Source organism: Lathyrus oleraceus, chromosome 3 (genome assembly GCF_024323335.1).
Source record: "Lathyrus oleraceus cultivar Zhongwan6 chromosome 3, CAAS_Psat_ZW6_1.0, whole genome shotgun sequence".
Classification (NCBI taxonomy): domain Eukaryota; kingdom Viridiplantae; phylum Streptophyta; class Magnoliopsida; order Fabales; family Fabaceae; genus Lathyrus; species Lathyrus oleraceus.
Window position 1 is genome coordinate 34,170,458 of NC_066581.1, and position 72,089 is coordinate 34,242,546.

A 72,089-nucleotide genomic window follows, 5' to 3' on the forward strand; every position below is an offset into this window, starting at 1 on the left:
AAGTGGGTGAGGATGAGACGTGAGGAATGACGTTGGTACAATAGTACAACCCTTTTTCCTAATCTTCAGGGTAATGTAAAGGATATTTGATTTTTGTACTGATTATAGTTGCCACATGTTCTTCTTTTAGTCGTTGACTTTTAGTCATTAACTTTTAGTCAGATGCTTCATATTTAAGTTGATAAAGCTTGAGTAAAGTTTAGAGTTTGTCTTTAGAATCTGGTGAAAATGAGACTTAAGAGTCTATAGATTTCAGAGTCCTAAGACTTTAAAGACTTGAAATATCATATTTATTATCATAGTCATTATAGATATATCCTTTCAGAAGCATTAATTTGGTAATCCATATGCTTGACTTTCATTTAAGAATTATTTATACTATATTATTCCTTTGGTTCAAAGTGAATCTATTATTCAGAGTCTGGTCATCCAGAGTTGACTTCTTTAGAGTCATAACTTGTTTTCTATGATCTGTGTACTTAAAACAAATTAGAGTACACAATTATTCTCTATACATATTAAGCTTTGTTATCATCAAAACTCAAGGATAGTTGCAAAATTGTCTGTGTATTTTGATGAATAGTTCTTACTTAATTAATCAAATTTATAAAAGATCAGAGTTAGGTCTGTAAGCTCCCCCTAAGTTTTATACTTATCAAAATTATTCGTAACTTCTTCAAAGTGAGGTTTGTAAGCCCCCCTCTTGAGATTGAGACTAGAAAATGTCAGCATGATAAAAAACTTTCACCTGATTAACATAAGAGTTTTAGAGCTATGTTTTTATCAATGAGAAGTATGTTTTCCTGGTTAATAAACTTGATAACAAAAATTTGATTTCCTAGTTAATAAATCTCCAATAATTCAAAGCATACAAATATAGCATGACATTAGCATGTTTGGGATTTATTACAGGATAAAGATATATCAAAATCATATTATTTTTCTCCCCCTTTGTCATCAAGAAAAAAGAGTAAGATGAAACTAAAAAATTTATAAATTGAAAAACAAATTAACAAGATATACAAAGTCACAAAAAAACTTAAACACGATTTATGGTGGGGGTGGGAATCTAGAAAGGATGGTAGTTAATATGTTCTGAATCTGATAGTTGGTCTCATCCTAACAATCCAGTATGGTTCTTACTTCTTTATCTTCCTTCTTCGGCTCTTCCAAGGTCTTCAGAGTCATGGAAATAACTGCCTTAAAAGCAGGGGGTTCAGAAGATGCAATCCCAGAAGTTGCTTCAACTTCATGCTAAGGATCAAAGTTCTGTGCAATTCCAAAAGTTGCTCCAACTTCAAGAGGAAAAACTAAGTTTTGTTCAAAAAGAAGTATCATATAAGTTGCTCTAACTACTTGCTGATTAGCTAAGATCTGAGCAGAAGAAGTTCCAGATTTAGTTTGATATAGAACTTGTTCTGGTGCTGGGAACGCCAAAATCTCAGACCTAGCTAAGGACACATCAACATACTTTTTCATCTCTAGAATTTGATTCATTACTTCAGAGAATTCGGGTGGGAAATTTTCCAATAAAACCTCATAAGAAAGATCCTTGAGGAATATGAAGTAGTAACTTGTCCAGCCCATGTACCGATCCTATAATGCATTACTTTTAGCAGGGTTGACACAGTTTATGACAGCCTGCCTCATCAAGTTTAGACTTTCAACAATTTTTTATACTATATTAGTTAATGCTTCATCAAATGAGGGTGTTTGAGGGTTATTTTAAGAAATATTTATACGTGTTCTCACCTCTTTATTGGTTTCAGAGTCAGACTCAAAATTAAAGATGGATGAAGAAAGTTGAATCACAGATGGATACTTATTAGAGAAAAACTATCTATCAAAAGAGGAATCATTTGAAGAAAGTATGTCATCAAATAGTGAGTCAAAGACGGGTGAATCCATATGATCATAGGGAGGAGGTGAAATGTTTCATGGGTGAGGCTTGAGGAGACTTTGGATGATCATATAAAGTGTGTTTAGGTGAAGGTGGAGGTGGAGGTGGAGGTTATTGCTTGATTGGTTCATTTGTGGTTGTAGGTTCTTTAGTGGTTTCAGGTTCATTTGTGGTTTCTGGTTCATTTGTTATTGCATGTGTATTTGTTGGCTTGGTGATGGTACCAAAAGGTTGGTTTTGAATAGGTGTGTTGGGGAAAATAATTGATGAAGAGTTAACATTTATAGAACCAGGAATAGTAGAAGTCTCAATATTAGAGGACTTACTTGGATTCTGGATAGTAGGAACTTCAACAAATTCTTTCTCAGCTTCCTTATTCATCAATTTTTACCCTTCTGGTAGAAATAGATTCCTTGTCTAACACTACAGGACCCACAAATTCTAAAATCATGAGCATGTTTTTCAGATTCCTCAGTTGAAAGGCTTGCCCACATCCGTGTAGAGATCTTCATGATAATTCATTTCCTCCAGCTTTTCCACAAGCTCCCTCTCAACTAAAATGTCAGAAATCAACCTACCCAAGAGAATCCACTTCCTGGGTTTTTGACCTAAGTCTCTTATTTTCTTGACCATCTCCCTCATATATTTGAATAATATAAAAGGAAGATTCATCTTAACTCCTTTGGCAAGATAATACGACATGTATTTCTGGTCAGAGTTGATGTAGTCAGCAGAATTTCCAACAGGACGATGGTGAATACACCCCAACCCAAATCCTCGGTCTTGGTTGGAGATTCTTGGCGCCTGAACTCGTTCCTTCTTGGAAGATGCTAGCAACCACTTCATCCATTTTTACCCATTTGGAGACCATTTGGAAAACTCTCTTTCCAGATCTATCATGGTTCAACAACTTGGCAATGGATTTTCAGAGATTTGAAATTTCGGACCTAGAACACAAGAGAAGATCTCAACATATGTAGCCTTTACATGTATCCAAAAATATTTTACAAGTGAAGGATACACCAGACCTTTAAACCCGTTGAAGTAAACTTCTCACCCCTGGGCAGTGACATTGTCGGTTAGGTCAAACCCATTTTGCTTCAAATTTTCAAAATCCACAATGGATTCACAGAGAACTTCCAACTGAATCACCAGAGTAGATAGAAAGATCTCATGAATTCCTTCAACCAAAGTAGCATTCTATGGAGGTTGTTTTTGAATTTGATCTTGTTATTGTTGTTATTGTTGATCATCAATGGTTAGGGTTTTAGATTGCAAAGACAATTTTGAAGATGAAAATTTTCAAGTGTGAGGTATGAAACTAGTAGCGTTATGTGTGAGAAGGGAGTACATCGTGAGTTTAAATAGAGAACGTAATAAATAATAAATTTTTAAAACACACACAAACTGACAAGGGAGGCGAATGAAATGATTTTCTCTTTACCCAAGAAATAGAGTATCCCAATGGGTCATTTCAGATGGATAAATGTAGGACATTTGTCTTACTTTAAATCCACACAAAACAACGCTTGATTTCCATCATTAATTTCAAAAACTCAGAGTTCAGAAGACAGATAATCCCAAATGGCTTAAGACTTTGGACTTTCTAACGTAGACGACCTTCCCACTTCATAGGGCTAACTGGTTCAGAGTCAAGTTATCTCAGAGTCTTATCTAACTCTCCAAAGTCTACACATATTTGTTTTATTCTGGAAAAATTTCCATTTTCAAAATTTTCAGAATAAAAACAAATATATCTTCAGCAAGGGGTTTTGTGAAGATATCAGCCCATTGGTGGTCTGTATCTATAAATTTTAAATTGATAACACCTTTCTGAACATAATACCTTATAAAATGGTGGTTAATTTAAATGTGTTTCACTCTGGAGTGCAAAATAGGATTCTTAGATAAACAAATTGTAGAAGTATTATCACAGATAATGGGAATGTTACTCTGATAAAGTTGATAGTCTTCTAGCTGACTTTTTATCCAGAGTATCTGAGTGCTGCATCCAGATGCTTCAATATATTGAGCTTTTGTTGTTGACAATGCTATAGTTGATTGTCTCTTGTTGGACCATGAAATAAGATTATCACCTAGAAACTGACAACTTCCACTTGTGCTCTTTCTTTCTAGTTAGTCTCCAGCATAATTAGCATCGCAATAAGCTACTAAGTTGTACTCTTTGTATTTTCTATAAAACAATCCAAGGTTAGTAGTTCATTTTGGATATCTAAAGATCCTCTTAACAACTATTAAGTGGGATTCTCTAGGATATGATTAGAATCTAACACATAAGCATAGACTGAATAAAATATCAGGCCTAAAAGCGATCAAGTATAAAAGAGAGCCAATCATACCTCTATATACCTTTTGCTCTAGCTGTTTGCTTTCATCTTTCTCCAAAATGCATGTTGGATGCATTGGAGTCTTTGCTGGTTAACACTCTAACAAGTCAAACTTCTTCATAAGTTCCCTTGTGTACTTGCTCTGATGGATATATGTTCCTTTTGAACTTTGGTCGATTTGAATCCCCATAAACAACTTTAATTTCCCTTAGACTCATCTCAAATTCGGCCTGCATAGACTTAGAAAATTGCTTGCAAAGAGTAGCATTAGCAGAACCAAAAATAATATCATCAACATAAATTTGCACAATTAAAATATCATTTTTGAATGATTTACAAAACAAAGTTTTATCAACCTTCTCTCTTGTAAAATCATTTTTCAAGAGAAAGTTGCTTAGTCTTTCATACCATGCTCTGGGAGCTTGTTTCAAACCATACAAAAATTGTTTGAGTTTGTAAACAAAATCAGGGTGTTTATAATTTTCAATTGTGCAGACTCTATCTCTTCCTCCACATCAACTTTCCATCACCCTGCTCACCTTGTTTCCAACCGCCTCATTCTGCCACAAATCCTCCATCCCTTAACTCCACTCACAACCTCACTTAAACAAACTTTCATCATTCTTCTTCAAACACTCCATCACCAACAACAACTCCACTTCCTCTGCCTTCTTTCTTCGGCTCCATCCAATCATCTTCAACCTTCCAAAACCTCACACAAAAACCGTTCATCAATATCCACCCTTTCACACCATGTAATCTCCATTACCCCTGCCACTGTTACAAACATATCCAACCTTCAACCACCAAAGTTGTCGCCGATGAACCACCTTATTTCCTTCAACTGCGTCGGAATCCACACTTCTGTTTTCTCCCACTCTTCAACCACACGGCCTTAACCTCCACATGAACCACCTTGATATCTCCTCTGATACCTCCTAACCAAAAATCCTCTACTATTATTACCATCATTTTCAACTTATTTCCTCACCCTCTGAACACTTCAAATCTCACTACAACAGTCATCAAACAGTTACAACTTCTTTTTCTTTCTTTTCTTATTTCATTTTTTTTTGTTTATCTATATCTTTCTTTTGGTTTTGTGAAGTAAAGTTAATGTTTTTTTTTTAAAAAGATATATTGATGTAAAGTCTTATTTTAGTTTTATTTAATTTGCTAAATTCTATTTTTATATATTTTGTTTATATTTTAAATAGTTAGTTTTAGGGTGTTGATTAAGCAAATGTGTATTCTGTTTTGGACTATTGAGTTTTGGACCACACGACATTATGTGATATTGTAATTAGTTTAATTATTGTAAATAGTCCACAAACACTATAAATAATATTGGATTGTTGTTGTCTTTGTTTGCATTGCGAATTCGTAGCATAAATTTAAATTTTTTGCTTCCGAACATGTTTGGATGCATAGATTCGGTTGCCCAACTTCTTATAGAGTTATTCCTACATGAATTAATTTTAAGTTAGTTTAACATAGAGAGAGATTCATTACTCTTGATTTCGGTTTTCGATCCCGTGGCTTTATCTTGAGTCTTCTTACAATGATCCCCTTTTTTTACTTGTTTAATGGGTTTGAGTTTTAATCGCTTTATTATATCTCCATTCGATAAAATGCACCCTCATTCCTATGGCGTGTAATAATTTACCACTTTCCATTATTTTTCTTCTTCTCGCGTTTGTTAATTCAAGATTAGTGTAAAATCGACCACTTTAAAAAAGAACAAAAATAAAGCACTTGATCCAACGTCGAATAATTTTCCTAAATCAAAACCATTTCCACAATCCCAATTTCAGAATCATTTTGAATAAAACAAAACCCTTGGTCCAACGCCAAGCGGGTCTTTTCTCAAATTCATTTCATCTTGTTTCGATTCCACGCAAATAAAAACCTCTATCAACATCGAGTGAACTTTCTCCAATTAAAAAAAACTAATCATACATAAACACCATTTCTAAGAGTGAAAAGGGAGATGGTATGAATCTTTTGATTACTTTCCTCAATTACTTGGATACAAGTTGCCTTACTCGACCATTCGAGTAATCGTCATCCATTAAAAAAACTTCTAATTCAATTCACCTCAAAACACTTTTATAATCAATACTTGATCAAACTCATTGTTGTAATAACTTGCACGAAAAAGGATGTGGTCTAGAGCCTTCTATTCTGTTCCCCGAGTATTGGATACGAGTTTCCTTACTCGGCCATTCGATTATTCATCGTCCATCCAAAATACGTTAACAATATACAAACCCTTTTGCAATTAAAGGTGAAAAGGGAGATGGTCTAGAGCCTTCGATTCCTCTCCTTAGTTTTTTGGATACGAGTTGCCTTACTTGACCATTCGAGCCATCGTCATCCAATAAAACACTCCAACACATCAAACCTATCTTTTTCTCGCCCTCGTGCGATCAAAGCCTTTTCAAAAGAACATTGTTAAGCTTGTTCTAATGTGAATACAAACTAGGGCTTAAGTCTCCCCCCGCGAGTAAACAAATCAACGTTTAACCGTTAGAATGCGATCTAAACACTTGTTTATTAAAATCAATCAACCAACACTCATTTACTACCAAGAACTACATAGCTTGGAGTTCTCCATCGCACTTGGAGATACGTAGAAGCGAGATTCACGTCTCGTCAAGCACTATAACAAAAAACACTAAAAATATCTTTTCTCTTGCCCAAAACTACGTCGCTTTAAATTCCTCATTGTACTTGAGGATACGTAGGAGCAAGACTCACAATCTTGTCAAGAACCCTAATAAAAATAATTTGCAACCCCTTTTATTTTCCCTTGCACTTTTTATCATTCGAAGAAAAACAATTAATATTATCTAACATTCAATCACAAGTTTAACTAAAAGATTCCCGTTGAGTACAACGAACGTGAGGGGTGCTAATACCTTCCTCTTGCGTAATCGACTTCTGAATTCGAATTTGGTTGCGACGACCATCTTCATTTTCTTTTAAGGGTTTTTTGTTGATATTTTCCCTTTCCTCTTTTGGGAATCAATAAAGTTCGATGGTGACTCTGCTCGAACTAACTTTTTCGCGACTTCGTGAATGATCGTATTGTTCGAGATGTGACAGAGGTGTGTCGGGCAATGTTGAAGCACCAAGAAGAGAGTGTGTATGACAGAGTGTGTCATCTTATAGCAAGTGCGTATGATAGAGTGTGTATTGATCTTACAAGATACAGTTTTTCGAAAACTTTTTTCATAATGCACATTGTCCCACCTCAAAATCCAAATGATCGTATTATGTGTATTGGGTGGCTTTCAAAATCACGGCAATTTGTTCAAATTTATTTGAAACCAGGATGCCTTATACCACTTACATAAATGGAGTGGACGGATAATTCAACAACAGAAGTCGAGACTTAGCCGAACCGATTTGTGGAAAGGATGCAAGAGTTCACCAAATTGAGCAACAATGATAGAGATTCAAATGTCGAAAGTCAAAGGGGTGGCCACCCATACTTAAATATTTAGCCGACCATAAATCTTTCGATTCGTTTTTGTTTTTCGTCTTCAATTAATTGTATATAATTGTGTATTAATATTAATAAAGCGTAATATATAATTTCAAATATTTTAATATATTTTGATGTTTGCCAAAAAAAATTGTCCATTTGCCAAACAAAACACACATATTCTGTTTTCTGTCTGGATCAGGAAAGCTAGAGATGCATCTCCGAAATAAGAGAATAGGGTGGTATCGGAGATACGTCTTGAAACCTCCACTGATACAAGATACAATTTTTTAGGTCCATATTTTTCTGCAACTATTATAAATATAAGCTCTTGTATCTTGTCTCTTACAAACATAAAATGTCGCAAATGTCGTAAATGAACACCATTTGGTATGTCACAAATGTCTTCTTTTCCAGCACAACACTTAGGCAAAAATTTAAGATCAATGAGTACATCTCTTTTGCAGATCTGCAATACGAAGTGCAAAATTTCCTATCTTACGGAGATAATCGAAAAATTGTGAAGCTCGAGTACCGTTCACCATCAATTAACAACGAAGGCAAGATTGAGTTCAAAAACGATGAGCTCAAGAAGGATGCAGATGTAAAGGCTATGTGGAATGCATTTTTTGTTTCAAAACAAAGTTTTCTATCGAGGTAGAAGCAACGATTTCAAGATCGGTCAAAGATATTGTGAAGATGTTGAAACATACACCTGGGTATTGAAATGTAATGTGATTTTATGTTAATATCACCTATGTTATTCTTATTTTATGTTATGAATGATAATTTTATTTTTTTAAAATACAACTTTATGGTTTTCTACTTTTGTTTCTGTTTGAGTATGCTACGGAGATGCATCTACGAACAAGTTACGAAGATGCATCTACGAACAAGTTATGGAGATTTATCTCCGGATCAAAAAAAGTTACGCTCCTAGGGCGTGACTCAAAATTGGTCTAGGGTGTGTGTGTGTTTGGGGTGCGCCGAAGATGCATCTCCGAAATCTGGGAGGATTTTTATATTTTTACATGATGCTCTAGTAATATATAGATACTGGGCTAAGGCCCAATAAGATTTTATTTACAAATTAATAATGTTTTTTTGGTATTTTTATTTAAAAATCATAAAATATAGGAAAAATTACACCAGAGGTCCTTTAAGCTATTTTTGTTGGTGCAAAGGTAGAATATATGATGAATGGAAATATTCTTATTCAGAGAATGATGGCTACAAAAAGGATTAAAAGTTACAATGATTGACACCCTATTTATAAGCCTCTAACAAACTTAAATATGAATCAAATCTAATATTTAAATCTAATATCTAACAAACTTAAATATGAATCAAATCTAATATTTAAATCTAATATCTAACAAACTTAAATATGAATTAAATCTAATAAAATCTAATACCATCCCTTAATTCATATTCCATCAAAACTTGTAACACCAATTCCATCCCTTAATATGAGAAATTGGTCAGTCTTGATAGCTTTCGTCAGAACATCTGCCAACTGCTTCTGAGTGCTGCAGTGTACAACTTCTAACACTCCCCTCTGAACTTGATGTCTCAGAAAATGATACTTGGTCTCAATGTGCTTGCTTCTCCCATGCAACACTGGGTTTCTGGCAAGATTGATTGCAGACTTGTTGTCAATCATCAGCTTCAGAGGTTTGTTTACTTTAATCTTCAGATCCTGCAATAGATTCAGAATCCACACAGCTTGGCATGCAGTAACAGCACCTGCAATATATTCAGCTTCACAAGTTGACAACGCCACAACAGGTTGCTTCTTGGAACACCAAGAAATGGGACCTCCCAGAAATTTGAATAAGTACCCAGACGTACTTCTTCTGTCAACTCTGTCTCCACACCAATCAGAATCTGAATAACTCAGAAGTTCTGACTCATCCTTTCTTCCAGAAGGAAATAATACTCCATACTTCAGAGTTCCCTTGATATACCTCAGAATCCTGACTGCAGCTTGGTAATGGGACCACTTAGGTTTACTCATGAACCTACTAACCATCCCAACTGAATAGCAAATATCAGGTCTGGTATTGCACAAATACCTCAGAGAACCAACCAACTGTTTGAAGGTTGTAGCGTCCACATCCTTTCCATCAGAGTCAGAATCCAGTTTCTGATTTGTATCAGAAGGTGTGACAGCAATCTTACAATTCTCCAGTTCAAATCTCTTCAGAAGTTCTAATTCATACTTGAGCTGATGCAAAATAATACCTTTCTCAGAGTATCTGAATTCCATCCCTAGAAAGTATGTCATTTTGCCTAGATCAGTCATTTCGAATTCATTCATCAGAACTTTCTTGAACTTGACTATCTCCTGTTCAGAACTTCCAGTCAGCAGTATATCATCAACATATAAGCATACCAGAGTCATATTTCCTTCAGAAGTATGCTGAACATAGACACCGTACTCCATCTCACATTTCTGAAAGCCTTGCTTCTTGAAAAAAGAATCAATCTTCTTATTCCAAGCTCTGGGCGCTTGTTTCAATCCATATAGAGCTTTGTATAATCTGTACACCATCCCTTCCTGATTCTTTTTCACAAATCCAGGAGGTTGTGACACGTAAACTTCTTCTTCTAATGGACCGTTCAGAAATGCAGATTTTACATCTAAATGCATCAGAGGCCAATTCCTGTTAGCAGCTATTGCAATCACCATTCTGATTGTTTCATGTCTTGCTACAGGTGCAAACACTTCAGAGTAATCCAGCCCAGGTTTCTGTAGAAATCCTCTGGCTACCAACCTTGCTTTATGTTTGCCAATTGAACCATCTGGCTTTAACTTCTGCTTGAAAACCCATCTGACGCTGATGGCTTTCTTGTCTTTTGGAAGTTCAGTCAGCTTCCAAGTCTTGTTCCTCTCTATAGCATCAAGTTCTTCTTTCATGGCCTTCAGCCAGAGCTTCTGCTTAAGAGCCTCTTCTGTACTTATGAGTTTAGAGTCTACTAACATGGCACACTGAATAACTTCTCCTTCAGAGTCTACTTCAGTGTCTTGCAGCATGTCAAATTCTGCATATCTTCTGGGGATGTTTCTGACTCTTTGTGGTCTCTGAACTTGTTCAGAGTCTTCAACTTCAGAGTTTCTACCTTCAGATGGTTGACTTCCTCCAGAGCTTTGACCATCTTCAGGGTCTGGCATATTTCCAAAGTCTGAATTGCCACCAGAATCTGGATTACCATCAGAGTCAGGATCATCAGAGTCTGAAACATCAGAGTCTGCAACATCAGAGTCTGGAACATCAGAGTCTGGAACATCAGATTCTGGATCACTATCAGAGTCAGAATCAACGTCAGAATTTACTCCAACCTCAGAAATTCTGAACTCTGACCTTTCTTCAGAAGTTCTAACATCAGAATCAGATTGAGACTTATCCCAATTCCAAACTTCTGATTCCTTCACAATCACATCTCTGCTGAATTCAATTTTATTGGTTTCTGGACAATAGAGCTTGTATGCACCTGTACTGTGGTACCCTATCAGAATCATCACTTTGCTTCTATCATCCAGCTTCTGTCTTCTGGCTTCTGGAACATGTTTATAGCAAACAGAACCAAACACCTTCAGATGACTAACACTTTGCTTATCTCCAGTCCACTTCTGTATTGGAACTATTTCCTTCAACTTCTTCGTAGGACATCGGTTGAGTACATACGTTGCAGTGGCAACAGCTTCTCCCCAGAGCTTCTGAGGAAGTTTCTTCTCCTTTAGCATGCTTCTCACCATATCAAGCAAAGTGCGGTTTCTTCTTTCAGCAAGACCATTGTGTTGAGGGGTATAAGGAGCAGTAACCTCATGCTCAATTCCATTCTCCTCACAGAATTTCTGGAATTCTTTGGAGTTATACTCACCTCCACCGTCAGTTCTAAGAATCTTCAACTTCTGACCACTCTGATTCTCAGCCTTCATTCTGAACTTCTTGAATTCATCAAACACCTCGTGTTTAAACTTAATAAGGGATACCCATGTCATTCTTGTGAATTCATCAACAAATAACACGAAGTATTTATTCCCTCCAATCGATGCTACTGGAAATGGACCACACACATCAGAATGTACAACTCCCAAGGCATGTTTTGCTCTTGGAGCAGTTTCTGACGCAAATGGCAATCGTGGTTGTTTTCCTTCCATGCAAACTTTGCATGACTTTTCAGGCTTCTTAATTGCAGGAATTCCATGTACCAACTTCTTTGAATTCAGATGTTTTAAGCTTCTGAAATTCAAATGACCAAATCTTCTGTGCCACAGCTCACTCTCCTTCTCAGCACTTGTTGCACTAAGACATTCTGAGTCTGCAGTTCTGACATTCACCTTGAATGTTCTATTCCTTCCCTGTTCTGACTCCATAATCAACTTCTGATTGCAGTCATACAACTTCAGAAGATTGTCTTTCATGGTAACTGAAAAACCTTTCTCAATTAATTGTCCCACACTCATCAGATTGCTTCTGATGCCAGGTACATACCACACGTTCTGAATCAATGCTGTTTTCCCATTGTTCAGAGTCACTCTGACATTTCCCATACCTTCTGCATTAAGATATTTGTCATCAGCACATCTGATCTTTGTCCTCTTTTCAGAGTCAAAGTCAACCAGCCATTTCTTGTTTCCAGTAAGATGATTTGAACAACCAGTGTCCATATACCACCAGTCTATCAGATCCATATCATCAGATTCAGAGGCCATCAATAGCACAGATTCGTCATCAGAACTTCTGGCTATATTTGCTTCTTCTGATTTTCTCTCCTTGTTTGACCAACAGTCTCTAGCAAAGTGACCAAACTTCTTACAACAGTAACATTGGATCTTCTTCTTGTCATACTTCTCTTTTCCCTTCTGAGCATTCTTTTGTCTATCAGAGGTTGAGCTTTCTGACTTCTGACCACCATCAGATCTTCTCCTGGCTTCTGACTGCTTCTGATACCTCCTATCAGAAGTTGCTTTCAGAGCCTGCTGCTCTACTTCCCTTTCAGAAGTTCTCTCAGTCAAACGCAACTCTTGCGCTTCTAGACTGCTCTGCAGCTCTTCAATTCTCATGGTGCTCAGATCTTTGGAATGTTCTATTGCTACCACAATGTAATCAAATTGACAGGTAAGGGATCTCAATACCTTCTCCATGATTGTTTCTTCAGAAAGAGTTTCTCCACACGCTTTCATCTCATTAGTGATCAGAATCACTCTGGAGATGTATTCAGAAACTTTCTCATTATTCTTCATGTTGAGATTCTCATATTGCTTTCTCAAGGACTGAAGCTTCACCTTCTTCACTGATGCGTCACCACCATAACATCTAACCAGTGTGTCCCACGCAGCCTTTGCTGTCGTTGAATCTGCAATCTTCTCAAACACATTTACATCAACACATTGATGAATGAAGAACAATGCTTTCTGATCCTTCTTCCTTACTTCCTTCTGCGCGTTTTTCTGTTCATCCGTCGCATCTGCTGCTACCGGAACATAACCATCAGTGACAAGATCTAGAACATCTTGAGCACCGAACAGTACACGCATTTGGATCATCCAACGATTCCAGTTTTTACCGTCAAATACTGGAAGTTTGGTGTTCATGTTGCCGTTTCCGTTCATCTTTCTACCTTGCACAGTACACTCAGATTTCTCACACAGTGTTTCCCAACCCACAGAATTAAAATTCTGATCAGATTTTGTTCAAGATTCAACACGAATCTAAGAATCAAAACCAAACACACAAGACCTCACGTTCACTCGTGTTTCCCGTGTTTCCCAATGAATCCGAACCGGAGCTCTAGATACCAATTGTTGGTGCAAAGGTAGAATATATGATGAATGGAAATATTCTTATTCAGAGAATGATGGCTACAAAAAGGATTAAAAGTTACAATGATTGACACCCTATTTATAAGCCTCTAACAAACTTAAATATGAATCAAATCTAATATTTAAATCTAATATCTAACAAACTTAAATATGAATCAAATCTAATATTTAAATCTAATATCTAACAAACTTAAATATGAATTAAATCTAATAAAATCTAATAATTTTTATGTAACGAATTGGTCTTTAAGTTTTTTTTAACAACTTGGTTCTTTAAGTTACCAAACGTGTGTATCATTATCCTTTTCTAACCGAGTGAATGTGCTAATTGTGGATGCAATTAAATTGAGTGGTATGAAAATGATGAAGTGCAATCATAAATACAACAGTCACACATTTCTAAATGTTCAAAATGTGGAAAAAAAGAATGTAGAAATCACCCTAAATGACCAAATTATTAAAAAAAAAAAATTATAGAACCAACTTGTTAAAAAAATAACTTAAAAGATCTATGGTATAAGTTTGCATAAAATATATTTAATGATATCGGTGGTTTAAAAAATATCATAAAATTTTGTATTTTTATTAAAAAAAATCATAATTTTTTTTGTTTTTATTTTATTTTTTATAAAATGATACTGGTGCTTGGATCATAAATTGTGTTTTCATTCAAAATATCATAAGATATATTTGTTGGATTCAAATTTTTTATAAAATAGAGATCCAAAAAATGCTTGACACTCTATAATTGGACTTGTGGTTAAAACAATATATTTATCATAATTTTTAAATTTTTGTGTAAGTTTTAATTTTTTTACTATTAATTTAATTAAAAATAATATTTATTTTTATTTTTATGTATCTTCTTGAAACCACATATCCGAACCACGCAAGTCTATTTTCCACCATCTTGTCTAATGTAGGTTCTACCCCAACATCCTCTCTAATATTTTCATTTATAATTCTATCATATCTAGTCTTATCACACATCCAACACAATATCATCATATCTATTATACTAACTTTATTCTCGTGTTGAGTCTTAATCTCCTAATATTGTGTCACGTACAACATCGTTGGTCTTACCGTATTCCAATGAAAAAATTTCCTTCAGCTTGAGTGGTACCTTTACGTCACATAAAATCCCTGAAACTCTCGTCCATTTCAACCATCCAACTTGAATTTGGTGGTTTACATCCCTTTCTATTTCTCAATCATTTTGTATTATAGGCCCAATATTTTCAAACAGTGTGACTTGAGGGATGATATGGGTCTCCAACTTTCATCTCTAGGTAAAATGCTAATTCTTTTGTTGAACTTACATTTCATATACTTTGTCTTACTTCTGTTTAGGCGAAAACCATGTGTTTTTAAATCTCGTCTCCAAGTCACAAACTTCTCATTTAAATCCTTATTCGACTTTCCAAGTAAGACTATATCATCTATAAAAAACATGTATCTCAATCCTAGCTCTTAAATGTATTCCGCAAATACAAGCAAAATTGAGGTAAAAAATGTATGAGCTTAGAGTTAAACCTTGATGCAAAACTCTCAAAGATAGAAGCCAAAAATATATTTAATACTAAAAAAAGTTATGCAGCTAATTTTTTAAAAAAAATTGTCTAAATTGGTTACCACTAATTTTCTAACCATATACAACTAATTTTCAAAAAAAAAATTGTGCAAAATTAAACAAATTAAAATCATTTCTTTAAAAATTTATTTAAATACATTTGTTTTGTACTGGAACTAGAAATAGTTGAAGTAGGTGGTGCGGAATCCTGAGCTGGTGGTGTTGATCTCTGATACAACGATGCGGGGTGGACCTGCATAGTTAGTACTCCAACATCCAAGTCAGTTCAAGATATGGTTGTAGCAAAAAATGGAGATCAAAAAGTGTACCTTGCTTTCAGTGTAACATGACTTTTATACCTTGGGTCAAGTGGAATGGATTTGAATTGATTTAGACCTTAATCATTTGGGCCTTTGGCCAACCCAGAACATTTGCATTGGGTTGATGATGCCAATGTTGATGATATGCAAGTTGAGTACCACCGTCAGTGTGCATTGAGGTGTTACCTCTTACTCTTGGTTGACACGTCTATTTTTGTGGATAAAAATGCAACCTATGTCGATGTGGTCTACCTGAAAAGCTTCATTGACTAGATGACGATTCATGAGTACAATTAAGGGCCCTCCTGTTTGGTCTACATGTACTCAACGTTGGGCGAGTGTTGTCTTTCGAAGATAAATCAGATGACAGAAAGCTGCACATTGCTTACAACAATTTACCGTTACTAATATTTTCATAATTATTTTGATACATTTGTTATTAATATTTTATTTGAACCATTTTCATGGATCATCTCCCAATTACCTCTCATTATCGGGTGGGAACCTGTGCCTACCTACACTGAGGATTGACCACGTGCTGCCGCTTTTGTGCATACAGAGGGAATAATGCGATCAAGCTATTCAGGGTGTATCTTGACCATAATGTAGTTGATGACATTTCCTTTTTCCCTTTCGGTGGTCACCGCCAGATGCGTCCTCTTGAACTCATTTCGTTATACTTCAGATGGCTGGAATATGGGGCAGGTATGTTGTATCAGTATCTTCCAGAGAAAGTGATGTGTCAGTTTGGGTATCTACATATTAGTCTGAGACTCCCCTCAGAGGCTCTTTCACCGTCTATAAGGTATCACACCCTATCATGACACCAGACGCTCCCTAAAAGACCAATTTGGCCTTCTAGTTGGGAGGTACTTGAGGCTAGGAATGACCACATCCAAGACGTGAGCAGCGATGTGCCGTCTCTAAGAGGGGGTGAATTAGATTTATTGTACTTTTCTTGATTTAAAGCGTTAGCATTGATTTTTTTATTTTTCAGAGTTGATATGAAAATAAATATGCTGAAAAATAATTGCAAAAAGTAAAAGAGACAACCATATATCCTGGTTCCCCTCAAAATCCGAGAGTACATTCAGTCAGTCCCCTTACGGAATAAGAAATTTTCCGCTATGTCAGATTTTTGTATGAGTCTTCCACCAAGATCTATCCTACAATCTTCTAACATAAGCAAGACAAGAGAAAAAGAAAACAATCATTTCTTTTTCACTCTCTTATTTCCAAAAATCCTGGACAACAAGATATACACAAATATAAGTTTGTAACATAAGTTATATTTTTTGAATAAATTATGTATTAATTGATCTTCTCTTTGTATTGATCACAGTCTAAACATATACACCTAAATGCTTAGAATAATATAAATGAAACTTTAATGAATATGTATGAAAGTTCATGCAAAAAGTTTCATATTTAAAAGTTTAGAAACTTGTTTGGATTATGAGATGTGAAAGTTGTATATCAAAGAATCTCTTTTGAAATATCAAAGTTTTATGTCTAAGAGTTTCTATTTCAAAACTGAAATCAAAGGTGTATATACATGCAATATATCCTTTTGAAAAAGTGTATATTCATGAAACACTTCCATGTTTGATGTATGAAAGTTACAAAATGTTGGAATCAGATTTTTCATGAAAAAGTGTCACTGCTTCAGTGGTAACCGGTTAACATAATAAGCGTAACCGATTACAGTTGAAGCGATATGTAAAATTTGAAATTCTTGAACGTGTAAATGGTTACCATAAATGGTGTAACGGTTACACCTGATACTTTTTTAAAAACTAATGTATTTTTACGTTAATGTAACATGTGGAAGCTGTGACCGTTTTAAAGTGTTGTTATGGCGGGTTCAAATGCCACAATTTACCAAAAACAGAATGTTTGAAGTAATCTTCTAAAAGATAAGTTCCACATAATGTTAAAATGAATGCATGCACAAGATTAAATGATCATGATAATTTGGAGCAATTAAGATATATATACTTGATTTGTAAAGAATACTCAATCATCTTGATTCTTTCATTGACTTTCCAAAACTTATGATCATTTGAACTTGATTGCTCTACTCTTCAAGCTTTGACTTCTTTTTTTGATACGTTTGTCTTCGTCAAAACTATAATCAAGGACAAGAAGAACTCTTCTTCACACGTTTTTCGCTGTATTGTGAATATGGCAAGATCGGACATGGATACATTACTTTTCAAGGAAGATAATCCTCAGTTCGCCCTCGTAGAAGGCGTTATTGTAGAGGTTCGGAATGCGTGGAACTACAGGCGAATAAGCTAGGGGGTTAGACATACGCAGTCGTTTATGTTTGGTTGTATTTTATTTTTTTGCATTTTCGGACAAATGTTATGTATGGTCTTGACTTTTAAATTTACTTTAATTAATGTATGAATTTTTAATTTTATTTTACTTTAATATAAATTAGGCTAAAAAAATACAATGTTAAGATAATGTCGCTGCCTTGAAATCAATAGGGGGATTTTCGGAGAGGTATATTTGAAATATCCATTATGTGTAATTAACACACTTCTAATACCTTTTAAATGACTTCAGGTGATATTTTGAATATGCACCTCCAAAAACATCCTGGAAAATTTATAAAGATGCATCTCCGGACCCGATTTTGACAAAAAATGGGTGTCTGACTGAATTACGAAGGTTGTTGTGAATTAAAGTGTTTTCAGAGATGCATCTCCGAACATAAAGGATATTTTTGAATTTCCAAAAGTATGTGGCGCACATCTAAGAGTGGAAAAAGTATTCCCCTAATAGAATGATATATTATATGGCACACAAAAAATTGATGACAAAAATATGAGGGAAGTTTTAATATTCTACGAATATGTATCTACGGACAAATTACAGAGATATATCTTCGAATAAAAAAATTACACTTCTAGAGCGTGACTCAGAATTGGCACAGGATGTGTGTGTTTGGGTGCATCCAAATAAAAAAAAACTACAATAATTTTTAATTTTTGTGATTAGTTTTTAAATTTTTTATTATTAATTTAATTAAAAATAATATTTATTTTTATTTGTATGTATCTTCTTGAAATCATAGAATTGTATAAACAAAGATGGAGGAAAAAATCTTCTATAACAAAAATCCGAGACGCAGAAGAAAAATCTCTCTGTAATGAAAATTGGAGACGGATATAGAGAATAGATAAATCTCTCTGTAATGAAAATTTGAGACGGATATAGAGAATAGATTTGAGGGCAAAACAATAAGAAAAATTGATTGTTAGTTTGTTTAATAGTGAATGACGTTAGACTTAATATGGATGATCGGAGTTCGATTCTATACAATTGCGATCAAAAAGAGATTGACATAGTTGATAGGATGACTCGGTCCAATTGATCAAATACTGAGTTTAAAAAACAAAAGAAAAATGAGGATGAAGAATTATTTCCTCCCCATCCTGCCTAATTACAATAAATAGTGTGCCGAATATATGTTAGTAAGGTATTGAGAAACCCACGTTGGTTATTGGTTAGCCATGCTTAATTCATTTTCTTCTCATGTCAACTCGTCAATAAATCATACTAGTACTATTTTTTGGATCTCTATTGTAGTTTATTTATTAAATTATAAATTTTTTTCTTTTACCTTTATAAATCTGTCTTTCAATTTTTAAAATTTAAAAATAATGAAATTTCTTTAGTAATTTAGTTTTACAAAATTATGTTCTATTTATAAATGTTAAAAACAAAAAATTAAAATAAATTTTAAAGATTTTAATTTTTGTTATTTTTAAAAAATATTAATTTATAATTATAACCAATTTTTATTTATATTAACAAATAAATATTATTCTGAATAATCTAATTTTAAATTAGCATCTTTCAATCATTTAATTCAACTAGCTTGAGCTACTTCACCTACCACTAATTTTGGTATTAACTTTTTTTTAGCCGTTAATCATGTGACATGCCCATATATCAGTTTAGAACAATATAATTGTTTTAAAATGAATCTCGTTTTAACAAAAAAAAAATATTTTAAAATAATTCTCATTCTCATTTTATATACAAATGATTGTTATGTTTTTTTAAGTTTTAAAATATAATTGGAAAAGCATGGTGATCCAAGAGCTATAATAATAGGTATAAATGTAAGAGGCTTTCACTTTCTATTTCGTTCGTGATTCCCGCGTTACACGCTTCTTTACTTTTCAACCATTTTTCTCCGATTTTTCTTCTCTTCCTCTTCCTCTTCTCTCTTTTAACAAAAATCTCAAAACTCCATTAACGTTCCACTCACAATTTTATTCACGTCCATTCACCTTCCGTTACGTTATTTTTGTTTTTGTATGTTGGTATGAAAATGTGTTGTTGTTGCTATTGAATGGTACCTCAAGAGAAGATACATGGAATTGGCTTTGTAAAGTGTGCATTTGATTGCACAGATTAATTATACTGGTTTTTGTCATTCAAGGTTCAGAAAATGTCTTCTGAATTTCTTCGAATGTTAAACACTTCGGATTATTCATCCGTAATATCTATGAACATATTTGTCGCATTGCTATGCGGTTGTATAGTACTTGGTCATCTTCTCGAGGATAATCGCTGGGTTAACGAATCTATCACAGCTCTTCTGATAGTAAGTCTATCGCTTCACGGTTCAACCGATTGAAAATATTCGATTTGGTTCGTAAAGTGGTGACTGAATTTGATTTTGATTTGTTTTGATCAGGGTCTTTGCACTGGCGAGGTTATTTTGTTGATAAGTCGCGGAAAAAGCTCGCATCTTCTTGTTTTCAGCGAAGATCTTTTTTTCATATACCTTCTACCTCCCATCATATTCAATGCCGGGTAAATTTTGTTTTGCAACATGTTTTTATCTGTGTTTGTTTCATTGTTTGATTAAGAGTAGATTGAAAGAACTCATATTCTGTTAATTAGAGTTTATGATTTGGACTATTTCAGGTTTCAGGTGAAAAAGAAACGGTTTTTTGTTAATTTCATGACAATTATGATGTTTGGTGCTGTTGGTACATTGATAAGTTGTAGCATCATAAGTTTTGGTATGTTTTTTCTCTTTAAATTGATCCTAACCTTTATCAATTTATCGAGAAAACTCGGGTAGTTACTTTAAGAAAACTATCCTTATCCTTGTTGAGAAGAGTCTAATTCTGATCTGAGTTAATTTTTTGAAGCATTGTTTCAGGTGTATTACAAATTTTTAAGAGATTGGGTTTCCGCGAACTCGATCTAGGAGATGCTATAGGTAATTGGGGCAATATTTAGCAATTTATCTATACATTTAGCAACTTGTGTCAACTGTCTAATTCGGTTTGTGACTCACTTTTGAAATGAAATTTCAGCAATTGGAGCGATATTTGCCGCGACAGATTCAGTGTGCACATTGCAGGTTTGTAACAATAATTTGTGTCTCTTTGTCTTCCAAAGCAAGTATAAGGTGTCAATGCTAAGTACTGAAATTTGAAATGATGGTGATGATGATGATGCAGGTGTTAAACCAGGATGAGACACCTTTACTATACAGCCTTGTATTTGGCGAGGGCGTTGTGAATGATGCTACTTCGGTGGTGCTTTTCAACGCAATCAAAAGTTTTGATCTTGAACGATTCGACCATGGACTTGTCTTGCAATTTTTCGGCAACTTCTTGTATTTGTTTATAGCAAGCACCATGCTTGGAGTTTTGGTAACTAACTATCTTGCTCTCTATCTGATTCTCATGTACACATCACAATCTATCTTTTTTATATAGATAAACGTTAGTAAGTTAGTGAGTTACGTTTAAGTCTCAGAGACTCTTAAATAGTACTTGTTCGATGTCCCTCAGTTCACCAAACGGGCTAATGGCTTGGGACATAAACACGAGCTATATATATCAATACGAGCATCGATATGTGCGTGTGACTCGGGTGTAATGTGTTTTCGTGCTTTGCAGGGTGGTCTACTTAGTGCTTACATTATCAAAAAGCTCTATTTTGGAAGGTATGTATTCTATTGGTTTATGACCGAGTTGGTAATTTTATTAAGAATTTAGTACAATTTTTTTCGGAAGTTGAACGAGTTTGTCACTCGTTGTAGGCACTCAACTGATCGCGAGGTTGCTCTCATGATGTTAATGGCATACCTTACCTATATACTAGCTGAAGTAAGCTCTAAAGAACTTAAGAAATATTTTCGAACTTTACATATTTCGTCTAATTTAGTTTCTTACATAAATCTACATGTTCTGCAGTTATGGTATCTGAGTGGCATTCTCACTGTATTCTTCTGTGGAATTGTAATGTCTCATTATACATGGCATAATGTGACTGAGAGCTCAAGAATCACTACCAAGTATACATCTTCTAAACTCTTGAAGTTATATTTGGATCTATTCGGAGTAGCAAAGTAACCCTATTTGTCTTTACTTTTACAGACATTCATTTGCAACCTTGTCATTTGTTGCCGAGACGTTTCTCTTCCTTTACGTTGGTATGGATGCCTTGGACATGGAAAAATGGAGATTTGTTAGTGATAGGTATGTCACATGTTCTCTTTTAAAACTTGTTAATATTAACGAAATACCGTTGAAACCCCAAAGGTTGATCTGTTGGTGAAGGCTTGAGTCCTGAGAGTGTGTTCCTCTCAAGATCTCAGGTTTGAATCCTGCTAGGTGCTAACAATCTCTGTGTTGGGTCAGTACATACAGAGTTTTGCTCCCAAAACCGAATACCAAGCTTTCTAAAATAAAAACGAAAGACTGTTGAATATTCTTATGTCATTGCAGACCTGGAACATCTGTTGTTGTGAGTTCAGTATTATTAGCCCTAGTCCTCATTGGAAGAGCAGCATTTGTTTTTCCCTTATCATTCTTATCCAACTTGACAAAAAAATCAGCAAATGAGAAAATAAGCTTTAGGCAACAGGTATGGCTATATTTCTCTCAGCAAGTACTCTTTTTTTTAGATTTCTTGAGCTACAAGTTATCATCACAAGCTCTCCGTTTTTATTGTTTTAGGTGATTATTTGGTGGGCTGGTCTTATGAGAGGCGCCGTTTCAATGGCACTTGCCTATAATCAGGTAGAAGCTTAACTGAATGATTATAATTTATAATTTATAACATTAGCGTTTATCATATAAGTACTTATGTATAATCTATGAAATGCAGTTTACTATGTCGGGGCATACTCAACTTCGATTCAACGCCATCATGATCACAAGTACCATCACTGTCGTGCTTGTCAGTACAATGGTAAGTCAGTGTTCATTTTTCTGTCATATTGAGGTTGTCTTGTTATTACTTGTAACACAATTTAATAAAAAAAATTCAGGTGTTTGGCATGATGACCAAGCCACTGATAAGGTTTTTGCTTCCACTCGGTCCCGTTCCAAAACGGAAAAGCAGCAGGGTGAATCTCGAAGGCACTTCACCGAAATCAGTCACAGTGCCATTCCTTGGAGATAATCAAGGTTCTGAAGTTGAGATTGATAGCAATGATTTTCACCGTCCAAGCAGCATTCGTGATTTACTCACCACTCCAACATACACTGTTCATCGGTTATGGCGTAAGTTTGATGATACAATAATGCGCCCGGTTTTTGGTGGTAGGGGTTTTGTTCCTGTTCGTCCTACTACGCAGAATGAAAATGATCAACCGCAGTGACAATGAGAAGAAATTAGGCTAAGAAACATGTAATTTGTAATGTAGAATGAGGGGAAAATCATGAGATCAAGCAGAATGTATTTATGTAAGAACCACAGTTAGTTAGTTAGTTAGGTATAGTTCTATGGGTAGTGACAAGTTGTTTGCCATAGGTTTATGTATTTAACCGCAGGTTGTATTTTATTTTGGCATTGATAAAAAGTTGATTCACTAAGTTAATCCCCATAATATGTAACATAACATTTCATTTATAAAATAAAAAACTGTTCTTGTATAATTTTGTTATAACCTAAAAGAGCCACCTACTGGGAGTTAAGCCGTCCGAACCAACACTCATGGTCCACTCATTCTTTGGACGTGGACCATGAGCCGTCCGAACCAACACTCATTGTTTGAATAGATCAATCCCCTGAAATTTGTTTTATGTATGGAGACTTACATTTGGAGTTCTTGGACATGGAAATTGTCGTGTCAGGTCTGTTGCTTGTGGAACATGGCATACAACTGCAATCATTGCCGAATGTTTTAAGTACAATACTTCTTTTACTAGTAAGCTGTTTACATGGGGTGATGGAGATGAAGGGAGACTAGAACATTCCGATAATGGAAACAAGCTGGTACCGACATGTGTTTTGCAGCTTGTCGACTACGACTTCGTTCAAGTATCTTGTGGAAAGTTTTTACAATGGGAAGTTCAAAATTTGGACAATTGGGAAATCCACATGTTAAGGATAGAGCAGTTATGGTTGTAGGAATGCTTAAACAAGAGTATGTTCAAAAGAGATATCGTGTGGTTCATATCATGTTGCTGTTTTGACATCTTCAGGGAGTGTCTACACATGGGGCAAAGGTGAAAATGGACAACTCGGGCTAGGCGATACCCAAAACCGATACATGCCTTCTTTTGTTGAGGCATTAGACAGGCAGGTAGATACAATAAATTGTGGTCCAAGTTTCACAGTTGCAATATGTTTACATAAAGCTATTTCAATTAGTGACCAATCAAGTTGTAGTGGATGTAGGTTACCATTTGGATTCACAAGGAAGAAACACAACTCTTATAACCACTCAATGTAGAATCGACAGATACAACAAAGTCTGATAAGTTACTCAGAAGAAGTTCATTTGTGTTATATTCCGTATCCTTTACTAACTGAAATTTCATTTGTGTTATATTCTGAATGTGTTTGCTTATTAAGTGCTATATCATTTCATTAATTCAGATAGCTTTGGAGACTTGAAAAGCAACGTGAACTCCAAAACCATGAAATACAAAAATGTCAACATAAAATTGACAAGAGTTGGTCTGTAGAAAAAAAAAGGCCGCTGCTAAATGCAAAGCAGCAAAAGAGTTCATAAAAGCTTTGGCATTAAGGATAAGTTCTTTATTGTTGTTATTTTTGTTTTTGTATAAGCCTCTATTTGGATAAACAACTTAATAAAATTCTTATAGCATAAATTGAGGCTGAATTGGTAGAACAGTACGAGAATGGTGTTTTCATAATGTTGACAACCTTGCCGAGTGGAGAAAAAGTACTTAAGTGCGTGAGATTTAGGTAACAATTTTCCAAAGTGCGCAAGAAAAGTTATTTGTGTTGAGCAAAGTGCAAAATATTGATATGGGAATAAGTAAGCAAATGACAGTATTCGCTAAATCATGTGCAGAACAGTCAATTAAGCTATGACTTTGATGCAACTCAAGTACTTTGAACTACAACTAAGCATTCATTGGAGGAAAAACTTTGAACTAGGACAAGTGAAAATTTTTGAAGACACACATACTTTGATTTTGACCAAATTGCTCAAACTAAAAAACATTGCAATGGATTCAACCTAACTAAGTGTAAGGGATAGCTCAAGATACAATACTACAATTAAAGATCAAAATCAATTTACAAACAAATCGATAAAATCAAATTACAAATAAATGATAATTCTGAAATATCTCAAATACGAATCATCAAAATACAAAGAAATACTTCACTGCAATCAACAAAGCAATTTCAACATGTAGCAAAGAAAACTACATGAGTGAATTTAAGAAGGACGCGATAAGGGAGTTTAAGATGATCATCTCTTTTTTTTTTGGCATTGAGTTTCAAAGAACTGGTAAAGGCATGCAAATGCACCAGATGAGATATGCTAGTTAAATTCTCAAGATTTGAGATGGAGCATTGCAATCCTACACTGATACTTGTTGAACAAAGACTTCAATTGTCAAAGAATGCAGAAGAAGAATGTGAAGTTGACTCCACTCAAATATAAGGTCGGACCTTACATATATGGTTACAATGACTCAAACTGGTCAGTGACATAGATGGCATGAAATCCTTAGCAAATTATATATTTTCATCAAGTGTCTAGAGTGTAGAGTGTAAATGACATGTATAAGAGGAAATCCATTGCAAATTACATTCATTTTTAATTAGAGAAGTAATAATCTCTTGGTGTTTAAGAAAAGAAAAAGTAGTAAAACCATTTTAAAAGTAGATTCAATAGCAGCAGCACTTAGTGTGTGATATTAACTAAGATGCATTAGATTATTCAGAGGCTTTATTATTGCGTTGGAATTCTATTACAAACTTGATCTTCCACGCCACTTGTTTAGAAGTTCCATTGAAAGCCAAATAAAAATTACAGAGAACAACGATCGAAAGAAATATGCATTCCCATTTTCATTAAGAATACAATAAACATTGCTAATAAGTTAATTAATCAGGATACATTTCATCAGAAGCATAGTCTGAAATTTGAACTTGTATTGGGTGGGGGCCGCGCGAACGCAGGCCCCCTCAGCAACAAATTATGATGTAGGCTCCACCACTTGGGTAGACCTTAGGAAAGCACCCCTCCTAAGTGCAATGGAGGTCACAATCCTAGGCCATGGGCCTTCAGGATCACCCATCGACCCCATCCAGGTAAGTATGTTGCAACGTTGCATATCACTTCTTATTTATAACCTTCTATCACATTTCATTCCTCCAATACAGCCGATGTGGGACTAAATTGCTGCTTACAATATTTTAACAATGCACTAGTCACTATCCCTTGAACCTTTTATTCAGAGCTGCAGGAGTCTAGCCCAGCTTTTTCTTCTTAAAGCACATGTTTTATTATGATAGATTAATCAATCATCTGTAGTTGGAATCCATTGTTATAGGCACTACCTTTCAACAGATAAAATACTTGATCATCCATATCAATAAATCTTGCCATACAAGATGTTCCAATTTCAAAGACAACAAACAGGTCATACTATGTTTTCTTCTCTTACACATTCTCAACACTTTCTTTACACTTTCCATCAAATAATTACTATGCAAATAAACTGAATTACCATTAATTAGTAGTTTACAGATTCAACAGCTTATCTTTTCTCACTTGGTGAGATCCAAAGAATATATATAAATGCTAGTATTTGATATCTACAAGCTGATGCCATTTCCTAGCTTACTATCTGCTTATCTTTGATGTTAATTAATATGCTTCAACTATTTCATCATCTTTTTTTCCAATTTATTTACTACAACTGTGACTCATTGCTTGTGGATATGATGCTGTGTGTTAGCTCTTATTTAACTTCAAACTTCCATTATGATTATTAATGCAGGAAATCCAACTATATAAATGCAGACACATTCCTCATAAATTGATTAAACACATTTCTTGTAGTTAGTTCTACACCACTTCATCCTTCTCTTCAATTTATGCCCAAATTTACTTCTTAACCAAGTAACTTCCTTCTTAACCATGTAATCTTGCTAGCTAAGTAACAAAACTTGGTGACCAAGTTATCTTGGTGGCCAAGTAAACTAACTTAGTGGCTAATTTTAATCTTACTTCTTGATTAAGATTGCTTCACGATAGGTGGTTAATAATATTAACTAACACATATGTTCGGTATTTTCAACCTATCTTATAATTTAACTTTATAATTCTCACACTGTAGTGATTGAATCAATAATTTTAAATTTGTAACCACTGGTATCATATTCGCAACTGGTGAGATGGTATGTTATGATCGATGAATTCAATACTCATTCATTCATTTTAGATATCGATTCAATTTTAAATCATTGCATAAAGTTAGAAAACTAAAAGAGATTTTCACCTTTTAATGAAGAATTATAAATTATATTTTTTCATGCTAACTTGTTTTTAATCTTGAAGTTTCGATTTTCAGATTTAAATCTTAAAGATACTATATTTGTTCATTAATTTAAGATTCAAATATAAAAAATAAAAAAATAAAACTCTCAAATATTCCTAATTAAAACTTCAAGAAAAAGTAATTTTGAAGACATGGAGAATAGAGATCTAAAGTTTTTTCTTTAAACCAAGAAGAATAACAATTGTTCTTTAAAAAGAAAAGAAGTAAGAGAAAGGGTTTTTTTTCCTTGGTGAATAACATAAGACAAAGTTGGAGAATGGAGATGAATAAAGAGAGAAGATAGAAATATTTTTTAGTTGAGTTAGATTGGAATTATTGATAATTAGAATGAAAAATAGATTGGACTAAAATTAAACTTTATCAAACTTGAATATGTTCTCTTAAAAATATCAAAATTTTATAGTAACATGTTATAGATTTACTTTTAAATTTGATTCAGACTTTTTTGTCTAATTAATTTATTAGTCTATTTAAAAATTTGTTTATTTGTGAAAATGTTATTTTTGACCTATTTTCATAAATTTTTAAAATGACTAAATTTTATTTTTATATTTTAATTCAAAATATAATAAAAATAATTATTATTATTATTATTACATATTTAATTGAAATACACTAATAGTGTAAAATGATTTTACATTGTCACTTAATCTTAGACGTTAGATATGAAAATAAGTTTGACTTTTATTTTAAAAATCTATAAAATAATGCATACGGATGATGATGAATCGACAGTATAAATCTTTTTACTTTACACTGACAGTGCATAATAATTAATCCTTATTATTATTACTAGCGTTCAGACGGGCACGGGAGTGCCCGTCTGCCCGCTTTTTTTAATACGCACAGCAGAGAACATTTTCGCATCTAACGCTAACATTTAACTTCTGCTACTAACATTTAATTTTTGTCATTTACTTTATTTGCCTTTATTTTGCGTTATATTCCATATAATTATTCATCTCATTCTAAAATGAACATAAAAATGGATAAGACTTAAAAATACAAAAAAAAATAAGAAAAATCCCTTAGCATGGAAAGGACTTTGGACAATGGATTTAGAGACTCATTAGGACCCTTGCAAAAGACCTTGGACAAATATTCAACCCTAACATGGAAGGAGCATTCAAGAATTCAAAATTGTAATCTTTTATGCGCTTTCTAGTTTATGACACAATTGGACACACACGGCTTTCTCTTGGGCTACCTGACAATAAGATCTTTTATTTCATGTACTCCCTTGTACTTTACATGTACCCCCTCCCTTTTCCAATGTATGATTTTACTCATATTTTTCTTTTATTACTTTATAGCTACTCCTTAGGCATTAGGAGCGATCACCATTTCGTAATCAATAATCAAACCCTTGATCCAACGCCAAGCGGTCTTTTTTAAATCAAAATCAATAAACAAACCCTTGATCCAACATCAAGCGGTCTTTTTCCAAATCAAATTCAAAAACACAATAAATACGATTAGGATTGTACTTACGAGCCTTAAATGGTAAATAAGGGATGAGACTGAAGTTTTCCTACACTCATTCTGAATGCTTCGAACACAAGACGTTTGGCTTGGTAGTTCGAGGTATTCACCTTTATCCATAGTCTTTAGTGCAATCCAAAATCAATAACACTTTCTCAAAACCTAAAAACAATTCAATGCATTCAAACCTTTTGTTTGAAGCCTTAGGGCGACATAATCAAAAACCCTTATTCAAAGTAATAAAATCAACCAAACAAACAAATATTTTAAACCCACGAACTACGGGGCTCCGATTTCCCACTTCAACAAGTGGGCATACATAGGCATGAGGACCCAATCCTTGGCGAGCACACTAATTTAAAATCTACCTCCACTCCGCAAACCTTTGGTAAGCAAACATTCGATAAACAATACACACGTAAGCACAAACATCCTAGATGGTTCCTATGGAGTACCATGGATATGAGGAGTGCTAATACATTCTTCTTGCATAACCGACTTCCGAACTTGTTCGTGGTTGCGACGACCACTCTTTGGGGTTTTCTCGATATTTTTCCATTTCTTTGGAATAAATAAAAACTGATGGTGACTCTGTATTTTTCACGTAGCGACAATATTTATTCACGATCATTGAAGAAAGTGAAGGTATAAGGTTAAACAAACTACAATTCACAACGAGAATTCCAATTTCTATTGGACTTAGGTATGTGTTAATGAAAAGATCATCCAACGCACCAAACATGACAGGTTTTCCTTTGCATCTGTCCACAGAGATTGAAGGATGGGAAGGAATGCAATGCATGGCTTCAGGAATGTAAGTTTCATCGTCGAGACCAGATCGAAGAAGAATCTTATGCTGGAAATCCAAAGAGGAACCGTCAAAATCCGGTGAGATGTGAATGTTGGATGAAGTTGTGGAATAGAGCTTTAAGGTGATCGGCAGGACAGAAACAAATGAAGTCGATGAGGTAGATGGCGCGTGTGAATATTAAAAATGAAAGCAAAGAATGTGAAACCAGATAAAGTGATAATATGGATGAGGTTGAAGTTATATCCAACTAGCCATAATTGGTTGAGATTTTTGGTTAAGGAGAGTTGGAATAAAGTGATTATGATTAAGAGGGTGAAAGATAGGGTTAAGAGATTTGAGATAAAGTAGGGGTAACCTAACTTGACGTACTTGAGTTTCAAGTTGTGGAGAAAATTTGGGAGAAGAATTCTTTCCCTAACTGCGGTGGAACCGTCGCCTTCGTCCAAATGTGTGGTGTTGTCTGACATCTTCATCTTCGGAAGAGGTGCTGGAGAATACATATCCACGTTTCGGTGAATTGAACCGTTATAGAAATAGTTAATTGGTGCATAAGATTTTGAAGAGAATACGTGTTTTTATCTAAATTTTACTGCCAATAATAATATTATTATTATTTTAAAATTATTATTATTAATCAGTTGAACCGTGTTATGCAAATATTGTTTATACTAGCTTCCAAACGGGCACATCCGCTTTTTTTACTGCGCTAACGCGTGAAAATATTAATAGTATCTTTTTTTATATGTTTGATTTTAATATAAACTATTTATATGATGAATTATATTGGTATTTATTCGGATACATGTTAAGTTTTATCTTAATCTTTTTATGATTTTCAACTATCTATAAAATTATATAAAGACAAAACTTAATTTTGGTGTAACGTATTTTCTTTTTTTCATAATATATGGTATTCCTAATCACGTTATGAAAAAAAGAAAATACGTTACACCAAAATTAAGTTTTGTCTTTATATAATTTTATAGATAGTTGAAAATCATAAAAAGATTTAGATAAAATAAGACAAAATATGTTTAATAAATAATTAATCATAAACATTAACAGAGACATTAAGTGACATTGTTATATCTTTTATTGCGCAAATGCGTAGAAATATTAACAATGTCTTTTTGAAAAAAATTATTTTAATATACATTACTTATATGATCAAACATGTGATATCTGTTCAAATATATATTAAATTTTATTTATAATATGTAGTATTATGTCAATGTTTGAAAATTAAAATAGATATATTATTTTTAAAGTTGTCAATAAAAATGCATTATTCAACCTATAAAAATATATATAAATTAAATAGTTAAAAATTGTATCTCTCAATTTACTAAACAAATAAGCATAAAGATAAACATTAACTCTCTCTCACTCTCTCTCTCCTCTCCCCTCTCTCCTCTTCCCCCTCTCTCTATCTCATTTTCCCTCTTCCTCTCTCTCTCTCTCCCTCCCTCCCTACCTCTTCCTATCCCTTTCTCTCTCCCTCCCTCCATCTCATATATGAGAGAGTAACCTAAATTTTAAAAAACAATAAATAAAAGAAATTAATATTCAAAATAAATGAATTCATAAATATTCAAAATTAATTTTTACATAAAAAAACATAAAAATTGGAAAGAAACAAAAACTGAAACATATTAATGCAAGAAAAAAAGTTTAAGCAAAAAGAAATAAAAGAGAGATGATAAATAGTGACAAATTCTTTGATACTCATGGTAAGTAATTGAGTATCGGTACCTTTAATGGAATTCGATTTAAAATATTAATTTATTTTTAAATAAAATAAATATCAAAAGTGATATTGTTTAATTGAATGAAAGTATTAGTATTCAATTAAATTAAAGTGTTCTAGAGTGTTTACCATGAATAGTATTGTTTGTATAAAAAAGAAATAGAAGAGAGATAATAAATATAATTGTTTGTATAAATTGTAACATCTTTGTGTATTTTATATTTTAGAGAGATGATTAAGTACTTCAGAATATACAATTATTATTTAAAGTTATAAATAGTCGTTGATATAATATATTAATCTTATCATCTAAATAATTTAATTTGGGATAGAATGTATAAATATAATTATGGAAAATACATTGCAAATTGGAAAAAAAAATTCAAACAAAAATATCATAAGTTCTCTTCATTTAGTAGTATCCCCTCTTTATCAAAGAAAAGATGACGATCAAAGATTATTACCGCTGCATTCTTACTACATTATTGAAGAGACGTTTAATTATTTTAATGTGTATATGATGTGCATTACATCCTCATGCCAAAAATACTAAAGAACATAAATTCCAAAATAAAATTTTGAAATTTAATAAGGAACAAAAATCATAGAGAAAGAAATAATACTCACCGATAATTATGGAGAATTAGTGAAAGAGAAAAAAATTTAAAAAAATAGGATTCTTGTAATAGAAGTTGGAATAAATATATTTATATTCTATAACCGTTCAAATATTTTTTTAATAGTAGATTACTTTAATTTTTGTAGTAAAGGTTAATATGTATTCAGAAGGCTAACCTCCTAAAATATAAGATGTAGAATTTGACGGTAACTTTTACATAAAAAAAACTGTCTGATTTTTATATAATTTTTATTTCAATAATTTATCATTATGTTTAGGGTAAAATGGTATATTGTTATAAATGAAATGATGGTAAAATTGAAAGAAAGAAAAAAGTTCCACCAAAATAATGTTTTGCCTTTATATATTGTTATACATAGATTATAGATTATAGATATAGATATAGGACTTCAACTCACACTAAATTTATTATTAACACTTTAATGTATTATCTATTACACAACCGTGAGACAACAATTTTGTAAGTAAAATGAATAAACAAACCAACTTAATTTGTAATTAGGAAAAAAAATCATATCCAATATACTTATAAATTTTTCTTTTATGTACATTTTAAACTGTTTTCATTTCTTTGGCATAAAAATATATCAGCTTATATAAAAAATGATAAAAGATTATCATCGAAAATGATAATGATAAAGAGATAAACTAAATAGAAAAAGAAAAAATTACAAATTCTGAATAGAAAAGTGAAATGCAAATGCAGTTTTTTTTTTAAATTTAAATAGAAACATGAATGAAGAAAAAAATAATGTAACAACTCTAGAAAATAACTTTTGTAATTTATAATTTGAATATAATATTTAAAATTAAATATTTATGTATATTCAAAAAAATCAATTTTTTATTGTTACATCTTAGTTACCATCACCACCATAAAATTATGTCATTTTTTTCCTTCCTTTTGCCCCAGTCGAAAGATTAAAAAACATTAAAATAGAAATGAGAAAGAGAAAAAAGAACATGTAGAAGTAAATCAACCAAAAAAACTATAATAAATATGTAAGAGAATTTCTAATATTTCAAAAAGAAATCAACAAACAACAATATGAATGTGTACCGCGATAATTTGTTCTATTATTGGTTAACTATTAAAAATGATTAAAAATATGTCAATAAAAAATGATAATTATCTTAGGAACTTACTTAATATAAATGAGAAATATGCTAGAGAAATGAAACTGACATTTGATAACCTCTTCCACTGTCACACAGAACAAAGTGTCATCTTAGGAACATCATTTTTGAAAAAAAATGAAAATCGAAAAGAAACAATAGTTGCAATGTTAATAAGGGTCATTTTATCACACAATTTGAAAGTGTAAATCAAAGATGGTAGTTATTAAAGGAAGTTACATGATAAAATGAAAAATATGAGATTTATGAAAATGTTGATTTTTCATTCTTATAAAAAAAAGATACGGTTAATATTATATGGAAGTTACTTCCCACTCTAAAGGGGGAGTTACATTATATTTATCATGAAATAGGATAACCGAAAATATCTATTAAAAATTGAAGGAAAAAAAATATAAAAAAATAGTAAAGGATATAATTGATAAAAAAAATATGCTATTATTCAAGGATAAATTTGAAATATGAAAAAGAATCACTCCAAAATTGTCTATCTCCTCACTCTCGTGGCCGTCTACCCGCTTTTTTTTTAGAGTGTTAGGCGTTAGACGTTAATTATTATTATAAATTATCATTATTTATTCAAGTAAAAAAATTTAGGCATTTTCTTTTTTAAAAAATTGATTACACCGAAGCCTATATTTGTTAGGTCTTAAAACTTATTACACCGAAGCCTATATATGTTAGGTCTTAAAACTTATTACACCGAAGCCTATATATGTTAGGTCTTAAGCCCCGATTAGGTTATCTGACTTATTTTTTACCCGTAGAAATAATTTAATGTGATAAATAAATAATTTAGTAACTAAAATGAAATTAAAATATTTATAAAAAAAATTGAGTTTGTCAGGGTCTTTCACCTGGACAAAGTAAACGCCACCAATTTTGACTACCTATAAAAATGATTAGCCATCGACTGCCTATAACAAATGCACCAAAATCGGGAGAAATGAAGGGAAGGTACAATGAATTGTGTGAATAAAAATACATGTTCCCTTTTTTTTTAACTCGTCTAAAGCTTTAATTAATTTTTAAAAAAATATGATGGTGTATAAGAATGGTTCACCAATAAACCACCTATTTGATGGCTTACCCTAAAAAATATTCTCATAAAAAAACTTGGAAAAATAAAAGCTTAGACTAGCAAAAAAGTTTAACGCAATTTCCTATTTCATTGGTATACCAAACCAGCGAAACACTCTTTTCCCTATTACTCTTCTACTTGCAATTTCATCGACAACAAAGAAGAAGAAAAAAAGCTCGAACACACAAATCAAGGTCCAAGATAACACTTTCATATCACCATATTGTAGTCTAATATGAAGTCTTTATTAAAAACCCAACTCCTTAAGAATTAAGATCATACTGCAAACTGAAAACAAGCATGACAACAACCACAGACTTCATCTGAAGTAACTGATTAAACACCAAGTGCAGTCATATAGCCATTGAGATTTCAATACAAACAAAAACACATTATCCGGCAGTACAGATCAGACCTAAACAAGCAAGAGAGGGATGAGTGCAATTTATTCTTCTAAAACTTCAACAGCACGCACAGTGGAGAGTAGTGATCTATCCTTGCAACCCAATAATACCTACAATAAAGAGGGTCACAAATGAGACCCAGAGTCACTATAGCAAATGAAAGGGGGAAAACAGAACACTGAATTTAGATTAAGTGTTGGAACCAACAAGACAGTAACAGAACAAACTTTTTCAATGTATAAAGTCATTCATATCTAATTCCTCTAATGATCTTTTAAACCTTAATTTAGCATCATGTCATTTTTTTAAATGCATAGGGAATGTCTTGTAAAACAGGATTTACTACTGAATGTGTATGCTTACCACAAGCTACTCTGCCACCAGCATTTCCAGTAGTTTTGCTAAGCTCGTGACCACCTATACAACAGCACCGAGATGAAGTGTTATACAAAATATTACATAGAATAAGAAACGTCTTTAACATGTGAGGAAGATGAAATACAATTGTGGCATATTATGCTAGGCTGCTGCTAGCAAAACAATATTTTGAATACAATCTTGATTTTGTCATGCTCAATTAACTGCTAACAAGGCAATTAAATAGGCTTTTTAAATATTAACCAATCACAAAGTATATTCAAAAGAGCATGTTAAATCCCTTTATTATAAATGGGGTGATAGATGACACAGATGTTCTTCAGTACCTTTCCCAAGATCATCAGGATCGGCATGGACAACAACAGCCCTTCCTATGATGGAGTTTGTTCCAGTGAGAGGGATCTGCCAACAATTAGTAACTAATTAAAAGTTGAAACTCTCAAGTCTTGTTGTCAATTTAGAATAATTCATCAGAAATTGTGTTCAGAAGATAGATGAATAACATACATGGTTGTCAGTAATGGTGAAGCTTACAGTTCCTGAGTTACACAACCAGAGAAACCATTTTAAAATTAAATCCAAACAAACACATTTTAAAGTAGAACTGTCACCATAAATCAAAATCAAGTGGCCTAGAAAAGCAAATAATAAAAAAACCAAAGTCATACCATCATCACCAACATTGATATTTCCTAAATCACCAGCATGTCTAGTCTCATCCTCAGGGGCACCATGTTCCTTCCCATTAGGATTGAAATGTGGTCCTGTAATAAAAAATATTCAAAAAATGAAGTTTTGTAATAGAACTAAATGATGATAGAATTGCATAATTATAATTTGGTCGCTTCTTACACAATTCATTCTCAGCTAGGAACTTTGAAGATGTAACATATGAAACATATACAAGGATAAAAATTTCTAAAGAAAATGTTTGAATTTCTATTCACTCAAGTAAAGTGAGGGTTTAATTTTTTATTCTGACTCATACTTAATAGTGCCTCGAGAACTATGAACCATGGAGAGCAGAAACACGACATGGACACACTTTTTCTAGAGGTGTTGGTGCTACAGAGCTCAAAACATTACAAATGAAACGAGTTATTGAAGGACTTTTACCAGTTGAAATGCAACCGTTTGTGGTGTCTCCCAAGGCATGGATATGGAAGCCGTGGAGGCCAGGCTTAAGACCAGCAAGAGTTCCAGTTACAGTGGTTGGACCTGCACAATTCACAATACAAATTTATTTGATTTGGCTTACCACAGTAGCCGGAAACAAAAACCCTAATCATCACGGAAATCACACACTGTCGAAGCTTACCATTTCCCTCCTGACTGAAGTTAATAGTACCCGAGACTTCGTTACTGTTACTAAGAACTGCCACAGCCTTCACCATTGTTCAATGTGATCTGAACAAAATAGCAATTTAGAACAAAACAATTATAATAATAAAAACTTACAAACCTTTCAAAACCTATCATAAAAATATGCCTATGTTCAATTGTTAACTATGAAGCACAGACATACCGATAAGTCGACATCAATAATAATTTGAAAAAATAAATAAATACTTTGAAAAGATATTAAATAATTTGAAAAAATGAATAAATTAAAGATAATTACAAGTGTCAGCGTCGATTTCGATTTCATACACCAGATTCCTCGGTACTACAGAGACTGCTAAAGAAAATATCATGCAAGTGGCCAATAAGAGAATGAAATTGATGATTTAATCTAATTGCAAGTAAAATTAGGGTTACTATCAAGTCCAAAAGCAAAACCTCCAAATTCAACACTGTGATTAGATAGATTCGGTCGAGTTAAGTCCAAAACAACAGAAACTGATTCCGATTCATTCAAATTCCTCAAGAACAATGATATAGGTCTAATTCAACACGATTAATCTAAAATTATCATAATATTTTGGAAAAAATAATACAGATCCGCGAAATAGTTAGGTTTCTGAAATAATCAAATCAGTATGAAAAAAAGTGATCGATCAGCATCTTATATTACAACAAATTAAACAAACTGCGAACGATCGATCGTAAATAAAGTACGAAAGCGTGAAAAAAATACATGAGAGAGATCCAAGAACACAGGAAAGAAAAATGAAACTATAGGAACTTGAATTGATCGGTGAAAAACGAAGCATAGATACCTCAGGACACCCCAACAGCGAGTACAGATAAGAGAAATGAAATGGAATAGTGTAGAAGTAGGTGATAATGAAGGAAGTTGCGTGTTTGTTTTGGTTTTTTATATGCAAGAGCAGGACACCACGAGCTGCACACCGTCCGGTTATTACCTTCACCTACCCTGCTGCCACCTCATTAATATTATCTCAGTCTCAGTGTAATAAAATAGTTTTACACGATCTATGGATCAGAACCATTCATTGAGTTTACTTTCTACTAAGCGTAGATAACTAAAATAAAAATATTTTAGATAAAGAGATTTTAACCATCACATTGAATATTAAAATAAATTTGATTTTTATTTTAAAAATCTATAAAATAATGTAAATGGGTTATGGTGATAAATCGATCGTGTAAATCTGTTTATATTAATAGTATATAGTAATTAATCTCAAATAAAAATGGTTAATGCTTTTTTTTTCCTATTAACTTATCTTAATTTATTTTTAATTAATTTTTTTAAAATTAGTTAAGTTAGTCTATTCTATTAAATTTTATAAAAAAAATATTAAGTTGTTGTGCATATGTTAATTTGATGATAGACACACTAACATAATGATAAAATAATGATAGGCAAAATTAACATATATAAAATATAGTTTATGTTGATCTGATATAAAGTCATAAACTCCGTGTTGAATGGATATGCCATGCAAAATCAAACATGCATAAAATGCATGAAAGTTTTTTTCAAAAGCATAAACAAATCTTCAGTTGGGATAATTCTATTTCCTCAATTGAGAATATTATATCCGTGAATCTTTTTATTGGTATTCCCGTAAGGTTTTCCGAAGTGTTTCTTCTTTATTTGCCTTTTGCAAGTATCTTTTGACCTTTTGTCAGTCATCTACCTTTTGTAAGTCTCCCTGCCTTTTGCATGGAGAAGATTTTATTGAGACAACTTACCTTTTGTGAGTTCTTTCGTTGCCTTTCGCACGAAATCAAGTCTCGTTGCTTACCTTTTGTAAGCCCCCTCGTTGCCTTTTGCACGAGAATGGTACCCCTGTCAGAACTTTGCATATCGTTTTGTTTTGAAATATTTGATGTAAGTTTGGTGAGTCCCGGGGTTTGGGTAACCATTTTTCGAGAACTTCATCCCCGTCATTGTGTTTGTGGGACATAATGAGGTTTTCATGCCTAATGCAAAGTCCCCACCTGTCAGAGTGTGCCAAATCCCAGATCATGTTTGGAAAATCCTTTCAAAGCCCTGGTTCCGCCTGACAAACTACATTCAGACCTTTTTATTTTCCTTTTGCAAATATGTGTGACCTTTCGTCAGTTGCTTGTCTTTTGTAAGTGTCCATCTTGCCTTTTGCAAGTCTTCCATGTCTTTCGCACGGAAAGGATTTCGCTGCCTTTTGCACGAAATTGTGTCTTTTTGCTTACCTTTTGTAAGTCCTCGTTGCCTTTTGCAAGAGAAGGTTATCCATGTAAGAACTTTGCATGTTGATTGTTTTTGAAATACCTGATGTAGGTTTGGTAAGTCCCAAAGTGATAGCCATATTTTGAAAGCTTCATCCTCGTTGTTGCGCCTGAGGGACGTCATGAGGTTTTTATGCCTACTGTGAAGTTCCCTCTGCCTTTTTCATGAGGATTATCACCTCTTTCAGCTTGCCTTTTGCAAGTACCCCAAATATTTAATTAAAACAACAAATATATATCAGAGTAGATATGCAATTAAGGGTGTCACACAATCACTTCACACCATTCACCAATTATAATTGTCATGCTCTTTTATTAATTCAAAACATAAGCATTTGCATAATACGCAGCGGATAGAAATCTCAACAATCATTGTAAAACATGTAACACATTACATGTAAAATGGTTCAATAACCAACAATAAAACAATTAAAACATCCCATCCCGATGTTACATCTATCAGAGCATGACCCACTAAGGAACTACACTAGACTCCAAGCACTAACTCCTACTCAATCATTGCTCGTTACCTGAAACATAGTTGTAAGGGTGAGTTCCTCAATCAATATAATAAGCATTATAAAATATCATGTAATGCTAAGTAATTTAACACATATCATCACCCTAATCAGATCACACATATTCAGCAACGACAATATCAACTCATAATCATCATACTCAAACTCAACACAACCATAAAACACACGTATAATATTGGAATACATCCATTCATATTATACGCCATACATACATACATTATGCAATGAGACTCCATGCATGCGGTACCGACTATTCGTGAACATATAGTTCAACCTCACCGACCAAATCCAGGTACGGCTACCAAGCTCACTAGTCCCACTCATTTGAGACCTAGTGACTCACTCACTAATTCCTCACCATGGGAATTAGCTACCACCCCAAGGGCTATGATATGCACGCTAATCACCTAGCATGCAAACATCAACAACAATCCACAATACTAACTCACTAATTCCTCACCATGGGAATTAGCTACCACCATAAAGGCCACAATATGCAAGCTAAATCACTTAGTCACGCAAACATCAACAATCATCCACAATGGACATATGCTCACACTCTAAGCCATAAACAGTCCATTCATAATTTCAGACATGATAGATACATTCACAACATTATGCATATCATCATACATCATCAACATATTCACCACATAATCATATCATGTCATACCACCTAACCAATCACAACATTAGCACACTCTACTAATACCTATACTACTCAAAACAACGGGAAATGATCCCTACTCTATCATACATCAGCTAATTTACATTACTCAGCTGAACAACCAAAACTGCACAACAACAGCACAGAAAAATCACAATCCTGCCCATACGCGTATTGCCTAGTCCCATACGCGTATGGCCCAATTCTCAGTCAATCCCATACGCGTACCACCTATCTCATACGCGTATGCTACGCGTACCACTTCCCCATACGCGTACCAACAGAGGCCAAACCACGTTCAAAACATCATCTTCCTCATCCATACGCGTAATGCCTAATGCCATACGCGTACCAGACCATCTCATACGCGTATTGCCTAGTGCCATACGCGTATGACCAGAAACCAGATTTCCAGATCTGCTATGGTCTTCTCTGCTACGAGATCTACCAATTCCAACCTCCTACAATCCAATTTTTCACAGTAATCGTTCATATCATCTAACACGAATCATACCCTATTCAATTTCACCAATTCTAACATTTTTACATCTAATTCCTACGAATTCCTCTCAATCATAATCCAATTTCGTTCATCCAAAAGTTCACAATTTCATCATGCATCATTCCGAATAGAGTCAAATCAACAGTCTATCACTACCCACCACATGTTATCCCATAATACCCATTAATCGACGATAAAACCCCCCTTACCTGAGTTAACCCGGCAAATCCTGCAGCTTCAAGCTCTTCCTCTCTCCAACCCTTGTTCTCTGGTTCTCTTTGCCCTTTTTCCACTTTTCTGCCCCTTTTTCCTTTTCACGTGAAAAATAAACCTTTTTACTGAATGGGACCTTTTCTAAATTCCAACTTTTATTCCAATAAAATAATAATCCAATAATAAAAATTCCAATTATTTAATTAAATTAATAAATATATTATTAACTTAAATTAAATAATTATCTTATTTTATCGGGGTGTTACACCTCACAGCTCTTATCCCTGGCCAGGGAGAGCTTCAGACAATGAAGTGTGGGTTCAGAAAGTGGGAACCCTTCTACACTTATGACTCTGACTCAACTGTATAACTGTACAAGGATCTTGGGTTACTATCCACAATGCATCAACACCAGTTGTGTGAGCAAAGGGATGACTCAACTGAAGAGCAGGAGATGGATTGCACATCTCTCGTATCTGCCAATTGCCTTATTCAAAGGTCTTTTCCTGCTTGGGGACAAAAATAAACAAGCACAAGCATTGCCTCTTAAGGAGGACTTCAGACAGGTGTCTGGCCAAGTAACAGGCCAGGTCTTCCAGACTACATGGAGTTAGTGATGTTATACCTCAAATGGTTTATACAACCAAGCAACAGCACAAGCAAGTTCAAAATGAACTATAGCAACTAAGGTACCTGAAATCAATCTAACATAATCAGTACACAACTCAAACAGTCAAACAGATAAGCTAAAAGTCAACAGTTAACTGTACACAAGCAATGCATCAAGCAAAGCATAAGCCAATGCTCAACACAAATGACTTAGAAGCCACCTACAAAACAAACTTAAATGTTAATCAACATCAATCAAACATAAGCAACTCAAGCCAAGTGAATTAATTCCTCCATGCCATATGCCTTTTTGTCCTGAAAACACAACTCAAACATTAAGCACTAACCACTAGGACATGGCCTAGGGTCAAAATGGGAGCAATAAACCAAAACAGAACATGAAAACTATCAAAAATCAAGTTCAATCAAGTGAGAAACAAATCCAAGTGGTCTCACATTCATATCATACACCAATTTCATTTCATGAAGCATAGAAGGCAAAGCATGCAATTTAGAGCCTCATAGGACCAAACAGAAAGATCCAATTCAAATCAACTCACAAACAATTCAATAAATTCCCCAAAAAATTCATGGCTAAACAGCACTCATTAAAGGATCATCACACCAAATTTCAGGCCATTTGGACAAAGGGAAGCAAGTCAATTAAATTCATCAAGCCAAAGCATACTCAAACAAGCTCATACAAGGCATTAAATCATGCATCAACTTCAAGCAATCATAAAACAGAAACCAAACATGATAAATGAGTGAAACCAAAACCATGGCAAACTTCAAGATGTCTATAATACACATGCCAAATTTCAAGTCCATCCAATAAACCACAAGAATTTCAGAAAACATATGAGATCATGACTCACAAAAGGTTCACAATTGGTCAAACAGAAAGGAAATTCTCAAACAAATTTGAAATGCACTCAAAAATTCCAGGAAAATTCACAAGCAAACTTAACATCCATAAGAATCAACATGCAAAAATTCAGCTCATTTCAAGTTCATATGGCATTCCAAATAAAATCAGAAATTTAGACAAGAAATGGTGTGACACACATTGTCACACCTAGATTCAACAGCTCATATCTCACAAACCAGGAAAGCAAAAATCACAAACTCTATACCAAAATGTTCATCAAAGTGTCTAGATTACACATGTAAAATTTCAAGAATTTTGGATTAAGCATCATCATTTCATGATCAAAACATCAAGCAAGGTGCATGAAAGAACACATGTGAACAAACCCTAGGCCATGTTAAAAAATCACACGTGCACAATTTTAATAAAAATCACCAAAAAATACTAGACAGGGCAAAGATCATGGCACAAAAAATTTCATCTCAATTGGATCAATGGTTTAGGAGATATGATTTTTTTTCATGTGGAAGAAAATTAAAAATGTGAATGAAGTCATGTAAAATATGTAAGGCATACATGAAGAAAAAAGCAAATGTCAAAATGTGGAAAAGCTCTAGCCAAGAATCGAAGTATGTCCATGTTTGAAATGCTGCGCGCGCTCACCAATGGCCAGGACACGTGGTCCAATCGCATGGCCAATAACACTCAACACCAAGCAAAACACGGAAATGAAGATCAAAAGAGGTTTTCTGGAAAATTTTCTAAAGTTCATCACGTGTTCTTCACAAGTTCATACGTCCAAGAACAAATGTTCACCAAAATCAACAAAACGCATATCACTAGAGAGGTCTTTCCAAGCACATCAACAATCTCAAATCATTTTAACCTAATTCCTCCTAATTCAAGAGATTCGAACCAAAACATATTGGTGCATCAAACTTCTAATCGACATAACCTTCTCATTTCAGCATGAAAATCGATGAAACAACTTGCAGATTAACCTATGTTCCAAGATCTACCAAACGCATATATCAATTGCATGAATTATTAAAATCGAAAACTCACCTTCTTGGAATTGCAGATGTTGAATCGTGTGTTTCAGGCCATGGCGATGCAAAACAGATGCTCTATGATGATGTGGAAGATGAATGAATGCAAGGCTTTAGCTCAACAGTGCTTGAACACGATGAAATCTCCATTTGCCATTGTTGAACACTCTTGTAACAGTCCACGATTCTTCAAGATTTCTCCAAGGTTTTGCTTCAATCCACTTCCAATATGCATGTAGATGATGAATTGGTCGAAGGCAAGGCAAAAAGAATGAAGAAAATTGATGAAGAAAGTTGAGAGAAAAATGAAAAAGTTTTTGATTTAGATCTAGAATTCACAATTCAGTTATGGTTAATCAGAAAACAGTTATGATTATGGTTTTATATGTGATGCTAATGATGTTGGTAATCATGATTAGTGAAAATTGCAAATGATTAAGTGAAAACCAAGTTTTATGCTAAATTTAGCATTTCACCCTCACATGTACAAAACCAATGTAACAGTGCATTTTATGCTTTGGAGCAATTCAGAAATGATATTTAGAAGCAAATGCAAGTGGAATTGTGTGAAAACAATGCATAATTTTCAAATTCATCTTTTTCCCTCCAAATTCAAAATAAGTTCACTTGAAAAATGCACTTTTTGTGTGAGCAAAATTCATGAAATGTAATGCTTGAATTGGATAGAGGAGATCAAAAGAAATTTGCTCCAAAAAGTCTCACTCCATTTGGCCTTGTGAATCAAAAGTTATGCACTTTTGAAATTCAACTTTTCTTAACAAAGATCAATCCATAACTTGCCAACCACAAATGAGAAATTCATGTTCTTGGACTTTTTAGAAAGGTGAGAGCAAGATCTACAACTTTCATGTTGGACAAAATTTCATTTGAAGCATTTTTGGACATGTAATTTTGAGGAGAAAACCTTTCCATTTTTGGCAATTTTGAATTACAAGTCACTTTCTATTTTTGGAAAGTTTCCATCCGACTTTATTTTCTTCATTCTTGATGTTTGAAATGTAAAATGAAACTTGTTTGGACATGAATGAAGTGTCTCTAACCCTCTCCCACCTCCAAATCCATCAGTTGACTTGTGGTTGACTTTTGTTGACTGATAGATGAATTTCAGCTTGACTGTTGAACTTGAGCTTCAAACTCCTGATGAAATGGCTCAATGATGAAACCCTAACTTCCATAAGCTCAATATAATCATATGATGATCCCCATATCCATTGAAAACCTCATCTTCTTCACAAGCCCTGATTGGCACAATGCAGATGATTAGGGTTGACTAGAGGTCAAAACCCTAATCTCAAGGCATCTGATCAAGCATAAGGAATCTCTTGGTAATGATAAAACCATGATGATGATGATGTACCATTGCTACCAAGATGAAGCTCAATCCCCTTGAGGAACCATGAAACCCTAATTTGAGGCACAAGCCTTCAAATGATCAGTGATCAATCCAATGAAACCCTCAGCTTGAATCTCAATCTCTTTACCTTCTGAACAAGACATAGGAGGATGACTTGCTTGATGTTGCCATATGATATGCCAAGATGCAATGACTAATGACCTAAAAAATGATATGCAATATGCTAAGCTAGTCCCAAGAGAGGAGGGCAAATTTTGAGGTGTTACACATGTCTTTCATTTAAGCTCCAGCAGGTACATCCAATATCAGAAGCCGTGGCATTGTATGTGGCATTCTGAAACAATCCTGCATGAACATGTTCTTGAACTCCAGCAGGTACATAGGATATCTCATGTTAAGACATCACACATAACATCTTGTGAACACTCTTTGTTTTACCAAAATTGCTGCCAACACTTAGAATCAACAAACTCCCCCTTTGGTAAATTTTGGCTAAAACATATATCTGTCCTTTTTGTTCACAAGGTAAACTATCAGCAGTTAAACAACATCACAGTAGTTTAATCAGCAGCAGAAGCAAAACAATTACTAGCTATAGCTACTAGTAATATACACATGCACAAGGGTACTTCTCCTCCCCCTAAATCTGTACAGAATTACTAGTTATGGATGCAACTAGTAAGACACACAAATGCACAAGGGTACTCCTTCTCCCCCTAAATCTGTGCACATAACAAACAGTCTCCATGACCATAACAGCTACTGTAACTCCAGCACTTGTACCAGCCAGAATTTAATTCTGACATCTGCTTCAACAACACCACCTGTGCACTATGTCAAACATCCTCTTTGACATCTGTAAACAGAACAACATTATGTCTTACATCAGACATCTCCTCCAATATCACAAAACAAAACATTTACATCAGACATCTCTTCCAACATCTCAGAACAGAACATCATAGAACATCATTCTATTCAACATCATCAACTGTCATTTGTTTAGCCTAGCTAGCTACATCAGCACTGTAGATCTCCACAACCACATATTTAACTGCAACTCTCCACATAAACACTTCTCCCCCTTTTTAGTAAAAATTGACAAAAGGTGACCAATTTGACAAAATAAATGTCAAATAGCCTAGCAGAGAATGTCACAGCAGATGTTATAACATTAAAAATGTTAAAACATAATTGTTATGAGATACAAACCATCATCATACACAGCTGTGACAACTGAGATAATGAGAAATCCATGGAACTCATTAAGAGTCTAAATCTTACATCAAGGCATCAGTAAGGACTGCCACAAAATACAAACATTTCAATAGAAACAAAACATCCAAGCTTCCAAAACAGTCATAACAGCATCCAGAACAGCACACATGTCATCATAACATGGGGACCATCACCACAACTTAGTCTGAGGAGGTAGCATCTTCTTCACTTTCAGATTCAGAACTGCCACTAGATTGATCTACTTGAGGTATGAGCATCTGACTCCTTGGCTTCACCATCTTCCCGATGGAAGGAAATGTTGTCCAAATGCACGGCTGCAACCTTAGTTGGAGACTTTCTAACAGTTTTCCTTTTAGCAAGTGAGATTTCTGGGACATCGTCTTCGACATCATCTTCAGAATCAGAGCTTTCTCTGATTTCCCTCTTATGAACCTCTACTTTACTCCATGATTTAGAAGGACCTACAACAACAACCTTCCTACTAGTTCTAGCTGTCAACATCTCAGCCACAGTCTTGCCTTTCCTGGTTTTCATTTTCTTTGCAACACTTGGTTTCAAGTGATGAACCAAGGTGTCATCTTCCTCTTCTGAACTCTCTTCCTCCAAATCAATTACTCTCTCAACGATGTCATGCTTCTTTCTTGGCCATTCTTTGACTTGACCAGCAGTTATTGTCCTACAGACTTCATTGTCTGTGGCTTCTAACTCAACAGCTCCTTCTGTTCCTCTCCCTAGGAACTTACTCATTATAGTTGAGGAGAACCTTACACACATTCTTCTCACAAAGACCTTGCAGAATTCTTTGTTATTCTTGTCAGAAATATCCTCTGGGATATTCACCACAAACTCCTCCCCTAAACCTTCAAAACATTGGGGTAATGCACTAACTGTTTTCATCAATCCAGCAAACTTGATAACCTCCTTCACTTCTACAGCCTCCTTCCCTAGCTCTCTTTCTATAGCAACTCTCCTCTGTATAACAAATTTCTACTTCAATTGCTATAAATTCTCATGAATACAAATCCCCAATTTCCCTCTTAAACATTCAAACTGATTAGCATCAAAAGCTTTTCTAAATATGTCAGCTAATTGCATTTCAGTAGTAACATGCTTCAGTGCTATGATTTTCTCTTCCACAAGTTCTCTAATAATGTGATGACAAATATCAATGTGCTTTGTCCTGCTGTGCTGAACATAATTTTTGGAAATAGTTGTAGCACTCAGGTTGTCACAGTACACTGTCCTGACATCTTGTGTGGCATTGTGTTCAGTCACCATTAGTTTCAACCAACCCTGTTGAGAACAGCTACTTCCAGCTGCTATGTATTCAGCTTGATATATAGCACAAACACCACTTTCATCTTTGAATACTTTCGAATGTGTAGGAGCAAGAGTCCTTGCACTCTTCATGCCAATCTTCTTAACAGTGTTCTTGGCATATTTGCTTTGAGATAGAAAAATAGACTCTTCTATCTGCTTGACTTGTAGCCCAAGTCCAACAAAGCTCTTCCCAACTTCAGATTGCATTTGACGAGCAACATGTTCTACCATCTGATCTGACCTCCTACCAAACCCAATATTTTCCACATCTGTTTGAGCCACCATGAGCTTTTCTCCTTGAGGTTTCAGAAAACAATCTTTGAAGATTTCAACCATATCAAATTTGATTTTGGTCCAGATGTATCTGGAGAGATCATCCACCACTGCAAACTTCTTTCCACCAAGGCTTTCCACTTGCATGGGTTCCATCAACTTCATATGGAGGAGTTTCAACCCTTTGGAAGTGATGTTAAGTCTGAGTTTCTGGTGTGACATCCTTGTCTGACATTTCCCACAGACTTTCAACTTGGGAGTTTCTCTAGCAGATATAATCAACTTCATCCCTTTCTCTTTGACTGAGGTACATTTTGAGGAGTAACTAATTTGAGAGTTCCACATGTAACAGTTGTCTTTGGTTATGACTCCTTCCATGATTACTTCACTTTCTTTGTTGGTAATTAGACATTCAGTTTTAGTGAAGTTAACATTTAGACCTTGGTCACATAGTTGACTGATGCTTATTAGATTTGCAGTCAAGCCCTTAACCAGTAAGACCTTGTCAAGTTTTGGCACTCCAGGACAATCAAGCTTGCCTATCCCCTTGATTTCACCCTTTGCTCCATCACCAAAGGTTACATAGCTTATGGCATGAGGATGAAGTCCAGTTATCAGGTCTTTGTTTCCAGTCATGTGTCTGGAACATCCACTATCAAAATACCACTCTTCTTTGGCTGAGACTCTGAGGGGAATATGAGCTATTAGACTTGTAACATTAGTCTTGGGAACACATTGCTTCTTGTTGACAGGCATGTGCTGTTTGGGTCTGGGTTGATAGTGAGTCTGATGATGAACAGGGCTAGGATAACCATACAACTTATAGCAGAAGGGTTTCAGGTGACCAAACTTCCCACAGTAATGGCATCTCCATCTTTGGTGTTTCCCTTTCTGCTGTCTTTTCTTCTGATGTTGTGACATATGATGTGACATCACAGGTTTGCTTTTACTATGGCTGCATTTAGGTTTGGCTTGAAGTTTGCAACGAGTGTAACTGCACTCAGGCTTAGATTCATTATACCCAATGCCAGATTTATCTCCTGTTATTTTTCCAGTTTGGAGAATCTTGTCTAGGGAGTCAGATCCATTGTTTAACATTCTTACATACTTGGTCATCTCTTCTAGTTTAGAATTCAAGAACATGGCTTCAGTTTTTAACTTGGAAATGATTTCCACATGGTCTGCCTTCTCATTCTCCAGCTGTAATGTCTTCTGGATTTCAACTTGTTGACTTTCATCTATCTTGGCCTTCAGAACCACTGCTTCTGTTTTTAATTTGGAGATGATTTCCAAGTGTTCTACCTTCTCATTCTCAAGTTAAGTTATTTCCTTCTTCTATCTTTCAACCTGTTTACACCACTCTACACTTTTGAGACACAACTTTCTGTAGGTAGTGGCCAACTTTTCAAAGGTTACTTCACCATCACTTGAGTCTTCATCAGAATCCCATCTTCCAGTCCAGGCAATCATAAGATTTGCAGATTCTTCTGTTTCACTTCCATTGGACCAAGTGGCAGCAAGACTCCTCTTCTGTTTCTTGAGGTAGGTCCCACATTCAGTTCTAATGTGTCCATACCCATCACGTTCATGGCACTGAACTCCTTTTTCTTCTTTGGGCTTTTCATCTGACCTTGTTCTTCTTCCAATATTGTTGGATTTACTGATGTCAGATATGATGTTCTTGACATTAGCCTTAGATCTTTCATCCATCTTTTTCACTAGCTTGTTGAACTGTCTTCCTATCATTGCTACATCATCTGCCAGATCTTCATCAATATCTGGACCACCTTCCTCCTCTTCCTCCTCAGTGTTTGACTTGAATGCTATGCTTTTGGATTTCTTTTCAGATCCATCACACATTCCCATCTCAAATGTTTGAAGGGGTCCAATTAGCTCATCAACTCTCATATTGGAAATGTCTTGAGACTCTTCTATGGCTGTCACTTTCATGGCAAATCTCTTAGGGAGTGACTTGAGTATTTTCCTCACTCATTTTTCATTTGACATCTTCTCACCCAGGGCTCCTGAGGCATTAGCAATTTCAAGGATATTCATATAAAATTCATGAATATTTTCATCTTTTTTAATCCTTAATTTTCAAATTTGGTAGTGAGCAGCTGCAGTCTAGACATCTTGACTCTAGAGGTGCCTTCATGAGTGGTTTTGAGAATGTCCCAAGCATATTTAGCCACTTCACAATTGTTTACCAATCTGAAGATATATTTATCTACACCATTGAATATAGCATTCAATGCTTTAGAGTTCCCAAGGGCTAAGTCATCCTCCTCCTTGGTCCATTGTTCTTCAGTCTTCTTATCAGTAGTAGCTTCTCCATTCTTGGTAACAACTGGATGTTCCCAACCTGTTAACACAGCCTTCCAAGCCTTATTATCCAGAGATTTTAGGAAGGCTACCATTCGAGGTTTCCAGTAGTCATAGTTGGATCCATCCAAAATAGGTGGTCTGTGAACAGATCATCCATCTCTCTCCATAGTACCAGAAAGCATCGTCCCTAGATCTCACCCAGAACCAGAGCATGATGCCTGCTCTGATACCAATTGAAATTCTGGTATCATATATGAGATGTCGAAGGTAATGTCACGACACTAATATCTGAGTAATGCAAACAGGATAAAGATAGAGAATAATAATGCAAGAGACACAAGCAATTGTTAACCCAGTTCGGTCCAACTCACCTACATCTGGGGGCTACCAAGCTGGGAAGGAAATTCACTATAATAGAATCAGTTCAAAGACTCTCCGTACACTTCAACAAGTTACAGTCTTTCTCACCTAATCTATACCCGTGCAATTTCTACCTAAGCACTCTTAGATATGAGAACTCACTCACTTCCCTACAATCACACCTGTGATCTTAAACAACAATCCCTTGAGAAAAGAAAATACTTTTCAATTACACACTCTTGAATTTACTTCATAATTTCAATCAAGAAGACACACTCTTGATCTTGCTTCACAACTTTGATCAAGAAGACACACACTCTTGCTTAACAGCTTTAGAGTGACAAATTACAACCACAAATCAGTCCAATTCAATCATCAATGGATGACTTGAATGGCTTACAAGTCTCACGACTAAACAAACACAAACCCTAGCTCTCTCTCTATATTTCGCTCAGTATTGGTTGTGTATTCAAACAGGTTTTCTAAGTCCCTTTTTATATAAGCATCCAGCTGGGCTTGGACATCTTGAAAACCCTAAATATATTTTCCAATCAAATCTTTTTATAACAACTGGTTAGATCTCCTTGGAAAATAAGTAATTCTGGTTGTAATCCATGATTGAATGCGCTAGCTGTCATACCCTAATTTTGTCCGGGCATATTTAAATTTTTGTAAAATCGATTTCATTTTTAATTTGCATCATATGCATAGCATGACATGCATTCCATCATGAATAATAACTAATATATCAGTCAGAATAAATTTATTGAAAATATAGACAAATCGGTTGAATCATTTCCTCAAGTACGAACAAAATCAGCGGATAAAAAGTTTCAAAATTAAAATTGCAGACGCCAGTATTATTAATCTACGGTTCACGTAATTTAACCTAGTGTGCTCGTTGTATTTTTCAGCAGCTGTTTCAGTTGCGTTTTGACCCGCCTGAGCCTTTTAACCGGTGCAAACTTATTTCAGAATTTGAAGAAACACTGTATTTTTTCAATAAGTATATTTTGCATTGATCATTTTCATGCATCCAATTTTATTTTTCGAGCAAATTTTTGCCCAACTTTTATTCATTTTTAGTCGTTTTAATTTTGTTCTTTCGTCAAAATAGTCAGATTGAATAAATAAAATTTTCCATGTTATTATTTTAATTTTATCATGATTATTTAAAAAGTTGTGAATTTTATTTGATTCAATTGGTTTAAATTATTTTAAAATGATTAAATCATATAAAACAACATTTTAAGTATTTTAATTTATTTAAAAAGATGTGTTTCTTTGTGTGTTTCGTTGATTCAATCTGAATCGTTGATTCAAATTAATCAAAGACCCATGCTAGCAATCCATACTCATTTCTAATATCCAATCATAAAATAGAAATTTAAATAAATAGTTAAATGGAAAATCAGAAAAAATTAAAAATATCTCTTTTAATCCAATTGTCAGATGCCACGTGGCAGTTTTTATCTTCTTAATGAGTGGTACATGGTTGGCAATTGGTGGTCTCCTCGAATATCTCTCCCAACGGTTACAAGGAAAGGGAGAAAGAAAATTTTCGAAAAAATAAAAAAGAGGTGACACGCACAGACAAATAAAAGAAACACTTCTCTTCTTCTCCAGAAAAGGTGACCCACAAAAAAAATCCCAGATTATGTCTTCTTCTTTCACTCGCACCATTCCTCTTCCGCCACAACACTGCCTACAACCACCGCGCATCTCCTCTTCCTTCAACAACACAACATCCTCACTTCCAACCCCAACGCACAACCATCATCCTCCTTTAAACCAGACATGACCTCTGTGATGTCACCGCTCAACCATCCACCGTGAACAACTCACCTCCTTCAACCGTGCACCATCGTTGCATACCGTTGTCAACGGCCAACCTCACTTCCGCGATCCCCTCGATGTCTCCAAATCAAACGCCGGAAACCACCACCTATCATCGTACTTCTCCGATCTGTTCTTCTTCCGTCGTTACCCCACCGTCCAAACATCGACGACCCTCAAAAGCCAACGCATGCACCGTCAAAGACTCATCATACAACCAATATGCGAGCAATGTATTCCTCGCCGCTCAAGCAACTTTTCCGGCAAATATCACAACCGGATTCCAGCAATCGTCGTCGCCGCTTCGCCGCGCAATCTCGACGTTTTGTTTAAAACACATGTTTCGTCGTTGTTAAGGATATCAAGACTTAGCTTCCACATCAGTTCAGCATTACGACTCCGGTAACGAATTTTGCTCTGTTTAAATTGTGTTATAAATCTTTCATTTTGAGATGAGCTTTTTTTTCGTACTAGATGAGTGTTTTCGATTTTCTTGTTACGACGTTGCTGTTTTCACCGGTTTCCTCTCCGTTTTGCTTTTATCCCAATTTCCTCTTACCATGTTAAAATGTCATTTGATTTTATCTTCATTTAATCTTCAGTAAAGTATAATGACCATTAATGTTTGTTTTGGTAAGGTAATGAAGTAAGATTTATTCCTGGTGTGCAAAGCTCATTTTAACGATTGTACCGATTTCTTTTATTTGTGGTTCCTCTGTTACCGTTGAATTGTCAATTTGATACACATTTGTTAAACCTACCACAAAGCATGATGGATGGGAGAGTTGAATTAGGTTGTTTAAAAGTTTTGTTGTTAACGTATATAGGGTGGTAATGTTAGTAAATTGGTTTGGAAAGTTAACTACATCATATTGTTTTCATACGTACCATGAATATCATATAATGTGCAAAATTATAATAAAGATTTTTATAAAGAACATTAAAACCTTGTTTGTTTTGGACCATAAGCCCATTGATACGCTCCATTCTTGTTTCAAAACCTGAGTGTTGGATTTGGAAGCCGTCGCCGAAATAAATTTTGTAAATATACAGATATTGTACGTTTGTTGTTGTGCTAGTTCACTTGCGTTTTAAACCGGATTTCCTTTCTATCCGATGGACTTGGCCACTTTGTAAGACCCCAATTTTGTTCCTAAGGTCCCTCATGGCATCATATCATATCATTTCATTGCCTCAAGGATCATTGGACACCTTGTTTCCTTCCCTATGGGTGGGTTATCTTTTTGAGAGTGATTCTTGATCACCAAGTATGTTTGCATTGGTATATCATTGCTTTTCTTTTCTAGTCACTAACCAAAAATACAAAAATATGTCATCTAACCTTTGTCTTGCAGATGAAGCAATAGCAGGTCAAGGCAATCAAAGTCATTCATTGAGCAATAAATGGTGGTCATCTTTGAGATTTGGACCCCACAATCATTCACAAGAGTTCATATGAGCTATGATGTTATTTTGAAGCAAAATCCCAAGTGGTAGAGGCTTGAATTTCATCAGAACATTGTCAAGTCATCTGAAGGCCTAGAAAGTCAACTGCAAAGTCAATTGTGGATTTGGAGGTGGGAAGTGATTAGAAATACTTCATTCATGTTCAAACAAGTCTCATTTGACATTTCAAACACTCACATTGAAGAATTTGAGGTCAGGTCAAGAATTTCCAAAAATAGAAAGTGACCTATAATTTTCAGATATAGATCCAAAATTCTCAAAACTTTTCTCTCAATTTTTTTTGCAATTTCTTCAAACAAAAGCACTTTCTCTTGGTTGATTCATGCTCCTAAGGCATTGTTGAGCAAGATTGGACGTGGAACAGAGAGAAACCGTGCCATATTGAAGCATACTCGAAGCTTGAAGCATCCATGGTGATTTCAAAATTTGCTGGATTCATGTGTAGTTAAGCTTCAATTTCATCATCAATCAACTCCATAAGCATTGTAAAGAAGATTTAGAGCATTGGCTGAGCTTGTAGCGCGAGATTCTAACTTTTGTACTTCAAGAGGTCACAAATAGAATCTCTTAATTTTAAAATCCATTGCTATGTTGTTGTAGATCTCTTTGTGCTGGTAATTCTGAGCTTTGAATCGTGAATTTTGGTGTAATAATGACTGAGTTAGGTTGAATTAAAGTTTCATGCATGAAATTTCCTTTGCTCGATTCTCTCTTAACATGTGGAATTAGGTTTAGTTCTTATGTGATCTTTAATTTATGTTGAAAGACCTACGTGATGATGTGCTTGTTTTGATTTTCTGAGAAATTTTTCTGGAATGCATGAAGAACACGTACACTGTTCATCTTCTTCATGAGGAAGAAGATGAAGTTCACCATAGGCCACGGTTTTGATCTTTTGGAAACAGATTCACTGGTTTGCATGTGTTAGCTTAGGGCTCGTTTCTGATTGGTTCATGCATTGCCTTGTTCGCACATTGATTGGTCCATATTGCTTTGACCGCACACACTCAGCATTGACCTGGCCACGTACTTAAGTGAAACGGTGCATTTTGCACCTTGGCGCGTTTCACATTTGAATTCGTACTGAATTCGATTCCCAGCGCCAGCAACAATTTAAATGCTTCACACTTTTTCCTTTTCCCTCCATAATCATGCTATGTGCTTCATGTTTTTTTTAATTTTTCTTCCAACTTTAAAAATTCATAACAATTTGAAAATTTATCCAAAAAATACCTGGTTTTTTGCATAGTGATCCTTGAGATGTCTATTTTCTAATGATCATAATTTCCAAAGTTGTGCTTGGCTGGATTTTATTTGGTGCTAGGTTATGTGAGCATGTATCCATATTTGACCTTGCCTTGCTTATCATGTTGTGAAATGCTTGTTTCTTATCCAATGAATGTGAAATTTTGCATGATGAAACTAGACACATTGCTTGACATTTTGGTTTTGGTTTGACATTTTTCTCAATTACCAATTCTGTTTCATGCATGTACTCAGTTGGTGTGACAATTTGTGTCACACCTTTGCTTGTTCAACTTGTACCATTGTCGCGGCGCGAAAAATACCCAAGCGTAAGGAACGCTCGAAATATAAACAAAACAGAGTCGCCACCGAACTTTATTTATTCCCAAAGAGGGAAAGGGGAAATATCGATAAAACCCACGAAAAGCAAAAAGAAATGGTCGTCGCAACCAAATCGGGTTCGGGAGTCGGTTATTCAAGGGGAAGGTATTAGCACCCCTCACATCCATCGTACTCGATGGGACCCATTTAGTTAGTTTCGTGTTAGAGTGTTAGCGTGATACCGTTTGTGAACTTCTACTTATCGAGTGAGAAAAGAGAAAGAAAGAAAGGAAAGACTTAAGGTTTTTTAATATTAATGTGCCTGACAAGATTTCGCAATCCTGCTCCTACGTATCTCCAGGTGCTATGAAGAACTCAAGGCATACGTAGTTCTACCCAAAGAGAACTACTGGGTGGATTGCTTTTAAAGAGAGTGATGCTTGGATCATATTTGAGCGATTAAACCTTTACTTGCTGCTCACTCTTGGAGGCTGAAGTCTTTGTTTGTTTCACATCAAAATAGATGTCGCATACTCTTTTCTGAAAATGTTTTCGAAGTCGCACAAGGGCGAAAACAAGTTTGATGAGTTTGAGTTGATTTTAAGCGGAGACAGGCATCCAAGCAGGGAGCTCTACTGCAGTACTCGAATGCCCGAAAAGGAAGAGGCCTAAGCCCAATCACTATCTTTTCATCCAAAAGTTTATTATGAAAATGTGTGGCAAATTAGGTCAAAGTTCATTAACGGAAGACGATTAGTCAGACAGAGAGCTCTACAGCAGTGTCCAAATAATCGGGAAAGAGAAGGTCGATACCCAATCAATCTTTTTCTTCTATAAGAGAAATGACCTAATTCTGGTAATTACTGTATGTTAATATGAAAGACGAATGTTTGAACATTGAGCTCTACAGCAGTATCCTAACATTCGAAACAGAGAAAGTCTAAACTTAATCAGTTTCTTCCATTTTTATTGTGAAAAGATTTTAAAAACAGGGGGACGACTTGACGTTGGATCAAGTGTCAGAAGTTAACTTATGAAAATAATTTAGATGTGGCGGGGGTGCGCTCGGCTTTACAATCAATTTGGATTTGATTTGGGAAAAAAAGACTCGACGTTGGATCGAGTGTTTGTTTTTGTTCTTTTCTAAAAGGGTCGATTTTAATCTTTTGTTAACAATCAAATAGTACAGTAAAGTAAATGAAAGCGGTAAATTTATTACGCATGTTTAGGAATGGGGGTACAGTTTGCTGAATGGGGATACAACACAATAATTAAACAATACAAGTTTAAAAGACAATTATAAAATAAAAGAATCTCGTTGTAAGAAGGCCCAAGAGAAAGCCAAGGGACTCGAAGTAAAATCAGAAGTTTGGATTACATAATTTAGTGTTTATGGTAAGCAATCGTAAGACGATTCATGTAGGAATCACCCTACCTGAGGTTGGTCAACAAAAATATATGCGTGTAAGCAACTTCTGAAGTCAAATTGAATTTTTAACTTCAAAATTGCTACGCATCTGTGAAAAATGATTGGATAAATAATTTTTTTTTTACAATTTAAAGAAAATAATCAGTTGAATCAATAAATAATAATAACAATAATATTAAACAAATAATTATAATTATAATAATAAATAATATTGATAAATAATAATAACAAAAATAGTAATTACCAATAATCAATAATAACAATAATAATTATAAATGACAGTAATAAATCAATAATAATAAGTAAGTAATAATAAAATTAACATTAATAATAATTAACAGTAACAATAATATTCAAATAATAAAAATTAACAATAATAATAATAATAGATAATCAATCCTGCTAATAATAATATCAATGATAATAAATATGATAATGATAATGATCAATAATAATAATAAATAATAATAATGATGATAATAAAAGTAAAATATTAATAAAAATAATAATAATAATAATAATAGTTTATGGTAATATATATAATAATAAAAACAATAATAATAATAATAAATATAAATCTAAATAAAAATAAGAAAAAAAAAAAAAAAAAAAATAAGAAACCACAAAAAAAACGTAGCAGCAGTGCCTTTTTTCAATACGTTAACTTTTATAACTTACATATATAAAACAAAACAAGGTTGACTAATTTAATAATTAAAAAAAAACATAGAACAAACAACATATATTAAAAATATTTAAAACAAGCAAAAAGTTTACCTCTAAATCAACACAGATACAAATATTAAGAATCACTTGAAATACTAAAATTAAAGACCACAGTACTCTTTCAACAAAAATAATAATAATAATAATAATAATAATAATAATAATAATAATAATAAATAAAAACTAAACAAACTAAATTAAAACAAAAAAACAAAAAAAGTAGAAGATAAACAACAAGCAGAGAGAGAGAGAGAAAAGAAACAGTAACGTACACAACAGAGGAAACAAAAAAATTCTTAATGTCTCAAGCCTATCTCTCATTAATCTCTCTAAAATCTACTCTTTCAAAGTCAAAAAACAAATATCTCTCAAGCTTGAATAATGAGTAATAACAACAGAAAAATAAATAAATAATGAACTAAAAGGTAAAAGGAGAGAGGTATTAACCAAATTTAAATGATGGTGGTGAGTGTGTTGTTAATTTTTTTAAAGGTCTTATTATGGTGATGATGAAGTTATTTGAAGGTGTTGACAAAGTTGATGGAAGAGGAAGGTAAAAGTTGTATGTGTTTATGATGAAGATGGAGATGATGTTTATGTGTTGTTATTGTGGAGTTGTGAAGCTTTTGTGAGGAGAGTTATACTATGGTGGTTTATGTGTTGTAGTAAGAGATGAATAGAATGTGTTATTGTTGAGTTTGTAGAGATGATATATTGATAAAAAGAAGTGATGATGAGTTTTTATGGTGTAGTGTGTTTTTAAAAGTTGTGAGGGTGATGTTTTTCGGCTACTGCAGAGAAAGAAGAAAAGGAGATATTTTTTGTCATGATATCTTTGTGTTATGTGGTATTTGAAAGAAGAATGAGGTGGATATTAATATTGTTTTTATGAAGGCTAAAGTGTGAGGAGGTTTGTGTTGTATGTAACATGAGAGAGTATTACTTTTGTTTTGTAGAGAGAGAGGGGATTAGAAAATATTATGATATTTGTTGTTCTTGTGTACATAAGTGTGGTACATGATAAAGAGGGAAGGAAAAGTGAAAGACAAAGTGAAAATAGATTGTCACGTGGGAGGGGTCTATTTCACTCTCTCTAAATTTACCGTATCACATAAGTATGTATACACATATATATGAGTTTTAAATTCAAAATCTAAAAAAACTACCTTTTGGAAATTATTTAGTGTTACAAAAAATTAAAACTAAATAAAATAAATTAAATCAAGTATTTAAAAATAAAAAAAATAAAATCGAAACGAGAAAGTAGAAAATCCTAATTAATTAAAACAAACATTTTGGCTAACAAAAAAAAAGGATAAAAATCGAATAAACTCGGGCGCCAAATCTTCCGGAAAAATAAACTGTCCGGATTGAAATGATCAACGCGAAATAAACATCTCGGAAATATGCAGGTTTTGATCAAATTTTGAAATAAAATATGACCGGTTAAAAGGCTCAGGCGGGAAAAAATGCGACTGAAAAAGTAGTCGAAAAATTAAAATGAGCACACTAAGTTAAACTACGCGGAACGTAGATTAACAAAACTAACATCTGCGAACTCGATTTTGAAATTTTTTTGCCCGCTAATTCGTAGTACAATGGAGAAACGATTTGACCGGTCTGTCTGTAGATCTGAAAAATTATTTCGAGCGACATTTCAAGATAAATGCAAAACAAATTCATGTTGTAACAAGTATAAAATGCAAATGTCCGGTGAATGAACTAAATTGCTGATTTAATCATCGTGAACAGATAACCAGATGCAAATGAATTGCTCTTGGACCACTTGCTCTTGATTTTTAAACATAAACAAAACTCTACAAAGATCCAGATGACGACAATACTCTTGATTGTCACCCTCTAAACCTCTGAAACAAAATGCAGCTAAATGAATAATGCACTGAGATTTGAGAAATCAAATCTTTCGACCTCTCAATCAACAGATGAATGAATGAATATCATTAAGATTAGATAAAATGCCAAAACTCCTGGTTTTTCACCTAAATCCTAATGAATGTTTTTAACTGATGAAATACACGATAAAATGGATTGATTTATGCTATGTTAATGTGAGTGAAAAGCTCAGGGTAAAATTTAGGGTATGACAGCTGCCCCTATTTAAACATCTTTAACCGGAGGATATGAAGAACTCTTGTCATCAAATCATCATGGTAAAAGATAGTTTAAATACCAAACAGACCCAAATTTTGCCCTTCTAATGTAGAAGAATGATATGCTTATGATTATGACCGAATGCACTTGGGTTTAAGAAATACTCTTGATTTCTTAATCAACAAACAATAATGTAAATGAATGCAACGAGATTTAAGAAATACTCTTGATTTCCTAATTACCGTGCGATATGCATGTAAATGAAGGTTAAGAAGTACTCTTGACTCCTTAAAAATGAATGCGAATGAATTGAGAAATACTCTTGATTTCTCAACCGTATGAATGACAAATGATATGGATGCTAAGAAGTACTCTTGACTCTTGAGAGATGAATGAATTAAGAAAAAAATCCTGATCTCTTAATCATCATATGGCTGAATGAAAATGCAGATGAATTGAGAAATACTCTTGATCTCTTAATCATTGGATGATAAATGATATGAGAAATGCTCCTGATTTCTCAAATTCTATGAAGATGAGTTAAGAAATACTCTCGATTCCTTAATCATGAATGCAAATGATTTGAGAAATGCTCTTTATTTCTCATATGACATGCAGATGAGTTAAGAAATACTCTTGTTTTCTTAATCATGAATGTACATGAAATATGTATGAGTTAAGAAATACTCTTGATTTCTTAATCATGATAATGCATATGAATTAAGAAATACTCTTGATTCCTTAATCATGAATGTAAATGAGAAATGCTCTTGATTTTCTCAGATGAAATGCAAATGAATTAAGAAATACTCTTGATTCCTTAATCATGAATGTGAATGAACTGAGAAATGCTCTTGATTTCTCAGATGACATGCAGATGAGTTAAGAAATACTCTTGATTTCTTAATCATGAATGTAAATGAAATATATATGAGTTAAGAAATACTCTTGATTTCTTAATCATGAATGTAAATGAATTGAGAAATGCTCTTGATTTCTTAGATGAAATGCAAATGAATTAAGAAATAATCTTGATTCCTTAATCATGAATGTAAATGAATTGAGAAATGCTCTTGATTTCTCAGATGACATGCAAATGACTAGGGATGAGAGAATCACATTCAATTGCTATTGACTGACAAAAGACTCTTGGATGGATCTGTTATAAGGTAACATGCTCGACTGGTCTTCAGACGTTCTTCGTTGAAGGCAGACACTTCTGGGGGAATAAATGATCATATTCAATTGCTTTTGGCTAAAGATGTCATATTCAGCAACTCTTGGCTGAAACTGATGCATTCAACGATTCTTGGTTGAAGAAAAAACTGTAAAATAAAATAGTGTTCAACTGTTTTTTTGCTGAAAGCACTTCATTCAACTATTCATCGTTGAAGCAAAACTGGGAGATAAAAATAGTGTTCGGCTGCTCTTGGCTGAAACTACTGCATAAAATAAAATGGTGTCCAGCTGCTCTTGGCTGAAACTAATGCATTCAACTGCCCTTGGTTGAAGTAAACTGCTGGAAAATAAAAATAGTATTCAGCTGCTCTTGGCTAAAACTAATGCATTCAACTGCTCTTGGTTGATGCAAATTGCTGGGAAATAAACAAAATGCTTCCTTTGGGGAATAACCGCATGTTCAGCTGCTCTTGGCTGACAGAAAACTCTTTTGGGGAATGAGAAGATCCCAGAGACTTGCTGGGGAGTTCATGAAATTTTGCTGGAGAAAATACAATGTTGGAGAAACTCTGTGTGGAGTTATCTACTGGGGAAACCAAGCAGAAATTCCGTTGACACCAGAGTTCCAACGGGAGAACATCAATCACCTTGCTGGGGAAGAAAATTGCATTGAGAATCAACACTAACAATGATCAAATTCTGAAAGTACTTACTGAAGAAAATAAATGTTCTACTCCTGAGAACACCCCTTGAATCTTCATTCTGCTGAGGATTACACTGAACTTTCTTGAGAGGTTGCTGAACTCGGCTGAGGTTTATGCATGATCTGTTTTTGTACATGATATGTAAAATGAATGTGAATGCATGAATATATTAGTTTATGCATTTTGTGGGTATCAAGCTCGGATTCCCCAACGCCTTATCTTGGATAATTTTGTTATCATGAAGATGATTTTTTTGTTGCAAAAAAAATTCTGATTTCTGCTTTTCCGCCAAGCGGCTTCAATGGGGACTTCTTGCTTCTGGAAGAAAATCCACTTCAAACTTGCTTTAGATTACAATGATCTAGGAAATGTCCCACGTCTTGTGAACCAGATGCATTATTGTAAACCAACAAAAATTCCTTTTATACTTTCAAAATCAAAACAAATTAAGGTTTTCAAAAGCTTTGTCGTTTCCATTTATTTTAATGTTTTTATCTTATCAAAAATAAAAAGCGACATTAAGTAGAAAAACAGAAACAATTGGCAAAGCAATGTTCAACTGAACAATTTTATTTGATGAGAAGAATAACTCATACATGGTGAAGATGTAAACCCCTCTAAGAGGAGATTACAGAGAAAGAAAGCAAGTAAATGGCAACAAAAATTTTAACTGATTTTCCAACGAAATACAACTTTGCTACTTTCCCCTATGTCCTCTAGTCCTCATTACTTTGCTTCTGGAGATGGTAATTGGACTGTTTTCTTCCATCTGAGCTTTGTTGTAGTGTTGACTTGTGTCGCTGCAATATTATGCCTTTGGATATTCCCTAACTTTTGCGTGAACTGCTCCTTAAGAGTTTCAGTTTACCGGGAGATTTTACCCTTTTTTTCTTAAATCGCCCTTTCGGGTTTTCGACTTACCGGGCTTAATTTTTTGGTTATCCCTAATTTTTGCCTGAGCCGCCCTTTCGGGTTTTCAACTCATCGGGATGCTCATTTTTTTTGCCTAAGTCGCCCTTTCGGGTTTTCAACTTAGCGAGCTTTTATTATCCATCTCTTTTTCTTAGGCATAATACTTTCTGACTGCATCAGAATTGACGGGGTGTGTCAACTCTTCTCCGTCCATGTTCGTGAGAACTAAAGCTCCACCAGAGAAAGCTTTCTTCACCACAAATGGTCCTTCATAGTTTGGAATCCACTTGCCACGTGAATCCTTATGGAGGGAGATTATCTTTTTCAAAACTAGTTCACCTACATTAAACTCTCGAGGTCGAACCTTCTTGTCAAATGCCCGCTTGAGCCTCCTCTGATATAACTGACCATGACACAACGCTGTCATCCTCTTTTCTTCGATTAGATTGAGCTGGTCAAATCTGGTTTGAATCCATTCCGCTTCTTCTAATTCTGTCTCCATCAGGACCCTCAACGAGGGGATCTCCACTTCTATCGGTAGCACAGCCTCCATGCCATAGACTAGTGAGAAAGGGGTTGCCCCTGTTGAAGTGCGAACAGCTGTTCGATATCCGTGCAAAGCAAAGGGTAGCATCTCATGCCAATCTTTATAAGTTTTCACCATCTTCTGAATGATCTTCTTGATATTCTTGTTAGCTGCCTCTACAGCTCCGTTCATCTTTGGCCTATAAGGTGACGAGTTATGATGTTCAATCTTGAAATTCTCGCACAACTCCTTCATCATCTTATTATTCAGATTTGATCCATTATCAGTGATAATCTTGCTAGGCGTTCCGTAGCGACAAATGATCTCTTTCTTGATAAACCGAGTGACGACTTGCTTTGTCACATTGGCATAAGAAGTTGCTTCTACCCACTTAGTGAAGTAGTCAATGGCAACCAGAATGAATCGATGTCCATTTGCAGCTTTAGGCTCAATCATACCAATCATGTCTATGCCCCACATTGAGAATGGCCATGGAGCTGATAAAACATTCAGAGGAGTAGGTGGCACGTGCACCTTGTCAGCATAAATTTGGCACTTGTGGCATTTCCTGGCATAGTGGTAACAATCTGTTTCCATTGTCAACCAATAGTAACCAGCTCTAAGGATTTTCTTCGCCATTGCATGTCCGTTTGCATGAATGCCGAAAGAACCTTCGTGTATTTCTTTGATGAGTAGGTCGGCTTCGTGTCTATCCACGCATCTGAGCAGAACTAAATCAAAGTTTCTTTTGTATAGAACACCACCACTTAGGAAGAAATTGGCTGATAACTTTCTTAAGGTCTTTTTGTCTGTGATGGATACATCACTTGGATACTCGTGCTTCTCAAGATATCGTTTGATGTCATAAAACCACGGCTTGCCATCTGTTTCTGCTTCAACTGCCAAGCAATGTGCTGGCTCGTCTAGACGTTGAATTGTAATAACAGGTGATTCGTTAGCCCACTTGACCTTGAACATAGATGACAGAGTAGCCAAGGCATCGGCTAGCTGATTCTCCTCCCTAGGAATATGATGGAAATTAATCTCATCAAAGTAGGGGATTAGCTTCATGACATGCTTTCGGTATGGGATCAAATTGGGATGCCGGGTCTCCCAATCTCCTTTGATTTGATAGATGACAAGTGCTGAGTCCCCATACACTTCAAGAATCTTGATTCGTAGATCAATAGCTGCTTCAATTCCCAAGATACATGCTTCATACTCCGCCATGTTATTGGTGCATTGGAAACATAACCTTGCCGTGAAGGGAAGATGAAAATCCTTTGGAGAAGTTATAATAGCCCCAATTCCGTTACCCAATGCATTTGAGGCACCATCAAACACGAGCGTCCACCGTGATCCTGGTTTGGGGCCTTCTTCCGGGCCTGGAATCTCATAGTCTCTTATGTACATGACGTCTTCATCTGGGAAGTCGAGTCTCATCGATTGATAGTCCTCCACTGGCTGGTGTGCAAGGTACTCTGATAACACACTACCCTTAATGGCCTTCTGAGTTACATACTGAATGTCATATTCTGATAACAACATTTGCCAACGAGCGATTCTGCCAGTTAATCCAGGTTTCTCGAAGATGTACTTAATGGGATCCATTTTGGATATTAACATTGTTGTATGACAAATCATATACTGTCTCAGACGACGAGCAGCCCATGCTAATGCACAACAAGTCTTTTCTAGCATGGAGTACCTGATTTCACATTCTGTAAACTTCTTGCTCAGGTAGTAGATAGCATGCTCTTTTCTACCCGTCTCATCGTGTTGCCCCAGTACACATCCCATGGATTCATCGAGTACTGTCAAATACATAATGAGAGGCCTTCCTGGAACTGGTGGCACTAAGATTGGTGGTTCTTGCAGATACTGTTTGATTTTATCGAATGCACTCTGGCAATCATCGTTCCACCTAACGGCTTGATCTTTTCTTAACAACTTGAATATTGGCTCGCAAGTGGCTGTCAGATGCGAGATGAATCTGGAAATATAGTTCAATCTGCCCAAGAAACCACGAACTTGCTTCTCTGTCCGAGGTGCTGGCATCTCTTGAATAGCTTTGACTTTGTCAGGATCAACTTCTATGCCTCTCTGGCTCACAATGAATCCTAGAAGCTTTCCAGATCTGACTCCAAAAGTGCATTTAGCAGGGTTTAAGCGCAGTCTGTATTTCCTCAATCTTACAAACAACTTCTTCAGATGAATAACATGCTCCTCTTCTGTCTGAGACTTGGCAATCATGTCATCCACATAGACTTCAATCTCCTTATGTATCATATCATGGAAAAGAGTCACCATGGCCCTTTGATAGGTTGCCCCAGCATTTTTCATGCCGAAAGGCATTACCTTATAACAGAAAGTGCCCCATGGTGTAATGAAAGTTGTTTTCTCCATATCTTCGGGAGACATTTTAATCTGATTATATCCTGAGAATCCGTCCATGAAGGAGAATACAGAGAACTGAGCTGTGTTATCTACCAATACATCAATGTGAGGTAACGGAAAATCATCTTTGGGACTAGCTCTATTCAAGTCTCTGTAGTCTACACACATTCGAACTTTTCCATCTTTCTTCGGAACTGGCACAATATTAGCAATCCACTGCGGATAAGTTGCAACAGCTAGAAAACCTGCATCAAACTGCTTCTTGACCTCTTCTCTGATCTTGACAGCCATGTCTGGTCGAGTTCTTCTCAACTTCTGCTTGATGGGCGGGCATTCCGGCTTCAACGGCAACTTGTGCACAACTATGTCGGTGTCGAGTCCTGGCATATCCTGATATGACCAAGCAAACACATCCACATATTCATGTAGTAGCTTGACTAGTTCCTCCTTCACATTTTCTTTCAAAGCAGTTCCGACCTTGACTTCCTTTCTATCCTCCTCAGTCCCCAGATTGATCACATCCACTGGTTCCTGATGAGGCTGAATCATCTTTTCCTCTTGTTTCAAAAGTCTGGTCAACTCTTCTGGGAGTTCGCAGTCTTCCTTACCATCCTCTTCAGCTTGGTTAATCGGGAGGTCAAAGTCATAGGGAATTATAGCATTGTCGTGTTCAATGGATCCAGTTATTAATGATCTGCATGGAAATGATTTTTCTTTTTAGAGGAAGATTTTGAAAAATGAAAGTGATGTGAAATAAAAAATGCCATTTTTTTTGTTTATTTGTTTGTAAAAAAATAAATAAATTAAAAAGATGACAGACAGGGATCTCAAAAAATGTGCTTTGTATTGATGATAAGGCTTAAATATTAACACAAAATGGGCCCTACAAAGCTATCCATATGCCTTGGGCATGACATTGGATGTTTTAAAAATAGTAAATTACTTTGAACAAGAAACTATATCCGGAACATCTGTTGCCTTCCAGTTAGTGAGAGCAGCATCCGGAGGTCCACAAAATACCATTTTGGACAAATCTAGATCTTCATCTTCAAGAGCATTCACTTGATCATCACTTCGGAAACCAGCTTTGGAGAATATTTCCTGGATGCTAGGAACCTTCCCCTGATGTATATTCTGATCTTTGAAAAGTTCAATAGACGGCTGATATCCTAATCCACACTTGTCTTTCTTCTCTGGTAGTTCAATCACTGTTCCCCAACTTCCAGGGCAACCAGCTTCAATTGCAGCTTTCACACTCTTCCACGAGGTCATGACCCCCTTGGGTTCTTCAACAAGTTTCGGCTTAGTCTGGACCACATTGACCACTTCAAGGGCTTGGAGAGGAGTTTCAACAATGTCTTCACCTACTTCAATGTATCTGAAAGAAGTCAAATGGCTGACGAAAATATCTTCCTCTCCGGATACTGATATCAGCTTACCAGAAGTAACAAACTTCAGCTTCTGGTGAAGTGTCGAGGTGACAGCTCCAGCAGCATGAATCCAAGGTCTACCTAATAGACAACTATAGGCAGGCCTAATATCCATTACCTGAAAGGTAATACGGAAAGTTTGAGGGCCAATCAGGATTGGGAGGTCAATCTCCCCAATAACTGTTCGCTTAGACCCATCAAAAGCTTTAACTATCAAAGCACTGGGTCTCATCTGCACCCCTTCAATATTCAATTGTGCCAGGGTAGTCTTAGGTAACACGTTCAAGGATGAACCTGTATCCACCAGTACTCGAGCCAAAGTAACATCTGTACACTGAATGGAGATATGAAGCGCCATATTATGTTCTCGCCCATTAGGGGGTAAATCATCATCAGTGAACATCAAACAACTACTAGCATTGAGATTAGCAACCACATTATCAAACTGAATAACACTGATATCTTCTGCCACATAAGCTTCGTTCAAGAACTTCAATAGAGCAGTCCTATGAGCCTCAGAACTCATAAGTAGAGAAATAATGGATATTTTTGAAGGAGTTTGGTTGAGCTGATCTACGACCTTGTAATCACTCTTCTTGATGATCTTCAAGAATTCTCTATCCTCTTCAGTAGTCACTGCTTTCTTAGATGAGCCTTCTCCTACTTCTGGAGGACTCACCTCTTTCCCTTTTGTTGGTTCAACTGTTGGTACACTTTCTTTGTTTGGGATCACTTCAGGAGCGAAAACCCTTCCACTTCGAGTCACACCACTAGCTCCAGCGATGTTAGTCACATCTGGCTCTTTCAAGATTACTGGTTTGTTACCCACATAAACTACAGGCTCATAGTTCCAAGGTACGACTTTGGTACTGTCAAATGAGAATGGAGCGGGAACATGGATAACCATGGGCTCAATCTTCTTCACTGGCTCTAGGTCAACATTTCTCTGATAAGGGACCACAAAAGGCTTGGGAAGCCTCTCTTGATCAAACACAGGCACAACCACAGCAACGTCCTCATCAATCTTTGCTCTAGTGAACTGAATAACCCGCTGATCCATCAAACGTTGAAGATAAATTTTGAATTCACTACACTGATCGGGGTTGGACGAACATACCACACAATTATCATGTACTCCATTCATCAATTCTGCTTCCATCAATCTAGCATGGACCACTGTTAAAAGAGTCTTCAACTTGAACACATCCTTTATCAATCCATCATCAGTTGAACTTTCTATAGCATTGACACCTGAACTATCATGTTTAGGTAAAGGATTGTTCCCCACATTTGGAACATCAGCAAAAGACAATATTTTCTGATCTATCAACTCTTGGACCCGAAGCTTGAACACCTTGCAATTCTCTGTTGTATGACCCTCTGAATTAGCATGAAAGGCACATCTAGCATTCTCATCATACCAAGGCTTATGCGGCTTCGGCATTGGAGGTAATTCCCTTGGCACGACAGTCTCATTCTGAATCAGATACGGTAGCAATTGAGTGTAAGTCATTGGGATAGGAGTGGTATTCACATTATTGTACTGTTGATATGGCCTCTGTTGATTTGGTCGTTGCTGCTGAACTGGACGTGGTTGATTATTCTGTTGATTTCTCTGTTGATGTTGAGGTGGAGGAGTCTGGAACTGAGGTTGTGGAGCTTGATATTGAGGAACTGGAACTTGATAATGAGGTACCGGAGCTGGAATAGGAACATGAGCAATTGGACGATAAGGCATGGTTGGATATTGAGCAGCTGCTACGTAAGGGTACTGATAATAAGGCAGAGGAGCAGGAGCCCTGGGTGGTACCCTCCTCTGAGAAGAAATGGCACTAGTCTCACCCTCCTTCCTCTTGAATCCTGTAGCACCTCAAATTTGCACCTATCATTATGCATACATTTTCATATTAGGTCATAGCATATCATGATCCATTGCATATCATTTGCATTGTCCCCAGTTGCCTCAAGAGCAAGCAATCAAGAATTAGGTCAAACTAATCTCCTGATCAGTCAACCAAGCAAGCAAAAGAATTTCTTATTGAATCAAGACCTTGGGGTTTGTCCAACAAGTTCACATGGCTTGGAGGTCCATTTGAAGTATTTTGGTCAAGGATTGAAGGCTCAGAGGTCATCAGTTCATGCACAGACAGTCAAAAACCCTAAAAAAAGTCAACTGTCAGTCAAGGCAATGGATGGTGGTCATTCTTGTGGAATTTGGGCACCATGATCAATAATCAAGAGTTCAAACAACTTGGGACATAATTTGAAGTCAAATTCTCAAGGAATCAGGGTTTGGAAGTCATCAGTCAATGCATAATCAATCAGAAACCCTAAAAGTCAACTGTTGGTCAACTGTCCATTTAATCAGTGATTGGATGATTGGATTTGGTTTGTGAGAGTTCATTCATGTCCAAATAGTCATCATATATCATGCCAAACACCATCATGTAAGAATTTGAAGCCAGATCATGAATTTCCCAAAATGGAAACTGGGCCTGTAACTGAAACTTACTAAAAATGGAAAGTTTTGATCCTCAAACTTACATCATGATACAAGCCTCAAATGAATTTTTGCCCAACATGAAAGTTGAAGATCTTGTTCTCCCATTTCCAAAAAGTCCAAGAACTCTCAATTCCCATGTGTGGTTGGCAAGTTATGATCGAATCGATTTCAGAAAATCTTGAACTTCAAAGGGCCATATCTCTCAAACCGTTTGGCCAATTTTGGTGGGGTTTTTTCCTACAAGTCACATTTGATCCCCTCTTTCCAAAAATATAAGTTTCATGAGCCAAAACTTCACCAATCAAAATGGCATATTTTGACCTTTTTCATTTAAATGTAAGTTTGACCAAGAGTTGACTTTTTGACTCAAACTTTTTTTCAACATTTGGCCAATTGGAACAGCTCATAAATGTCATTTAGAAGGTGTTTGCAAAGTCAAAATATGCAGCACATGTGAATATTGCTTGGTTGCTTGAATTGTAAGAAAAGTACCATTTAACCATACTTGTCCATGCCTTGCCTTGTACCTCAAAAGGACAGCATTATGCAGCAACTTTTCTGTCATTAGAGCCTCACTTACAGCCTAAAATTAACAGCAAAACAAAGAACCATGCTTAGTTGCTTAAGAATTGGAAAAAGGACATGTTTGTACCATACTTTCACAACCTTAACTTGTACTCTCACAGCAGAATTTCCCCACCAATTTTCTGTCATATTGCCACACAAGACAAGGGCTTGGCTAGTACTGTCACAAAAAGGCAGCTACAAACCACACACCATTGGCATTTCTCTTCAAAAAGACCTGTCACCATACTGCAGAAAAGGAGGAAACACCTTGGCAATTGCTCAAAAAACCTAACCTGGCCTTGTACTGTCCAGCAGGCATTGTGCATTTCTGCTGTCCTTCTGAAATCCAATTGAAGCAGCCCTACCACAAGACCAAACACCTTTGGCCATTCCCCTAAAAAAAGGGTCTGTCACCATACCCTGCAGCAAAAAAAAAAAAGCATGGCATGTTGATCATTGTGAAGCAAGGAGCAAAGGAACCAATCTTTCATTCACCTTGTGTGACCTTACTTGCATTTTCTGTCAAAAAAAGGCTGTTCAGACTCATAGTAAAAAAACCTGCCTTGCCATAAAACCCTCCTTTCCAACTCACCCTTATTTTTTTTTGCTTTTCACTTCACAAACCTCCTTGCTATTGGCATTCCCATTTTCCTGTCCAACTCCTAACATTGCCTTGCCAACATAACAGACAGACCAGCCACTTTCAACTGATGCAAAAAATTGGTTTGCTTGGCATTTTGTCAAGATTGCAAGTGTTGTACCAAAGCTAACAACAGGGCTTTTGGTCATTTTCTTTCTGTCATGTTAAAAAACCAACAGCAACAATTAACCACCTCCAACTGCAGCAAAAAGACCAACCAACCTCCCATTCTCCATAACCTCACTTGCATTTTGCCAAGCCTTATGCCTTGCATTTTCCACAACTCTTCATCATGTCAAGCTAACTGCATCCATTTGGCCTTGCCTTTTGCTTCAAAACCTGCAGCATCCAATCCCAACCAACTCACACATACACTAATACTCACTCTCCAAAAAGCTCTCCTTGCACTTTCCAAGACAATTTCCAAGTCACACCTTGCCACTTGCATTTGAATGTTGCTTTGGCCAAACTCAAAAGACCTTGTCCACAAAAACACAATGACCTAAGCTAGCTTAACACCACCTCCATCATTTTTCTCCCTGTCATCACAAAACCAACAGCACTTAGAAAAATGGTTCTCATATTCTAGAGACATCCCTGCAGTGCATCTCAAAAACCTGTCAAGACATTGCAAAACAAAAGGCATCCATCAAAATACATTGGCATTGATTTTTCATGCTGTTGAGATCCAAAAGGAAGGAACCCTGCTATTGGCATTTGTTTTGGGGGGCTGTCAAAAACACAATAGAACCAAACACTACAAAAACAAAAAGCAACTGCAAACAGCAGCTTTGCTCACCATTTCCACCCTCCATTTGCCACTTTGAAACCTAACCAACTTCATACAATCTCTTTACACACACTTCACTTGTTGGCCAAGGCCATTTTTGCTGTCATTTGAAACACCATTAACACCACAAACACATCAAACCAACAGAAAATTCACTCATGCTCAAAACTACCTTTTTGGCCATTTTCTAAAACTATCCAAAACTTTCAAAGGGCCAAACCCTGCCTTGCCTAAAACACAGTCTAAGCATCATTTGGAACTGATTACAATTGCCTTCTCATACCTGCAAACAGCTTTGGAGCAACTGGTTTTTTTTTCCTCAAAGCAATTCCCATAACAGCACTCGTATCCCTCCATTTCAAGCATCAATAAGCAAAGCACTTCAAACACTCATCACTTGAAGACCTAAAGAGCATCTGTTCCAGGCTAGAAGGACCAAACAACCACAGTTTCTCATTCTGCTTCCAAATTGGTAAGTTTTCAACTTCTCCCATTTTCCCAAATTGACACATGTTTTGAATAGGCTTTTCAATGCTGAGTACCATGATGCTTTCCTTTTTGAAAATGATTGCTTGTCCATGAAGATATGTTGAGATAAAGTTTGGTGCTCGAAAATGTTTCTTTTGGTTTCTTGATGTGCAGTTCAAATTAATGAAAATAGGGTTTGGGTTGTTGTTGTATGTTGTTTAATGATTACAATGGCATGCTCAATTGGCATTTTTGGGAGAAAATTGAGAAATTCGAATTTGGGGATGGATGAACATGAACCCTAGATTCCAATGTGTATTTTCCCAGAATTTTCTTCATTCCCACGTGCTGCATGGCTTAAATTCCCTCATCCAATCAAAACATTCCATTCCAAGGGCCAAAACGACTGTGTTTGGTTAAGTGACTCATAATATTACCAAATTGCCATCCTTGTTTTATTATTTCATTTAATTTCATGGCCTTCTTACAAAAATCATAAAAGCTTCAATTTTCATCCAATTTGAATGGGATTTTTTGTGTTGCGTTCATCATAATCTCTACTTTTTTATCATTATTTTTCCAGAATTTTTGGATGAGTAGTTTTTAAATGGCCTTAGGGTTTGTGACATGTGACCAAATATTGTACCCTTTGCCAAATCAATTGTGAAATGATGAGAATGTATCCAATGGTTCCCAAATTTTTTGCGCTTAAACTAGACACACTCATGGTGATTTTGGTATAAAGTTTGTGGATTTATCATTTGTGGTTTGTGAGATATGATTTTTTGAATTAGGGTGTGACAACTTGTGTCACACCATTGATGTCCAACTTCATGATTTTCATTACCATGCTTCCTTACATTCAAATGACCCCAAATTTTGCATGAACCTACTCTTGTATGTCTAGTTCACAT

General features: G+C 35.1%; 2 protein-coding genes and 1 non-coding gene across 10 annotated transcripts; 1 reads left to right on the top strand and 2 right to left on the bottom strand.

Moving 5' to 3' along the window:
• The first annotated feature begins 19,614 nt into the window (after positions 1 to 19,614).
• On the top strand, positions 19,615 to 23,331 carry LOC127132311 (sodium/hydrogen exchanger 1). Of its 2 annotated transcripts, XM_051061229.1 has the most exons (14): positions 19,615 to 20,088; positions 20,182 to 20,300; positions 20,415 to 20,512; positions 20,656 to 20,715; positions 20,813 to 20,859; positions 20,960 to 21,154; positions 21,404 to 21,450; positions 21,547 to 21,613; positions 21,701 to 21,801; positions 21,884 to 21,985; positions 22,235 to 22,373; positions 22,466 to 22,528; positions 22,617 to 22,700; positions 22,780 to 23,331. In XM_051061229.1, the coding sequence occupies exons 1-14, from the start codon at positions 19,933 to 19,935 to the stop codon at positions 23,110 to 23,112; spliced, it is 1,611 nt and encodes a 536-aa protein (XP_050917186.1). In that variant the 5' UTR covers positions 19,615 to 19,932; the 3' UTR covers positions 23,113 to 23,331. The 2 variants fall into 2 exon arrangements, with proteins under 2 accessions (XP_050917186.1, XP_050917184.1); XM_051061227.1 differs by having other exon boundaries at positions 21,547 to 21,801.
• A 2,546-nt stretch (positions 23,332 to 25,877) lies between these two features.
• On the bottom strand, positions 25,878 to 26,038 carry LOC127132879 (U1 spliceosomal RNA). Its single transcript, XR_007806885.1, has one exon. It is a non-coding gene; the product is annotated as a U1 spliceosomal RNA (small nuclear RNA).
• Positions 26,039 to 34,412: 8,374 nt separating this feature from the next.
• Positions 34,413 to 37,192, bottom strand: LOC127132312 (superoxide dismutase [Cu-Zn]). Of its 7 annotated transcripts, none has more exons than XM_051061231.1 (9): positions 37,123 to 37,192; positions 36,585 to 36,641; positions 36,282 to 36,370; positions 36,080 to 36,181; positions 35,632 to 35,727; positions 35,471 to 35,502; positions 35,290 to 35,365; positions 34,949 to 35,002; positions 34,413 to 34,695 (listed from the first exon to the last, which is right to left on the bottom strand). In XM_051061231.1, exons 3-9 carry the CDS (start codon positions 36,355 to 36,357, stop codon positions 34,673 to 34,675), a joined length of 459 nt encoding a protein of 152 aa, XP_050917188.1. In that variant the 5' UTR covers positions 36,358 to 36,370; positions 36,585 to 36,641; positions 37,123 to 37,192; the 3' UTR covers positions 34,413 to 34,672. The 7 variants fall into 7 exon arrangements, with proteins under 7 accessions (XP_050917188.1, XP_050917190.1, XP_050917192.1 ...); XM_051061233.1 differs by lacking the exon at positions 37,123 to 37,192 and adding an exon at positions 37,041 to 37,119; XM_051061235.1 differs by lacking the exon at positions 37,123 to 37,192 and adding an exon at positions 36,743 to 37,031.
• Between the last annotated feature and the right edge of the window lie 34,897 nt (positions 37,193 to 72,089).

Excerpts from the sequence above, each read along its gene's own strand:
- LOC127132311 (XM_051061227.1), top strand. The coding sequence starts at position 19,933 with ATGTCTTCTGAATTTCTTCGAATGTTAAACACTTCGGATTATTCATCC. Across the intron at positions 20,301-20,414 it reads CCCATCATATTCAATGCCGG|GTTTCAGGTGAAAAAGAAAC; the intron begins GTAAATTTTGTT and ends GGACTATTTCAG. Across the intron at positions 21,155-21,403 it reads GCACCATGCTTGGAGTTTTG|GGTGGTCTACTTAGTGCTTA; the intron begins GTAACTAACTAT and ends CGTGCTTTGCAG.
- LOC127132312 (XM_051061231.1), bottom strand. The coding sequence starts at position 36,357 with ATGGTGAAGGCTGTGGCAGTTCTTAGTAACAGTAACGAAGTCTCGGGT. Across the intron at positions 35,728-36,079 it reads AAACGGTTGCATTTCAACTG|GACCACATTTCAATCCTAAT; the intron begins GTAAAAGTCCTT and ends TTTTTATTACAG. Across the intron at positions 34,696-34,948 it reads TGGTGGCAGAGTAGCTTGTG|GTATTATTGGGTTGCAAGGA; the intron begins GTAAGCATACAC and ends TCTTTATTGTAG.